Source organism: Zingiber officinale, chromosome 5A (assembly GCF_018446385.1).
Source record: "Zingiber officinale cultivar Zhangliang chromosome 5A, Zo_v1.1, whole genome shotgun sequence".
Lineage (NCBI taxonomy): Eukaryota > Viridiplantae > Streptophyta > Magnoliopsida > Zingiberales > Zingiberaceae > Zingiber > Zingiber officinale.
In genome coordinates, this window is record NC_055994.1 from 72,749,184 (window position 1) to 72,810,131 (window position 60,948).

The 60,948-nt window shown below is 38.4% G+C and overlaps 4 protein-coding genes and 1 long non-coding RNA gene across 10 annotated transcripts; 3 read left to right on the top strand and 2 right to left on the bottom strand.

Moving 5' to 3' along the window:
• Positions 1 to 15,456: 15,456 nt before the first annotated feature.
• Positions 15,457 to 19,036, top strand: LOC121982901 (cellulose synthase-like protein D4). Of its 2 annotated transcripts, XM_042535914.1 has the most exons (3): positions 15,483 to 15,729; positions 16,033 to 17,544; positions 17,640 to 19,036. In XM_042535914.1, the coding sequence occupies exons 1-3, from the start codon at positions 15,631 to 15,633 to the stop codon at positions 18,975 to 18,977; spliced, it is 2,949 nt and encodes a 982-aa protein (XP_042391848.1). In that variant the 5' UTR covers positions 15,483 to 15,630; the 3' UTR covers positions 18,978 to 19,036. The 2 variants fall into 2 exon arrangements, with proteins under 2 accessions (XP_042391847.1, XP_042391848.1); XM_042535913.1 differs by having other exon boundaries at positions 15,457 to 17,544.
• Positions 19,037 to 21,416: 2,380 nt separating this feature from the next.
• Positions 21,417 to 47,426, top strand: LOC121980586 (sodium/hydrogen exchanger 6-like). The gene is made up of 22 exons (XM_042532691.1): positions 21,417 to 21,715; positions 23,178 to 23,229; positions 23,311 to 23,370; positions 23,492 to 23,516; positions 23,603 to 23,688; positions 23,778 to 23,889; positions 24,719 to 24,781; positions 24,864 to 24,883; positions 24,969 to 25,066; positions 25,339 to 25,367; positions 26,573 to 26,604; positions 26,683 to 26,730; positions 26,807 to 26,867; positions 26,943 to 27,040; positions 27,118 to 27,193; positions 27,287 to 27,306; positions 44,886 to 44,983; positions 45,061 to 45,170; positions 45,798 to 45,893; positions 46,022 to 46,119; positions 46,197 to 46,276; positions 46,999 to 47,426. Exons 1-22 carry the CDS (start codon positions 21,535 to 21,537, stop codon positions 47,013 to 47,015), a joined length of 1,560 nt encoding a protein of 519 aa, XP_042388625.1. The 5' UTR covers positions 21,417 to 21,534; the 3' UTR covers positions 47,016 to 47,426.
• On the bottom strand, positions 35,814 to 38,834 carry LOC121980585. The gene is made up of 3 exons (XM_042532690.1): positions 36,828 to 38,834; positions 36,345 to 36,741; positions 35,814 to 36,261 (listed from the first exon to the last, which is right to left on the bottom strand). The coding sequence occupies exons 1-3, from the start codon at positions 38,342 to 38,344 to the stop codon at positions 35,908 to 35,910; spliced, it is 2,268 nt and encodes a 755-aa protein (XP_042388624.1). The 5' UTR covers positions 38,345 to 38,834; the 3' UTR covers positions 35,814 to 35,907.
• A 4,761-nt stretch (positions 47,427 to 52,187) lies between the features above and the next one.
• On the top strand, positions 52,188 to 56,664 carry LOC121980587 (brassinosteroid LRR receptor kinase BRL1-like). Its single transcript, XM_042532692.1, has 2 exons — positions 52,188 to 52,700; positions 52,813 to 56,664. The coding sequence occupies exon 2, from the start codon at positions 52,946 to 52,948 to the stop codon at positions 56,501 to 56,503; it is 3,558 nt and encodes a 1,185-aa protein (XP_042388626.1). The 5' UTR covers positions 52,188 to 52,700; positions 52,813 to 52,945; the 3' UTR covers positions 56,504 to 56,664.
• On the bottom strand, positions 56,232 to 60,672 carry LOC121980589. Of its 5 annotated transcripts, none has more exons than XR_006111605.1 (6): positions 60,345 to 60,672; positions 57,980 to 58,217; positions 57,836 to 57,881; positions 57,518 to 57,618; positions 56,499 to 56,590; positions 56,232 to 56,371 (listed from the first exon to the last, which is right to left on the bottom strand). It is a non-coding gene; the product is annotated as an uncharacterized LOC121980589 (long non-coding RNA). The 5 variants fall into 5 exon arrangements; XR_006111602.1 differs by having other exon boundaries at positions 57,518 to 57,607; positions 60,345 to 60,656; XR_006111601.1 differs by having other exon boundaries at positions 57,836 to 58,217; positions 60,345 to 60,661.
• Between the last annotated feature and the right edge of the window lie 276 nt (positions 60,673 to 60,948).

Sequence of the window (60,948 nt, forward strand, 5' to 3'; positions counted from 1 at the left end):
CATAGGTCCAACCAAGATTCCTTGGTTGGAATATATGAGTAAGATCTAGGAACCAATTACACATGAATTGTGTAAAGGTCTTCCCCATACTCAATCTATATCTCTTCAATCTAATTATTCAAGGGATGCATGATACATTTTGAATAATTTAGTTGATCCTAACATCTCACCCCATTTCTAGCAAGCAAAAACATTTTGTTCAACCTTATAGTTTGTGTGAGATGTTCCCAGGTTGCCCAAAATCATTCCCAATTTCTCTTGTCATTTTAATTGTCCTTATTGATCATGATGAAGTCCTAAGGACCTAATGAGCCAAACACATCCCCAACTCCCTCCTTAAATGACTAAATTCATTTTCCGGAAGGGGTTTGGTGAAAATGTCGGCAAGGTTTGACTTTGACTCCACATATGTGAGCACAATGTCACCCCTAGCTACGTGATCTCTAATGAAGTGATGACGCACTTCAATGTGCTTGGTCCTTGAATGATGGACTGGATTTTTAGTTAGGTTGATCGTGCTAATGTTGTCACATAGCACTTGTACACCCTTATAAGAAAGTCCATAATCCTCTAGGGTGTGTATCATCCACAACAATTGTGATACACTCTCTCCCATGGCAATGTATTCAGCCTCGGTCGTGGAGAGAGCAACACAATGTTGCTTCCGACTTGACCAACTAAATAATGATGAACCTAAGAATTGACAACCCCCACTAGTGCTTTTCCGATCCAATTTGCACCCAGCATAATCGGAATCGGTATAGCCTACCAAGTCAAAAGACTCTGTACGAGGGTACCATAGACCTACTCGAATTGTGCCCTTAAGGTATCTCAATATTCTCTTAACTGCAATTAAATGAGATTCCTTGGCACAGACTTGATATCTAGCGCGCATGCCCACAGCAAAAAGTATGTCAGGCCTACTAGCTGTGAGATATAGAAGACTACCAATCATGCTTCTATACTGCGTTAGATCAACTGGTTTTCCACTCTCATCATTGTCAAGGCGAGTGTTTGTTGCCATAGGAGTGGATACTTCCTTAGAGTCACTCATGTTGAATTTCTTGAGCATCTCTTGAGTGTATTTCGTCTGATGGACATAAATGCCATCTCGAGTTTGTTTGATTTCAAGCCCAAGGAAGAATGTCAATTCTCCTACTAGACTCATCTCAAACTCACTCTCCATGTGAGAAATAAAATCATTCAAATAGCCCTTGTTATTTGAGCCACAAATTATGTCATCGACATATACTTGGGCTACAAAAATATTTTCACCATCTCTACGCAGAAATAGTGTTGGGTCTATTTGGCCTCTCACAAAACCCTTTTCTAGTAAATATATTGACAACCTTTCGTACCAAGCTCGTGGTGCTTGTTTAAGCCCATAAAGTGCTTTCTTGAGCTTGTACACGTGGTTTGGAGCTTCGGTATTCACAAACCCCGGTGGTTGTTCAACATAGACTTCTTCTTTAATAAAACCATTTAAGAAGGCAGATTTAACATCCATTTGATAGAGTTTGAAACCTCTATGTGCAGCAAAAGCTAGCATCAAACGAATGGACTCTAATCGTGCCACGGGAGCATAAGTCTCATCATAATCGAGACCTTCGACTTGACTATAGCCCTTGGCTACAAGTCTTGCCTTGTTTCTTACAACTTCTCCCTTTTGATTTAACTTATTTTTGAAGACCCATTTAGTTCCAATAATGGTGGTCTTTTTCGGTCTAGGAACCAAGTCCCACACTTGGCTCCTTTCAAATTGACCTAATTCGTCTTGCATAGCTATGATCCAATCAGGATTGTGCAATGCTTCATCAACTAGTCTTGGTTCAATCTCTGAAATCAATGCGACTTCATTAGACTCATTTCTAAAGAATGACCTAGTCCTAACCCCTTGTTGGATATCTCCCACAATTTGGTCTTGGGGATAACTAGTGGTTATCCTAGATTATCTTGGTGTTGGTGGTGCCTCATGAATGGTCTCACTAGGCACAGGCAAGGACACAATATCAGGCAAGGGATCAACCGGAGCCCTTTGTTGCCTTTGCTCATCGTCATCAGAGTCAACCTCGACTCTTTCTTCATTTTGATCATTCAAACTTAGATTTCTAAGTTCAAATTGAATTTCTCCTACATCCCTTGATTGATCATTTGAGTTGGGGATTTCTTCAAACGCTACATCTGAGGACTCTTCAATCAATTTAGTCTTATTGTTGTAGACTCGATAGGCTTTGCTGGTGAGAGAGTACCCGACCAGTATCCCTTCATCAGCCTTAGCCGTGAACTTCCCAAGATGATCCTTTGTGTTCAAGATAAACACCTTACACCAAACACACTAAGATGTTTAATTGTAGGGGGTCTCCCAAACCAAAGTTCATGGGGGGTCTTTCCTAAAAATCTATGTATCAATATTCGGTTTTGCACATAGCACGCTGTATTTACAGCTTCAGCCCACAAGTAACTCGGTAGTGAGTACTCATTAAGCATGCTTCGTGCAGCCTCTTGCAAGACTCGGTTCTTTCTCTCCACAACCCCATTTTGCTGTGGGGTCCTTGGAGTTGAGAACTCATGTCTATACCCTTTTGCTTGACAAAATTCTAAGAACCTATGGTTTTGAAATTCACCACCATGATCACTTCTAATGGTTTTAATTGTTGTTGATTTTTCATTTTCAGTTCTTCTACAAAAAGAAATAAAAATATCTATGGTTTGATCCTTAGTTTTCAAAAAGAAAGTCCATGTGTATCTAGTAAAATCATCAATAATTACTAAACAATATCTACTACCATTCAATGAAATAACATTGTTACAATCAAACAAGTCCATATGTAATAAGTCTAAGGCAGTAGATGTACTCACAGTGCTTTTACCTTTATGAGGTGCTTTTGTTTGCTTACCCATTTGACATGCATCACATAGTTTGTTCTTTTGGTACTTGATGCTTGGTAAGCCTCGTACTAGTCCTTTGTTGGCCAACTTCCGAATGTTCTTCATGTTTACATGTGCCAACCTTCTATGCCAAAGCCAAGACTCTTCTTCTTTTGACATGAAACACTTAATCAAAGCATTAGTAGCACTTTTAAACGATACTTGATAAATATTATCAACCCTTGTGCCTACTAGTACCGTGTCAAGTGTGTCAATGTGTTTAACCAAACATTGACTTGAATGAAATTCAATTGTGTAACCCGTATCACACAATTGACTGACACTTAGGAGATTAAAAGTCATCCCCTTGACTAGAAGGACATTCTTGATATGGAGACATTCGGATATATGAATGTCTCCAACTCCTACAACCTTAAGGCTACCATTATTACCAAAAGACACATTACCTCTACTTTTGTTTTGAATGGTTGTAAACAGTGATTTGTTCCCGGTCATGTGTTTGGAGCATCCACTATCAACAAACCAAGTTGATAGATGCTCCCCCTCGACCAATGCCTACAAGACACGGAAGATAGAGGTTTTAGGTACCCAAATCTTGGGACCTAATGCTTTTACAACGAAAGACCTAGGAACACATGCCTTGGTCATACCTTTCCTAGTTCTATGAGCCCTAGAAACATGTAATCTACTATCTTGAGTTCTAGACATTAGAGAAATGAAACTCGACTCCTTGGGTTGATACCCTAGCCCGGCCTTGTTGTAGACTGTCCTTTGGACATTTAGAATCATGTCTAGAGTCTTAGAGCTAGTTGAGAACTTCTCAAGCATTTTCTTGAGTTTCTCAACCTCACCCTTTAAAGCCTTGTTCTCATCCTCAAGGACTTCTAGATGTAGGTCATCGACCTCATCTTCCCTAAGGGTCCTTAAGGTTTTTACTTCTTCTTTTAACAATTTATTTTCTGTTTTTGACTTTTTAAGCAATGTAGATAAATGAGTGATAGTCTTATAACACTTTTCTATATGAGAAGAGGTTACCTCTTCATCATCCGACGATGATGAAGCCGCGGTTGAGGCGTCACTCGAATCTCCCTCACTTTCGGAGTCCGAAACCTCCCTTGCCATGAGTGCTAATTGTCGTGTGCTCTTTTCCATCTTCTCTTCTTCCTCCGAAGAGCTTGATGAGGACTCATCCCAAGTGGCCTTGAGAGCCTTCTTCTTCTTGGCTCTTTCCTCCTTCTTTTTGGCTCGTTCCTCCTTCTTCTTAAGGTTTTGAGACACTCGATAGTCCCTTTTTGCTGCACTCATAACATGTAACATTAGTTTTGTCAATATTTTGTTCACTAGGTTTACCTTTTCCTTTGTATCTCCTGCTCCTTCTCATGATTCTTCTTACGAAATTCGCCATCTCACTTGATGATGATCCACTTTCATCATCGGATTCTGAGGAAGAGGTGGATGAGGAAATCTCCTTTTCTTTCTTCTTTTCCTTCTTCCTTCTTCCATCCTTGCTCTTTGGTCCTGCAAACAAAGCAATACCCTTCTCTTTTTGACCTTTGTTAGCAAGCTCATGAAGTTCCATCTCACAGAAAAATTCATCTAATTTAACAATGGAAAGATCCTTGGATACCTTGTAGGCATCTACCATAGATGACCACAAGGCATTCCTAGGAAAAGCTTTTAGAGCATACCTTACTAGATCGCGATTCTCCACTCGTTCGTCCACAGAGTGTAGACCGTTGATGATCTCCTTGAATCTCCCATGAAGTTCACTTACCGTTTCACTGTCCTTCATGGTTAGATTTTGAAGCTGATTCAAGAATAGGTCCCTCTTGGCAATCCGAGAATCTCGAGTTCCCTCTTGGAGCTCGATGAGTTTGTTCCATAGGTCTCTTGCACTCGAGAACGGACCTACCTTGACGAGTTGGTCCTTGGCGATTCCACATTGCAAGGTGACCATAGCCTTGGCATCAGCTTGTGCTTTGCGTAGTTGTTCGGTAGACCACCTAGACGAATCAAGTTCCTTACCTTCTTCATCTTTTGGTGGTGTAAAACCCTCCTTGACGGAAAACCACATGGAGATATCGGTCTTGAGGTAATACTCCATGCGGCTTTTCCAGTATTGGAAATCTGCTCCCTCGAAATAGGGTGGACGGTTGGTGCTGAATCCCTCCTTCATGGCCATTGTTTAGCTCTTTGGGTTGTTAAGCCGAAATGAAGAGCACCAGGCTCTAATACCACTTGTTGGGATCTTAGATGGCTAGAGGGGGTGAATAGCCTCTTAAAAACAAAAGCAGAGAGTTCTTCACAGAAAATAATTAGCGCAGCGGAATAAGCAAACTAAAACAAAATGAAAACCAGCACACAAACACTGATACACAGATTTACGAGGTTCGGGGATAACTTGCCCCTACTCCTCGGCGTGTCCGTAAGGTGGACGACTCCTTGATCTTCGGTAGATCGCACCCCGGAAGAATTCCGGCTAAAGATCCTCCTTCTAGGTGGAGTAACCTTCCCACAAAGCCTCAAGAAATATCTAAGTTAAAGCACGAGACTTACAGAAGCTCGGTGGCAAAGGAGAATAAAAATGCTTACAACCACGCGAGGATCAGTAGCAGAACAGAGATCGCAGTTCACTCGAGAGCTCAAGAACTTCGCACAACAGCACAGACTTTTCTTTCAAGCTTTCTTGTTGTTGTTCTGTTCTCTCCTCTCGCTGTTTTCTATTGCTTCTCAAACCTGATCTCTGCTGTCACCGATCTGGTCCAAAACTACGCAAATCAGCGCTGCAGCCAATCCCTCTTCCTCCTTACCTGGTTCTCTGAACTCACACCAATGATATCGCAGTCATCACTGGCGTCTTCTGAGCTCGAACCAATCCCCAGGAGTCAAGCAGATCGCAGCCAGATCCCAGCAGTATCCGTTGATGCCTGAAATGCACCATGCGCCGCTGAAGCCAGCAGAAAGACCATTTGTCGTATTCCTCTTATGAACTTAATTTGAAATTAGACTTGGAATGATACCTGTTAACCTGCAAACTCAAAAGCTAACAGCACAGAGGATTATATCACATAAATGAATGAGGTATATCAAAAGCAGTGAAGGAATCGCTGATCTGAACAAATCGAGTGTGTAGATCGGTCACGGACCGATCACGAGGTTCTCGACCGATTAGGCAACACCGATCGGTTCGAATCGATCGATCGCAGGACCGATCAGATTGAGTGTGGATCGGTCCACGCACCGATCCACCCTTTTCTTCTCGCAGACTCTTCTCCCGATCGGTCTCTGCCGATCAGTTACCTCGATGTGCTCGAGTGTTTCGATCGTCCGGCACCGATCAGATTTCACTCGATGTGCTCGGTGTCATCTCGATCGGTCATCGACCGATCCATGGAACTTCATTTCCGGATCGGTGCCGACCGATCCACTGATTCATGTGTCACTAGATCGGTCTACCGACCGATCCAATGTGCCATGGAATGTCCACTTAGGTCCCTCTCTGACCTAATCCGGAGAACGAGCTACCGTGCCCTCTCCGACTCCATCAGGTCCAGAGAACGAGCTACCGAGCCCTCTCTGACTTCGCATGCCAAGTTTCCTTCTTAGACTTTTCAACACCAGATGTCCGATCACCCTTGATCCATCTGGATTTTCCCTTGCCTGGCTTCACTCACCAGGACTTGCACCTAGCTTCACTCACTAGGGTTTTCACCTGGCTTCACTCACCAGGATTTCCAATCTGCCTGGCTTCACTCACCAAGACTTTCCAACTGCCTAACATCCCAGTTAGGACTTTTTCAATCAGGTCAACCAAATCAACCTAGATTAGTAATCAATCTGAGTTAAATATCTGATACAAACTTAAATCAGTGTTAACAGCAAAACAACATCCAGGTCAGACTGTATCAACATTTAAAAGAGGAGATTTCTACATAACGAAACAACTGTTCCATTTCTCACTAGTGCTCAAGTTCAAGTGCTCGAGCTCTCATCCTTGCTACATCTTCTGTTGGTCCAGGTAGGCTGGCAAGAGGGGGGTGAATTGTTTGTTAAAAAAATGAATCTTTCCTGACTTTCAATTCAGATTAGTAGCAACAGTATAATTATAACAAGTAAATTAAACAACTACAAAATGAAAGAAGAGGCAAAGAAATTTACTTGGTTACAACCTAGGTGGTTGTTAATTCAAGATAAATGAAAAGTACTAATAGTCTCCTTCGACAAAGATAGAGAAACCTCTTACACTCGTTGAATGCTCAGACAGTTGTTAGGAAATGAACACTAGAGTTGATGTCTATTCCCTAACTCCAGGAGTCTTTTTATAGCCCCTGGAAAATTCTATCTGGGGCTGGAAGGTTCCTCCAACAAGCTGGAAGGTACCTCTAGTGAGGCAGGCAAGGATAAGACTTTATCCTTGCCAACGACCACTTTTTGCCCAGTCTAAAGCGCCTTCAAACTATTGAAGGCGCATTCAATAGCTTAAAGGTGTCTTCCACCAGAAAGGCGCGAGGGCGTCTCCAATAGCATTGGAGGCACCTCCAGTAGCTCTATCAACTCCGTTTTGCTCTTCCGTTGCTCCGTTCGCTTGGGTGATTTCAGCCAACCAAAATAGGGCTCACCCGAACTCATATTCCAGCCTTCTCCTCGAGCAACCTTCCTCCCCGGCTTCTCGCCCCTCGGACCACCGAGCGCATCCTTCTCGTCTACCGGTGTACTCTTCTACAACACCTCGTCCCTCGGATGCACCGATCCCGTCGACTTTCTTCGCGTGTCATCCTTCTCGCTAGGTGCGTCTTTCGCTCGACTTCTTGTATTCCTAAGCTCCACACTTAAACACAATGATCAAATACACAAGACCTAATTTAACATGGTTGATCACATCAAAACTATCATAGGATACTAATAATCTCCCTCTTTTTGATATGTATCAACCCAAGTTAAAGTTAGTGTCTAACAGAATAATAACAAGTTGTAAAAAAAAATCTTACAATATAGAGAATTAACCAAGTTAACAAAAATTGCAAAAATTTGAACAAAATAGTAAAACTATTCTTCCCCCCCCCCCCCCCCCCCCCTTAACTTATACTTATCTCCCCCTTTGATTACATCAAAAAATATGAGACACTTTTATAAGGGTATCTTAAAAAAAATTATAACCATTAATTATCTTAACAGTTAGACAATTAAATATTAATTTCAATAATTAGCTTTCCGACTGTGGTGAAGCACTAGGTTTTCTTGGGCATTGAAACAACAATCACTTCTAGACAAAGTCTTTTAAAGAAAATAAATATTTAATTTTCTTTCTGAGACTTCTAAGTTTTTTTTTAAAAAAAATTGAATGATAACACTTAAATCTAAGTATGATCTTGGAACCCAGTACAGATTTCTACCTACTAGATTTACTAAAAATGTGGGAGGTACATAGCTTTTGGGGATTTTTCTAATTTATCTTTGGTGTTTTCTAATGTACCAGTTTAGCTTATCATACTTTCTAAATGTTTGTTTTTGAAAGTTATTCGGTTTCAAATATGCATGTTCATTTTTCAAACTTTTGATTTGTATTTTTAATTTATCGTTTTCTAATTTTAAATTATCAAACAATCTAAGGGGCATGCATTGGCTAATTATCTTTTCAAGTCTATAAATTTTTTTTTTCTAATTTTACTAAATCCTTGGAAAGAATTTTAATAAATTGAAATAACTTTTCAGGAGATAAAGCACGTACCTGACTTACCTCGTATTGTGATGCTCCCCCTTCATCGCAGCTTTCTCCTGATGATCTTCCTCCTTTATCAATGTTCATCTCTGAGCTACTTTCATGTTCCTTTTGATGGTCTGCTATTAGGGTTAGTCCAACATAGATTTCAACTTCGTATTCTGATAATGGTGTTTCATCCCACGTCGCCTTCAGGATTTTGAGCTTAGATTTCATTGATCTTTTGCCTTTGTCCTTCTCTTTTTTCCTTATCCTTCTCTTTTTTCTTTAGTTCTAGGCAGTCGTCTTTAATGTGTCCTTCTCCTTGGCAGTTGTAACACCGGACCTTCCTTTTACTTCGAGTTTGTTTCTTTGTCTGTGACTTATTAAATTTATTAGATTTAATAAATTTATTAAATTTTGTTACCATTAGGGTTGCTTCATCTTCATCGATTGATGCTTCAGAGTCTGGATCTTCCTTCTTGGCTTTCAAGGTAAGATTGTTGTTCAACTTTTCAATTTATTTAGGATCTGCACATTGAGTTTCGTGAAGTTCAAAAATAGAAAGTAAATTCTCTAGTGTACTTACCTCAAAGTCCTTAGAGATCTAGTATGCATCTACTAAGGATGACCATTCTAGAGTTCTAATATCCTTTAGTTTATTAATTTCACCTTTTAAAATTGTATTTTTCTCCTCAAGTTTTATATCTTGATTTAGATTTCTATTTTCAATTTGTTCCTTAAGGTGTTAATTTTCCTTAAAAAGTGTTTCAATTTATTATTCATATTTAATTATTTTTTTTATTAAGACATGCAATTATTTTACAAAAAATTAGTTGTTAAGATAGATGATACCTCGTTTGAACATTTGGAAACGAGTGCGAACACATGTGATTCGTATTCGGGCTCATCATCTTGTCCCGTCTCACTTTCTGATTTCAGTTTGGATGCTATCAGCGTGAGATAGTTGTGATACTTCTGATCTTCGACGTCCGATTCTTCAGAAGACAACTCGTCCCAAGTCGCTTTGAGTGTCTTCTTTCTTCTGGTTGTCTTGGGTTTGTCGTCTTTTATTTTTGGACACTCGTGCTTATAGTGTCCTTTCTTATTATAGCATGTGATCTTTGCCTCCGCATCATTTGATTTGATTACTTTTGTAAGTCCTTCTTTGTGAAGTTGTTCTTCCTTCTTGTGAACATTTTTCTGACCATGTTCACGAGTTGTTCTTCTTTGTCGGCTTCTGAGTCAAATTCATCTTCTGACTTAGGCTCGACTCAAGTTTTAGTCTTTGTTTCTTTTGATGGGTCTGCAAGAAAAGCCACACTTTCCTCGACCTGCTTTAAGTTAGTTTATTCGTGGAGTTCAAGTTCACAAAATAACTCATTTAATTTTAATTTATTTAAGTTCCTCGAAACATTATAGACATCTACTATAAATGCCCACAATACATTTAGAGAAAAAGAGTTCAAGGTATATCTGATTACATCCTTATTCTCTAGTTGGTGACTAATTAGGTGGAGCCCGTTCAGAATATCTGTGATTCTTCATGTAGCTGAGCAGCTATTTCTTCATCCTGCATTTTAATGTTAAATAAATTATTTAATAATAAATCAAGCTTTATTACCTTTACATCACTTGTGCCTTCGTGTAGTTCGATCAATTTATTCCAAAGCTCCTTAGCATTCTCGAATGGGTCAACGCAGTTCAGTTCTTCCTTAGTAAGTCCATACTAGATTGTGTTCATTGCCTTCAAGTCGATCTGGGTCTTTTTCTTGTCTTCCAGATTCTATCTTTCTAGGTCAACCAATACTTTTGTTGCTTTGCTTACCAATGCCCTGTATCCTCGTCAGATGGTGAACCATTGATCGATGTCGGTCTTTAGATACACTTCCATCCGCTTCTTCCAATATGGGAAATCATCCCCGTTGAAGAGGGGAGGACGAATGGTGATATATCCCTCGTTTTGTTTCATTAAATTTCTAAAAGAAAAACTTAGAAATATTGCCAAGATATGGTCTTGGGGTAAGTAGCATGGGAGAAAAAGGAAAGGCTTGATTGATCTGCACTAATTCAAGATATTGCAAAAATAAATGAGAAGACTTATTCAAAGAGGTAATTGTACCAATTTGGACTATATCAAAAAGCTCAAAACTAAAAAAAAAAGTATTAAAAGAAAGTTTAAAAACCACCCCCTTACCTGATTAGTGGTTACACTAATTCAGAGCCAACCTGGGTTTGATACCACTTGTAGGATTGTTAAGATGCTAGAGGGGGTGAATAGCGTTCGTCAAAAATCATGATTTCGGAGCATTTTCGAAGCAGCATGCAAGAATAAAACTTGTAGCAGATGATGTGTTGAAGTTGCTGGTCGAAGGCCTTTATATAGGTCGATTCTGAGTGCCTGGAACTCCTCCGGGAGCCTGTATTGCTATTGACATGGTGATCTCTCGTCAAAACTTGATCCATCAAGTTTATCCACCTCTGGGCACCCGGAACTCCTCTAGCCTCTTGGACGGTTGATGTGGGTTCGGCCAATCATCGTGCTCCAACTCAACTTTTGGATGACTTTTTTGATCTGGTCGCTTGGACCAGCTCCAAGCTCCAGGACCACCTAGGTGTCTACCCAAGCCGCTAGGGCGAAGCTAGTCCGGGCACCTAGACCAGCTATAGGCGCTCGGATCCCTTCCGAGCACCCAGACACTCTTTTTTCAGCATCTTCTTTTCCTGCAAAAAAAGAATTAGTCCAAGCAACAAAAATATATTTATCCTGCAAAATCAAGTTAGCACAACACAATAAGATAGGAGTAGTAATTAGACCATGTCTTTCTGAAACCAGGATCAATTCAAGATTTCAACTTAAGTCCATTTGGGAATGGGTCTAGCTTAGGTTTCCCAAATAGACCTAAGTTGGACCAACGCCTATTGTTCCTTCAAATGAAAATTTGTCCTAACTGGATCTCTCCTCCAGTTGCTTACCTCCACTTACCAACTATAGTCGTTTGACTTGTCTTTGACCTACCAAGTCTTCCCGCCAGTTGTCAGGTCCCGCAGACCCAACCAGACTTTCCTCCAGATATCGGATCCCGCGGACCTATCTGAACTTCGCACCAACTATCGAGTCTCTTGGACCTAGCTAGATTTTAGCCTAGTAGACTCATCAACTTCTACACACTTAGTAAAGCAATTAAATCACAAACACTCTAACTTTAATCCACTTGTCATTCATTAAAATCTAAGTTAGATCATTAGTACAAATTGCACTAACAATAAGTGAGTATTTCATTGGATATGTCGAAAAGTCCAAGGGATATAGATTTTATTGTCCATCTCATAGCATTAGAATTGTGGAATCAAGAAATTCAAAAATTCTTGAGAATGACTTAACTAGTGGGAGTGATCATTCTCAAGATATAGTTTTTGAGAAAGATCACATTAATGATCAACCACCTTGTTCAAGTTATGGATGGATTGTCATTTACACCTCTCAAGAATAAATGAGTGTTAGACAACCAATTGAGGATATTCCACAAAATATTAATGAAAATCTAGTCGATCAAATTGCTAATGAGGAACAATAAGGAATTACTCAACCGATTGAACAATAAGTTCCTCAAGAGGATAACTTAAGAAGATGTACTAGAATAAGGAAATCAGCGATACCTAGTGGTTGTATATCTATAAGAATCAAATTTTAATGTTAGAGCCAAAAATAACCCTGAAACATTTTCACAAGCTATGAGTTGTAGTGAATCAAAGTTTTGATATGATGCTATGAAAAAATAATTGAATTCTATGGCATCTAATGGAGTCTGGGATCTTGTCGAGTTACTTGATAATGCAAAAATCATAGGATGTAAATGAGTTTTCAAAATAAAGGACTCATTGAGAAACATTGAGAGATATAAAGCAAGACTTGTAACTAAAGGATTCATTCAAAGGAAGGGAAGGAATCAACTATAAAGAGACATTTTCTCCTATCTCTAAGAAAAATTCCTTTCATATTATTATGGCATTGGTTGCACATTTTGACTTAGAATTACAACAAATGGATGTGAAAACTACGTTTCTTAATGGAGATATAGAGGAAGAGGTTTATATGAAACAACCAAAAGGTTTTTTCTCTACTAATGTTGAGCATTTGGTGTACAAGCTCAAGAAATCCATATATGGATTAAAACAAGCTTCTCGTCATTGGTTTGAAATTTCATGATGTCATCTCTTCATTTGGTTTTTTAGAGAATGTCATAGATCAATTTATATACCAGAAGGTTAGTGGGAGCAATATTTGTTTCCTTATTCTCTATGTGGATGATATTTTACTTGCAACCAATGATAAGGGTTTACTATATGAGGTAAAACAATTTCTCTCTGAGAACTTTGATATGAAAAATATGAGTGATGCTTTTTATGTCATTGACATTAAGATATACAGAGGCAGATTTCAAGGAATCTTAGGTTTGTCTTAAGATATCAACAAAGTTTTAGAGAGATTTTGGATGAAAATTGTTCATCAAATATATCTCTCATTGTGAGAGGTGACAAATTCACTATGGATTAATGTCTTAAAAAATGACTTTGAAAGAGAACAAATGAAAAACATTCCTTATACTTCTACTGTTGAAAACTTAATATATGCTCAGGTCTGCACTAGACCTGACATTACATTTGTTGTTGGTATGTTGGGAAGATATCAAAGTAATTCGGGTATAAACTACTGGGAAGCTGCAAAGAAGGTGATGAGATACCTTCAAGAGACTAAAGACTACATGCTCGTATTTAGACGAGATGAGAATTTAGAAGTGATTGACTACTCTGATTCAGACTACGCTAACTACATTGATTCACGAAAATTAACTTCTCGATAGATTTTTATGCTAGCCAGTGGAGCTATGTCTTGGAGAAATGCGAAGCAAACGTTGATTGCCACTTCTACTATGGAGGATAAGTTTGTATCTTGTTTTGAGGTGACCTCGCATGATGTTAATGAAGAGTTTCATTTCGGGGCTTAAAATTATGGATTTTATTTCTAAGTCATTAAGGATATATTGTGACAATTTAGCTGTTGTCTTTATGGCTAAGAATAATAAAAGTGGGAGTCGAACTAAGTATATCGACATTAAGTATTTAGTCATAAAAGAACGTGTTAGAGATAAGACAGTGGTTATTGAGCACATTAACATTGAATTGATGATTGTTGATCCTTTGACTAAAGACATGCCATCGTTGAAATTTAGAGATAAGTAGAGAGGATGAGATTTGGTTCCCTTATTTAATTTTTATTGTTAGAACAATTTGATTATCAATGAAACTCAATTATGATATTTTTGTCATATTTGTATACACATTAATTAATTTAAGAAATATAACTAAAGTTGGACCTTGAATAAATATAAGATTTATTTATTAAGATATATTGAGAAACATGATATTTTCATGATACAATATAATAAATGGAAGATAATACTCGCATTTGGAGGATATATCGCCATGATTCATGTATCTTATATATTTAGTGGATGATTAAATATATATGTATTAAGTGGGAGAATATTAGAAATATTTTATTTTCATTATAAATCTTTGTGACACATATGATTAAGATTTTATTTATGCACAAAAGTTTATCTTAATAAAAAGGTAATATATTGTAAGATTTAAATATATATAATTAATTAAAATCTTACCTTAATATAAATATCATATCTTTTAATATGGTATAATTATTTTATCATATCTTTTAATATGATATGATTATTTCATCATAATTTATCATAATATTGAGGATTGACTCAACGATGATATTGAATCTCTATAAATAGTGGTATCTAGGGTCTCTAAATATCCATACTTTTTTTTAAGAATAACAATATGTTTGGAGTATTTAGAAGGCTTAAAACATTAAGCAATAAAAGTGGTGTCTCAATGTTCTTCAAATATCAATGATTAAAGGTAATAATCATTTTATTTTTCTAGATTCATTATTTTATTTATTTAGTTAGTAATTAGTTAGTTAGAAAGATCTATTATTTCTAACATTAATTTCGTGGTCGTTTGGTTGCAATTTTACGTACGGCCACTTTACCTCAAAATTATATTCTGTTGAGTTTAATTTCTATTCATTCGTAGATTATTCTATTAGTTTTTTCCCTATCACAATTTACACGGAAAACCCAATCCTAAAATTTCACATAATTATTTTAGACGAGCTCGATGCACAAGCAAAAAAATGAAACCGGCCCAATTACTAACTTTTGCCAATCATAAATAGCCCGTCACTTTTCTCATGCCGGTGTACATAAAAATGAAAATAAAATAAATAAATAAATAAATGCACTCCCTCTTTTCACGCAAAATCATGTGAGCGTCTGGTAAAATTTAATTACGTTTAAATTTCTATATTAAAATGTTTATAATCTCAAGTCCTATTATGAATATTTTAAAAAAATTTAATCGTGCTCGACTCTTAATGTTATTATATTTATAATTTAGGTTAAATTATCTATTTGTTTGTAATATATTATGAATATTATGTTAGAAATAATATTAAAAAAAATTAATTTGCTTAAATTTATTTATTTTATTTATTCTAATAGCCGTACGTTATATGTGCTTTTCCATCCTAATAATAAAATTCCCTGCTTGCTTTTGACTCGGACAATGTTCTAGTTCCTCCCTTGTCCACGCATTTCAGGTAGAGAGAGCCAAATAAAGCAAATCTAATTCAAAGTTAATGAAGATGATAACCGTCGAGCGGCAGCAGGTTGAAATTGCAAATAGTGATTGATCGATCGATTCCAGCAAGATCCGTATTTTCATTATCAATTGAGAGATTAGAGAATAGTTCTGAAGGAATATATAAGAAGAGGAGCATGGCGTCGTCGCACAATCCAACGAAGAAGGCGATCCGTAACTCCGGCGGCGTCGGCTCCGGCGGCTCCGGAAGTAATCAAGGCAACCGGGGCGGCGCGAGCGGGCAATCGGTGAAGTTTGCGAGGAGGACGTCGAGTGGCCGCTACGTGAGCCTGTCGAGGGAGGACATCGACATGTCCGGAGAAATTGCAGGGGACTACATGAACTACACCGTGCACATCCCGCCCACGCCCGACAACCAACCGATGGACGGACTGACGGAGACGGAGTCGGTGGCGCGCAAGGCCGAGGAACACTACGTCTCCAATTCGCTCTTCACCGGCGGATTCAACAGCGTGACCAGGGCGCACGTCATGGACAAGGTGATCGATTCCCAAGTGTCCCATCCCCAGATGGTCGGCGCCAAGGGCTCCTCCTGCGCCATGCCGGCGTGCGACGGCAAAGTCATGAGGGACGAGCGAGGCGACGACGTCGACCCCTGCGAGTGCAGGTTCAAGATATGCAGGGATTGCTACATGGACGCGCTCAAGGACAGGGGGCAATGCCCAGGCTGCAAGGAACCATACAAGACAGAGGAATACGACGACGACGCACCGAACTTCGGCTCCGGCGCCCTATCTCTTCCGGCTCCGGGCAATTCCAAGCTGGCCGAGAACAGAATGTCACTGATGCGTAGCCAGACCGGGGAATTCGATCACAACCGATGGCTGTTCGAGAGCCAAGGCACGTACGGCTACGGCAATGCCTACTGGCCGAAAGATGGGATGTACGAGGAAGATCTGGAAGGAAATGGCATCCCTGATATGGTCGATAAGGGCTGGAAACCCTTGACTAGAAAAATCCCGATGCCTGCCGGAATCATCAGCCCTTACAGGTTACTTATATTTGTGAGATTGGTCGCTCTGGGTTTCTTCTTGAACTGGAGATTGAACCATCCGAATGAAGAGGCGATGTGGCTGTGGGGCATGTCGATCGTCTGCGAGATCTGGTTTGCTTTCTCCTGGATCCTCGACGTCATCCCCAAGTTGCACCCGATCAACAGGGCGACCGATCTCTCAGTGCTCAAGGAAAAGTTCGAAACGGTAACTCCGGCCAACCCCACAGGCCGCTCTGACCTCCCCGGCGTCGACTTCTTTGTCTCCACCGCTGATCCGGAGAAGGAGCCCCCGCTGGTCACGGCCAACACGATTCTGTCGATTCTGGCCATCAACTACCCGGTGGAGAAGCTGGCGTGCTACATATCGGACGACGGCGGCGCGCTGCTCACTTTCGAGGCGATGGCGGAGGCGGCGAGCTTTGCCAACGTTTGGGTTCCCTTTTGCCGAAAGCATGATATCGAACCTCGAAACCCCGACAGCTACTTCAGCTTGAAGGGCGACCCGACGAAGAATAAAAGGCGACCGGACTTCGTGAAGGACAGGCGAAAAGCGAAGAGAGAGTACGACGAGTTCAAGGTGAGGATCAACGGGTTGCCCGACTCCATCAGGAGGCGCTCCGACGCGTTCAACGCGCGAGAGGAGGTGAAAGCGATGAAGCACATCAAGGAGAGCGGTGGGGATCGGACGGAGCCGATCAAAATCGCCAAAGCAACATGGATGGCGGACGGCACGCACTGGCCGGGGACCTGGGCCGCCTCCGCCCCTGAGCATGGTAAGGGCGACCACCCGAGCATCTTGCAGGTGATGCTAAAACCCCCTTCGTCGGATCCGCTGTACGGCATGCCGGACGAGGAGCAAATCATCGACTACTCGGACGTGGACATCCGGTTGCCGATGCTGGTGTACATGTCGCGCGAGAAGCGACGAGGGTACGACCACAACAAGAAAGCCGGAGCCATGAACGCGTTGGTGCGAGCGTCGGCGATCATGTCCAACGGCCCCTTCATCCTCAACCTGGACTGCGACCACTACATCTACAACGCCGATGCGCTGCGTGAGGGCATGTGCTTCATGATGGACAGAGGCGGCGATCGCATTTGTTACATCCAATTTCCCCAGAGATTCGAGGGCATTGACCCCTCCGATCGTTATGCTAACCACAACACGGTCTTCTTCGACGGAAACATGCGCGCTCTCGATGGTGTCCAGGTAAAAAACACACACACACACATCTACATGAATCTTTGGATGCGTGTGTATTTTCTAATGAGTGTTTTTTTTTCCTTTCCCTAATGTGTATGTAGGGCCCTGTTTACGTGGGGACTGGTTGCTTGTTTCGACGATTTGCACTCTACGGATTTGATCCTCCGCGAGCAACAGAGTACTCTCGATTGTTCACGAACAAGCACAAGAAGAACACGTACAAAGAGGCTGACTCGGAGTCGCAGGCGCTAAGAACGGAAGACTTCGACGCGGAGCTCGACCCGGCGTTGCTGCCCAAGAGATTCGGCAACTCTGCAGCATTGTCCGAGTCGATACCGGTGGCTGAATTCCAAGGCCGGCCTCTGGCCGACCATCCCGGGGTGAAGCACGGCCGCCCTCCCGGCGCTCTGACGGTTCCACGGCCGCCGCTTGATCCGTCGACGGTGGCGGAGGCGGTTTCCGTCACGTCCTGTTGGTACGAGGACAAGACGGAGTGGGGTGATCGGGTAGGGTGGATCTATGGATCGGTGACAGAGGACGTGGTGACAGGGTACCGAATGCACAACCGCGGGTGGCGCTCGGTGTATTGCATCACAAAGCGCGACGCCTTCCGCGGATCTGCGCCGATCAATCTGACGGACCGCCTCCACCAGGTGCTCCGGTGGGCGACGGGCTCCGTGGAGATCTTCTTCTCTCGGAACAACGCCCTGCTGGCGTCGCGCCGGCTCAAGCTCCTGCAACGCCTCGCCTACCTCAACGTCGGAATCTACCCCTTCACCTCCATTTTCCTGCTCGTCTACTGCTTCCTCCCGGCCTTCTCCCTCTTCTCCGGCTTCTTCATCGTCCAGACGCTGAACGTCACCTTCCTCGTCTACCTGCTCACCATCACCCTCACGCTCATTGCCCTGGCCATCCTCGAGGTGAAGTGGTCAGGCGTCGGCCTGGAGGAGTGGTGGCGCAACGAGCAGTTCTGGCTTATTTCCGGCACCAGCGCCCACCTCTACGCGGTGGTCCAAGGACTCCTCAAGGTCATCGCTGGGATCGAGATCTCTTTCACGCTCACCTCCAAATCGGCCGCAGAAGATGAGGATGACATCTACGCCGACCTCTACTTGGTGAAGTGGACGTCACTCATGATCCCTCCCATTACCATCATGATGGTGAACATAATTGCCATCGCCTTTGGCTTCGCCAAGACGATCTACAGTGAGGTCCCCAAGTGGAGCAAGCTGATGGGAGGAGCCTTCTTTAGCTTCTGGGTGCTGGCTCACCTCTACCCGTTCGCCAAGGGACTGATGGGAAGGAGGGGGAAGACTCCCACCATCGTGTTCGTATGGTCAGGACTCATCGCCATCACCATATCATTGCTCTGGATTGCCATCAGTCCTCCCAAGGGTAGCGATGCCTCTTCCCTTGGTTCCACCTTCCAGTTTCCATGAAATGAAATCTTCCAGTGGATATATATGATTAATATTAGTTGTCAGACTTAACGACACTGTTTTCTGATATCATATTGCACGATCAGTGTTCGATAGACTAGTAGACTGGGAGATTAAGTATTGTAAAATGATAACTTTGCATTCTGCTATATATGATAAAGAAAGAAAAGCTCGATATACTTGAGCAAACTTCCTTCATGACAAAAGGCCACACTTGCAAACACACTCCTCTCACTTCAACGGCTCCATGTTATATTTCTAGATCCTTAGGATTTATGGTTTAGAGATTTAGGATTTAGATTTATATTTTTTTGCAATACCGATTATTAATTTTTTTTTAAACAAAAAAAAAAAACCCTGAATCATAAACCCTATATATATAGACCTAAAAATAAAATCCGGAACCGTTGAAGTGAGGGATGGGGATAGGATAACCAACCCTCCTAGCTACTTACTTTCCATAGATTTGCAAATTAATATAAATGCCCTTAAAATATGGAATAAATTGTATATTGATGCAACGAGTATTGAAACTGTCACGAGGATAAAGAAGATTAAAATGACGAAGGTTAAAATGACAGATTAAGTTAGGTTGAAATAGAGAGGTATATAATTATCTCTGGGTAGACAAATCAATCTTCCGGGTCGGTTTGACCCATCAGCCGACCCGATTGGACTAGCTGACCCAACTTGATCGGTCGACCTGACACAATCAGTTGACCCAACCCGACCAGTCGATCCAATCCGTCAGTCTTCCTGCTGGCGGGGTTGAGCCAACTAATCTTTCTGGCAGAACAGATTAAGTTAGGTTAAAATCAAGAAAGGTACATAATTATCTCTGAGTAGACAAATCAGTCTTCAGGTTTGATCCATCGCCCGACCGGACTAGCCAACCCAACCCGATCGGCCGACCTGACCCAACCAGCTGACCTGACCTGACCAACTGATCCAATCCGTCAATATTCCTGCTGGCCGGGTTGAGCCAACTAATCTTCCTGGTAGAGCAAAGCATTTGACACCCCATTCTTTCTGGTCGACTTGAGCCAATCAATTTTCTTAACAGAGTATAGCAGAGCATTCAACCCGTCAGTCTTCCTGACCAAGTCGAGTTAACCAGTCTTCCTGGCAAAGCATAACATCCGACCCACCAATTTTCTTGGCCAGGTTGAGCCAACCAATATCCCTAATAAAGCAGAGTATCCAACTCGCCACTCTTCATGGTCAGGTTGAGCCAACCAGTATTCTTAACAAAATAGAGCATCCGACATGTCAATCTTCCTGATCGGATCAAGCCAACTAGTGTTCTTAGTAGAGCAGAGCTAAGTTGATTTGTAGTTCGCCTGGTGGAGTAGAGCAAAGTAGTCCATTGGGCCCATCAACCCTTTTGTCTTATTTACTAACATCTAGACAAAGGTCACATGACCCTCTGACATCTTTATCTGGACATGATCCTCTAACATCTTTATCTAGACATGACCTCTAACACCTAAATAAGGGTATCATGACCCTCTGAATTTTTTTGTTTTAACATGACCCTCCTATAAAAAGACTTACCCCCCTCGGGGAGAGAGGAGACTCCTTGCGATATACATTTATTTTTATTATGTTCTGCACTGTTCATCTTTTTTAGTTTTGGTATAATTAGAAATTGACTTGAGTATCAGAGTGGAAACCGGGGCAGGCCAATCTCTGTTCTAACCCCTCCTTCGCTCTTTCACTCTCCACGGACTCTTCTGGTGACGGGAACAACTCACCCCCTTTTTGATTTCCAGCTCAAAGTCCTTCTGTTGTCAACATTCCTGCCCTCTTATCGACTCGTCTGTCTACTCAGATACTCTGGCTTTGTGTCATCCTTTGGCTCCACGCCATCGCCTCCGGCTCCATCCTATTGTCTCGGGCTCTATGCTTCTTCTAGTTCGCTCTTACGAATTTAGTATGTTTTACATTTAGTTTTTATATTCTTCATTATAATACTATTTATTTTTTATTATTAAAAATTAACTTAAATGTTGGAGGAGTAGACAGAGATAGCCCTATTTTATTTTGTAAACACTATTAACCGAAGACTTTACATCTCGAAAATAGCTCATTATCTCTCCTCCCTCGTGTGATGACAATCAATATTCTAATCAAATCATCTGTTTTTCTATCTAAGGTTATATATTTATAAAAAAATCCGAACACAGTCTAATTCGACCCGATTGACCATTTCTTCCACGGGTCGGGTCCAATGAGCGATTGCCTACAGAATTGGTTTTCCAAAACTACTTGTCTATTTGTACCTGCTATTTTGTTGGATATGAACTCTGGGTCACTAGGTGGACCAACAAAAGGCAACAACGACAAAGGTAACTGAGTGAGTTACCACAAATACGTAGGCCAATTTTCCTGCGTTCGCATAGACCTCGTATGGGTGCTGGTCTGCACTCTTTACCAAGCCCGGACTGCTGTTTCCTGTTTGGGAACGTACTCGCAGGCGTCGCAGAAGAAAGTCTAGAACAAGAAAATCGATCGTCTCGAGAAGCGAGGTTTGATCGGCGGAGAATCGACGCCGGCGATGTTGGAGCTCAATATGACTGCTCATGCGGTCAGCTCGCCGCCAGGGAAGGAGCAGCAGGCTGCCGGGGTGGGCATCCTCCTCCAGATCTCTATGCTGGTGCTCTCCTTTGTCGTAGGCCATGTGCTCCGCCGCCACAAGTTCTATTACATTCCGGAGGCCAGTGCTTCCCTCATCATCGGTAACACTTACCTTTCCTCTTATACTGCTTTGTTTCACGTTCCTATTTCTACAATCCTTGTGCTTCTTTCATTTGCTGCTTCGCCCAAATGCCTAATTTTGTAGTTCGAGAGCAAGTACCATCTGGAGTCCACTGGGGTTGCCTTGAATAGTGGGAATTCCGTTATGCCGTTTACCTAAAATTCAAAAAAAAAAAAACCCTATCTTTTAGACTATGGATCACATAATGAACTATCAGGAAAATTTTCATGCTTAAACTGGGCTTATTAACCCAATTTTTTTTTAAGGTTAGCATTGTAGATATAATACTTCCATCACTCATGATTATATTATCAGTTATCATAGAACGAAATGCCAAAGCTAGTGGTTCTGTTGGATGGAAAAGCTGTCCTAAATACCTATTTATCTTTCAATCGTGTGGCTAGGTTGCTTAAAATAACTAATTGAAAGAAATTTATGAAATCATGGCACATTCATAATCTGGGAAGGAGCTTCATCTAATGGCAGGAAAAAGGGGTTTGTTCCTGGACAATAACATCTTCTATAGTGTTACTTCAGTGGTGAATGTATGAAACACTATTCCTTGGGTTATCTTCTGCACCTACCAAGAATTACATGCTAATAAATGTAGATCTAAAAGCATTGGCCATATTTTGTGGACATATTATACCAGTCAACCGTACTACACTTTCTAATTCCCATAGAACTCACTTAAGTTTCTAACTAATACATGTATATAAGTTTCATGAAATTAGTTCCATAGACGTGCTCAGCATAGTTGTTTGTTTCTGGTCCCTTGTCGCATACTTGTATACTTGCTGGCATTGCTTCCCAATACAACTCCTATTAAATTTTATGCAAATTTCATAGTTTCCAATATTTCTCTCAATTTTACATTTTTTTTTAAAAATAGTCGAATCACTGAAAACAAAAATAATGAATCTCTGGAATGGTGTTTTTTAATGTATCCTATTAAGCAAGCAAGTAGACTGGACAAACATGTTACTTCCAGGGAAGCAATAACCATTTAACATAATCTAAGGCATATTTGAATTTTCTATCAAGATGGTTGATCATTGCTAGAAGGGGAGCCTTGATGCAACGGTAAAGTTGTTGCCATGTCACCAAAAGGTCATGGGTTTGAATCCTGAAAATAGCCTTTTGCAAAAAGCAGGGTAAGGCTGCGTACAATGGATCCTTCCCCGGGACCCCGCATGGCGGGAGCTTCGTGCACCGGGTTGCCCTTTTTTTTTTTTTTATGGTTGATCATTGCTAAAAGTACATTAACATGTTCTTTTACTAACATGCTCTAATTAGTTACAGGACATAGTACAATATTCATAATTTAATCAAACGGAAATTTGATGTAAAGTTATTATGGTAATTATAACTTCATGAACAGATGTGCCTTTTGAAGTAAATGTAAGTAGCACAATGAAGTACTTTTTACTTTGTAATTGCAGGTCTACTTGTTGGTATACTTGCTAACATTTCAGATACCGAAGCCAGTAGCAGGTTTGTGTTCTTTTGCTTCTGTTTGTCCCTAACAAGCATATTTTATTTGTTATAATGATGATATTTTTGGTCTCTTTACAGGAGGTGGTTTAATTTCCATGAGGAATTTTTCTTCCTTTTCTTGTTGCCACCAATTATATTATATCCAACTTGTGCATATTATAGATTAATTGTTTTCTATAGTTTTTGAGATTACAAAGCAATTGCATCATCCTAATGTTCTAAATTGAATTGTTTTTTGTTTTTCTTAACTCTAACCTACTCAATCAGGGTTCAGTTTAGCACCGGTAAGCTTCTAAGGCTATATCAATATTGTAAGAATGTGCTTCCGCTAATGTTGAATCCAATGTATTCTTATGTTTGATCTTTACAGAAACCATTTTTTTCAAACTTTGGAGCCATTGTTACATTTGCTATCTTAGGGACATTTATTGCTGCAGTTGTCACAGGCTTTTTAGTGTAAGAACATTTGGAGCCCAGTGTCTGATTTACTAAAGTTAAAGAACTCTACTCTAATATAATTTTATAGGTGTTATTTTAATTTGCAGCTATCTTGGTGGGTTAACATTTCTGATGTACAAATTACCATTAGTTGAGTGTCTGATGTTTGGTGCTCTTATATCAGCGACTGATCCTGTAACAGTCCTATCTATTTTCCAGGTATCTTGAACATGCTTTTTTAGATTAACTATCTACTTCAAGTTAAATGTTGTCAACCAGAAGACATTGAAAATATGATACTTTCCAATGAGCATCTCTTATGGCACCTACTATTTCTTCCCATTCATAACTTCAAGAAGATAGGATGAAGATTAAACTTCTGTAGCTTACTAGTAGTCTATTTCTTAACTTACCAATGCTCTTTTGCATTCCATGTAAATCTGCTATTGTGATTCTCCCGGCTTCTTAGTTTGAAACCATGGGTGTGGGTTCTCGTGTCTGGAAGAGTTTTGTCTGGAAGCTGGAATGACACATATTGACCATGTACTAGTGGGTCAAGATTGTGGTACAATCTGCCTATTAAACCTGGTCAAAATTGAAAAACAGAAAATAAGGATGCATCAAATTGAAAACAGAAAACTGTTACTAACCAAAAACAAAAAGTACAAGCATACAACCTTGTTATGTCTCTTCTTTCTGGCTTTCACTACTTGTTCATGCTTGCTATACAAAGAAACAATCGTGGTGGCTCTTATCTCTTTCTCACCTAAATAATCTGGCTCTGAAACTTTTAAATAACATATATTAATAATTTGTTTTAAAGATTGTGGGTTCTCTATTTTACCACTGTCAAACTTAAAGTTTATTACTGAAGTAGATGATTGATTAATAAATAAATCCAATAATTATGTGCAACTACTAACTGTTCTCAGATGAGATTAGATAGATTGCATAGATGGAAATTTGTTAGTCTGCTATATTCATCGTTTGTTTAATCTTTGATTTACTCTATTTCTGATGGTTTCATGTCTTCTCCTTTTTTGTGTAGGAACTTGGTATTGACGTGAATCTATATGCCTTGGTGTTTGGAGAGTCAGTTTTAAATGATGCAGTATGTTCCATTTTTAGTATGTTAAAAACTGCTAGGAATTTTTGCACCCAGTGATTTTATTTTTATTTTGTTGGAAATGCAGATCGCTATCTCCTTGTACAGGTTTGCTCATGGGCTTGAGGATGCATTTCCCTTATTGTGTCGCACTTGTATCTTTTCACTGTTTGATGGAATCTATTTACTCTAGGACCATGTCATCAGTTCAAAGTCATGCTTCCTCAGGACAAAGCCTTCTTGTGCTTGTCCTGAGCTTTCTCGAGACATTTGTTGGCTCAATGTCTGCAGGTTAGAATCACATCTATTTTTAAAGATAATCTTTAATCTGGTTGAATCTCAATTGTTCTCTGAGTTACTGAATCAGTAACCCAAAACTTATTAAAAATTTGTTTCTCTAATGCACTCTTTTTTCATGTAATGTTCTATGTGAGCGGAATCTTGCTAATAATAAATTTGCAATGATCATTTTATACCATGCCTAACTTTGTTAATGGCTTTATATTAAGGTACCTCAGTTTCTTATTTTTAAGCATATCTAATTCGTGTTTGCTTTTGCACAGGTGTTGGCGTTGGATTCATTTCTTCTCTGATATCCTTTATCAAAATCTCATATGTTATTCCATCCTCATTACTTCCACTTCATTATTCTATTCATCCTCTTTATTGTTTTGCATAGAGCGGGTACATTTGCAAATTCTAAAAAACTTTCAACAGACTTCTCATTCCTAAGAATGTATATAATTTAGATAGTCATACTCCTGTCAGATTTGGTAATATAAGTATTAAGAAGTTGCGTCAATAATTTGGAACATATTCTAATTTAGAGGAAGACAGCCATTACATTATCCTATAGACTGCATGTACTACCCAGACCATTGTGTATCCTGTGGAAAAGGTTGGTTTCTCCTTAACTTTCTTCTGCATGAAACACTGCTTCCTAAATCTGTTACTTTATCCTGAAAGAATGGACTAACATTTCTTTTTAATTTTCCAATTGTGTTTATAGTTTATGCCCCGTTAGAGTATTTTTTTCAGCCCTTCAATCCAGATCAAACCTAGGGTAACTGCTTTAACTTGTGCCAGTTATTCCAATCCCTCCATGCATGAAAGTTGTGTATCTGGTCATCTGGTGAAGATGGTTGGACATTCAAGCTTCTTTTATTTTCAGTGTTTATTTTGAGTTGCCACTTTCATGATGCAATTTATGCTAAAGAAAGATCAGAAAATGTCCCTATGGGACTATTACATAACATGATAAATCTTTGCATGGATGTATGATCATAATTGAATAAGGTATCAATTTGATAACTATGAAAATATGACCTGTGCTGTTTTAATAGTTTCAAACACCTATTCATATATGCTTCAAAATGAATGGAAGCATCATAGCAAACTACAATTTTGTTTGCTGAATGTGTTCTGATATTTTATATGTCATTTTTAAACAACTGTGTATAAAGGATAATCAATTCATCCAGCAATCATAAAGCCCCAAAATAGCAATTATTATATTTTTCGTGCCTCAGCACTTCTTTGGAGCATTGCCACATCATAAGGTGGAGAGTGAAACATAGAAGTATATCATTTTCACCTGTTGTCCTAAACATCTCTTCTTTTGAGCATTTAAGCAATCATTCAATGCTGAATGTATGCAGATCTGCTACGTTGAAAACATGCCTTGCCTAAATTGGGTTGTAGCACTTTTTTTATTATTTAAATCTCAGTTCATGATGTATGTCTTTGTTGGGGGGTTGAAAAATTATGCACATTGGAAAAGTCTTAACTGCTGAATACCTCTTCAAATATGCTGGATTGGATATTGAAAAGTAATGATTTTTACAATTCATCTGCCTTTTGCTTGGTATCTTTTTCCCATTTAAATAATTGACATACTTTTCTTTCAGCCTTCAGAATTTGGAGTGGTGTCTCTTTGTCATTTTCCCTTATTTCTCGTAAGTGATCTCATTTTCTGGATTAATTTTCTTTTACAAAGAAAGAAGAAATAAGTGAGTCATGACTTATTTGCAGTTACATGCTAGTAGAAGAATTAGGTCTATCTGGTATTGTGTCAATTCTATTTATTGGAATTATACGTATTTTCTCTTTTTTCAATAACTATACTATGACTATTTGTTCTAAGTATTTGCATATGTATTTCTTACAGGTAATGAAGCATTATACATTCTCTAATTTGTCAGAGAACTCTCAACGTTTTGCTGCTTCATTTTTCCACTTGATCTCATCGCTAGCGGAAACATTTGTGTAGGAAGATATCATTCATGCCCTTTATCTATTTTCTGCTCCTTTACTAATCCTACCTTCTCTACCGTGTTATACAGGTTTATTTACATGGGTTTTGACATTACAATGGAGGAACATAGCTGGTCACACTTGGGGTTTATTTTCTTTTCAATTGTATCCTTGTCACTTGATTAAGCAGAATATCTCTTATTACATTTGAAAGTGTAACTATCGCTTCCTTAACTATGATCTTCATTGGTGGACTAGATCTTCATAGGTGTTGCAAGGTATTGCCCTACCTCCTTTAGTTTCAAATCTCCACTTTTTAGAATAAATTTCCCTGAAATTAAGGTGGATAGCAGCACTGTAGTTTCGGTCCAAATCCGAACGATACGGTTTCGGTATAGTATCATGTCGTGCCGATATAGTTTCGGTATTTTTTCATTTATATATAGTAATTATTAGATAAATGTGTTTATTGTGTATAATTTAAAAATAAGTTGTATGTTGATTTTATAGAAGTTCTTAATTATTTAACAACTTAATATTGTTAGAAAAAATAATTAAATATAATTTTTTTTAAAAAAATTGATCTATTAATAACTTGAATTAAAATTGATACATCATAATATGTTATCTTACTAATACCAAAAGGAGTATCGTGAATTAAATGGAAGTACTCCAACGCCCAGATTAAATAATCATCCCATAACATGCAATATTGATATTGATTTCTCCACATGTCCATCAGCGTGTCTCGATTCACCACTGAAAGTTGGATTTGAACCGACACCATTGAAATTGGAATGGGTACAGGCATAGGATAAAGATAGACATACGTCCTGAACTCTGGTATGATAGATCACCATATGATGCATCTGAGTTATAATAAGAAGACTAATAGTATGATGAAGTTCGATTAGAATCAATCTCAGCTAAACTCTTACACATATTTTGATAATTATAAGCTTTCTTTTATTTATCACCCTTATATCAACGTTAATATTGAATAGTTCTAGCTCCATGATCATAATCTTGAGTTGCACGTGTGTAATTTTTCTCACATGTCCATGACTCATAATTTTTACAACCACCAGATGCATCACTACTGTCATCACTTCCATAAATACTTGCACTACTATCAACATCACTATCCTCGTTTTGAACTTCTTGTCGAACTACAATGTTAGAAGGTGATGATGTTTCATTACATTCTTGTTTATCAATTGCATCGATATATTTTCACTAATTCTTAATTGACCCCTTCTCATAAAAGTAGGAGGTTTGTCTTTTTCTTTTTTTTTTTTGTAGTAAAAGTTGCATAAACTTTGCCCTTGCTTTTGCCAATATCTATGGACTTTGGTTGGGTTAAGGGTTGGGATGTTTGAGAACATTTAGACTGAGATCCAGTGTCACACCCCCAGAGGAGTCCCTGCCCGACAAACAGACAACATCTCCCATGTAACTGTGACAATATGAATCATGAATACAACCACAAGCTACTCACAAGCTATATTCATCAGCCTACACGGCTAGAACATACACAACCACATAGTTATATACATAGCCCACTTGGCTGGAACAAAATGATCACAACCACACAGTTATATAATAAACAGGCCACACGACTGTACTAAAAACACAGCGGAAAAACAAAAGGAAAGCCCAAACAAACCAAAATGATACGATGCATGCTGGCACGGCTTAAACACAACAAAATACTAAAAACTGTAAAGAAACATGGCTAAACACCAATACAATGCCAATACCATAAAGAAAATATTTAAGAAAAACAAGAGTGAAATATAGGTCGTATTCTGATGTGATGTGGGATTGGCAGACAGGATATTCCAAGCGACTTCATAATCACTACCTGCTACCTGAAGAAAAAGACAACATAGAAATGCGGTGGTGAGTATGGGTAACTCAACGGGTAATAGACAAGATAGTGCATGGTTTATATAAAACATAGAGATCAAAGTATACAGTCTCAATAGAGAAATAAGAACATGGTCATACTGACATAATCAATGCATCTAAACATAACTGACATAATGAATACATATACCCAATCTGGATCTAACACATAAGATCATGATCACTCATAGCATAATAAACATGCATACACAATCTGGATCTAACACATAAGGTCATGATCGAAAATGACATAATAAATGCGCATACTCAATCTGGAATTGACACATACGGTAAAAAGATCAGTAAACTCACCATGCATCAGCAACAGATCTGCTCACAACACCTGAGCAATATAACCGACAACATATACATGTATAATAAATGACATGTATGCAACATGGCAAGCATATACAACAATCATTGCTCAAACAAGTGCAACATATCACAATCACATGTAGCTAGTATCTACTAGACATGTATGTAGATATATCTCCACAGATGCACCGCGCATTATATGCAAAAATGCACGTGCATGCTCCATGGTCACCCCCGCCACCTCTCAAGACACCACGATCCCTATATGATCGAGAGGCTTAGGTCCGTGACAACTGTACTACCCTCCAGTCACTATAGAGCAACCGAGGCGAACAGTTCGCTAAGTAGTTATCTAACTACATAGCATCAGGGTCCCTGACTGCTCACAACACCGGATATCACTCCAACCGCTGAGTGGCTGGTGGCACGACAGGACTAGCTCCACTCCAAACTACCACTCTCCCACAGTGGTCGAATGACAGCTAATATGACTGACAACTAGCTCATATCGAAAGGGAGCAATGGTCGCAGGACCAACCCATACCATATGGGAGCAATGGTCGTCAACATGTATATGTATATGTATATATGACTGTCAACTAGCTCATACCACAAGAGAGCAATGGTCGTCAGTGTGCATATGATGCAATGATACACATGATATAAATAATCATGATACCGACACGATATCGACACAATCATCATCAATGTAACACCTCAATTCATCATAAATACCACCAGTATATGATCCATCAAACACCTATATCTACAAGTAAAGGTAGATCCAACAAGTGTCTACTAAATATCAAACACAGTAAGTAGCATCACTAGACACGTACACACCATATACGTAGGCTATCTACAACGTAGGTATAATCAACATACAATCACTAACATAGATATTATTAACATGATCCTCCAATAGTACACATCAGATACATGTATATACAACATAGATACAATCAACATGAAACCTCCAATAGTCATACCAGATACATATGCACACAACCACATATGTATAATCATGATACCTCCAATATCACACCAAACACATACAATCACTAACATATGTATTATCGACATGATCCTCCAAGAGTACACATCAGACACATATACACACAACATAGATACAATCATCATGGTTCCACCAATAGCAAACACTGGACATGTGTACACATACAATATATAAATGCGCGGTCAATCTGATAACTCTTATGGCACATACCAAACATGTGTATACATAACATCATTTGCATAATCAGCATGTTAACTCAATCAACAAGACGTATCCTATCATATATACTCTACATGTGAATACACAACATAGTATAGATATTCAAAGCTTAAGACTGTATAGGTCAAGAATAAGTATCAAGCAGGATAATAATACGGATAGATTTAAGGTAAAGCAACCTAATCCATCAAATAAAAGCAACCATGCACTAAGTTCAAAGAACTAAAGAGGCCAAGGAAGAAATACCTGCCTTAAATGCAAGTTGTGCTGAACATTCTTCAAGTCCACGAGTCCGCTTCACATCGAATCAAAACTCTGCAACATAGAATATAAATCATACCAATCTACCATAATACGATTAACCAAACCTAATCCTAATTAAGGTTAGGAAACCCTAATTGAATTAACCAAAACATTCCACTTACTCACCAAATCTGTGGTGGCTAATGATGACTCACAACCGGGCGGGTTTCACCGCCGGAAGATGGACATCTTCCACTACTGCCCACCCTTCCTTGGTTGATCCCTTAAACTTATTGATTCAAGATTGCCCAGATTGGTGTTTGATCGGTTCTGTGGTGGGTGGCTGGAGGTGGTTCGCCGACGAACAGTGTCAATTGGAGCTACAAAACCGGCAACAAACAATCCCAACATTCCAACTCAGAGAATGGAAATTAAGTCTTAATCATTCAAATTCGTGGCATGTCTTACCTCAGTTCAGTGTCAGTAGACTCCCCTCTATGACCAGATCTTCCGGCCACCAATTGATTGGGCGGCGATAGAGAGGAAAAGGACAAGGCGGTGCTGACCCAAGCTAGGGCAAGGCTCCGAGAAGGATAGACAACGCTCCGGTGGAAGGAGACGACGTTGGACCTCCCTGGTCTAAGATCCGATGATGAGGAGGGGTGATGGATTGACGATGATTGTTGTGGTGCCAGGCCCAGGCAGAGGAGGGTGATGCGTCGATCGTGTGAAGCGGTTCCAGCACTAGCGAGATCAAGAGAAATTCCGACGATCGGTGTCACATGAAAGAAGGGAGGCGATGTCGTGGCTTCGAGTTGATCGGTGATGGTCGGCCAACGTCGAGCTTGGAAACGAAGTGGCCGCGATGTTAGCAGCTTCGATTGGAGGCGTTGGTGTTGGATGCGATGACACAGCGGCGGTGACCACGCGATAGCATCGGGCGACAATGAAGAGGGCGACCGACATGATCGCAGACACGAGAGCGAGAGAGGGAGAGAAGCGGCTAGGGCACGATGAAGAGGAGAATCGGGAGTATGCGACGGTGAGAGAAGGAATAATTATAAAAAAATAGCTTTTCTAATTCTAACTTAGGTTTAATTAATTAAACCCTAAGTTAACTCCTCAATTAACCAAGTTAACTAAATAGATATTCTAAACATGCTTTCTCCTATCCCAATCGGCTCATTCTCTTTAAATGAGTCATATAGACTTCATTTAAATCCTGAATTTTTTTAAAAAATTCCTGAAACATCCAATAAGGTTATTTCTCCCATAACACTTATTATTTAATTAGTATTTGGGTGTCGTATTTTACATCCAGAAAATCGAAGTTCTTGTCAAAAGCTTCATCATCTTCTTCCTCACCGATATCTCCTCTAGCTTGTATTTTTTCAATTTGTTGAGTAAGAGATTAAGATAGTCATGGTGGGTCTCCTACTTCATCAAATAATGGATTCTTAGCCTCAACAATGCTCCATCAATCCCTCATTGGATCAATCTCAATTTGGACAAATTCAATATCAAATGAGTTTACATCACCAGACTCTTGTTTTTTCCTTTTCTTCTGTTATTGCTCTTAGTGGAAGACACATATTATAATGAACGTAGATCATCTTCTCCAAGCGACAATAAGAAGACGATTTCATACTTTTGTATGAATGAGGGAGAAAGTTGATTAATTTCTTTCACAACCATTTGAAGACGTTGTGTGTGAGAATTTATACAGTAATCTTTTTCAAATTTGGAGCTAATGCTCTATATTGTAACTACCACTGAACTGTAAGATAAATAAGAACAAAATTAAAATAGTATTTATATTTGTTGATAATAATTAATAATAATTTTTACTATATTTGCATTTTATATCTACATGACATTGTAATAGGATCACTTAAAGAACCATGTCTCTCGAAATAATCGGCTTTCATTAATAGTTTCAACAATTGATTCTCTATTTATTTATAGTTTTGATATTACATTTCTGAAGACCACTAATAAATCATCATTTGTACTAAGATTATAACGGTATTGATATGTTGGATTGAGATAATAACCTAAAATAATTAAACATATATAATTATTAATAACAATATAAAAAAGTCTTTACCATTAAAAAATATGTACTTGCTAAATGAATATATTTTCCCATTTGGTTGTCTCATCTTATAGTGATTATATCAATGTAATGTTGATACTTAGTTGATGATTGTAGACATTTCTTAATTTCCTATTTTACTTCATGAATTATGCGGTAAACGTTGTCCATTTATGGCTTCTTGTACATATTGACTTTATGTAGAACAATGTAAAGGGTTCTACTATTATAAGAATATCTGCGATATAGTCTCAAAATCTAATAGATATAATTATTTTTTTCACCTCCTTATTTTCGGTCGTGTTAGAATATCGAGAGACTTCCCAAACCTAATAAGAGAATGTGACCTTCAATCCACATTTTTTCTGATTCAATGATTTTAGCATGAGAAAGTGAGTGGCAAAACTAGTCGCTTCTGGTCGGAGAATTTCTCGATCAGTAAATTTCCTCATTAATTCATGAACCCAATGATGATTATAGAGGATTTTTTATTTAAAATTGACCTTTTTCACTATGTCAAGTTTATCGATATGTGTTGTCATCAAATCAATAGTGTGCTACCCATGGTGTTAAAAATAATGTTTGATAATTTTACTCCAATAACTCTCCAACCCTCTTAAAGTTGGCACCATTATCAGTAATTATCTGCACTATATGTTCTGCACATATCTCTTGAACCACATTATCCATCAAACGATATATGTAGGTGCATCATGATAGTCTGTAGTTGTATCACTAAATTTATGAAATATCACCTTTCTATTGCAGCATAGTAAAAAGTTGATAATGTTCATCCATTTAGGCCTGTCCTGTCATCACACATCAACATAATCCCATATAAGCTCCATTGCTTTTTGCATGATAGGATCCAAGTCTTGATTTCCTCCACTTGTTCATCTAAATATGAACCGTCAATTGCATATATAGTTGGAGGTTGAATACGAGGACCAGATTTTTGAATGTTGGATATCATGCTATAGTAGTATGTGTTGTTTGCTGCATTAGGGGGAATGCAATTAAAATGAAAAAATTTAGCAATACTTTGACATTGATTTCTTTTTTTTCTTTTATATATGTATCATCAATCCTAGTGTGTTTGCTAACTTGGTCTAGAATGCAGTGGATCAATCTTAGCATTATCAATTGCATGTTTTCGTCCCATAGAAGGAAAAAACGACCAATACCATATTGTGTTAAAGTAATACAAACACTTGCATTCCTTTCTAATGTTGTTGTTGCAGTAGTTGAACCACTTCCATTAGCACCAGAGTTACTTCTATGTCACATATTTTGTTCATATTCATATTGAGTTCGAGAGATGCTGAGAGTTGCTAAAAAATCTTCATCATTTAGAACTTCGCCACGACCTTCAAATTCATCATAGATTAGTTTTTTAGACCTTCGGCTATAAATAAGTTCACGTTGTCGTTGTTGTTTATACTTTAATGCTTTTTTGCCAACAAGTTTCTCTTTTATTGCACGATGAACTTTTTAAGAAACTTTTGGACAATTAGAAACATTCGGATATCCACCGGTAAGATATTTTAGGTGTGTGACCTCACCACTGCATCCAATCATATTGCAATGCAAACATTGTCAATGGAATTAATTCTCTAATCAACATTCATGTCTCCAAGTTGGATCATAAGTTTATTATTTTGGTGTTATTATCTATGTATTATAAAAAAATAAAGAATAATACACATTTCTAAGGTAATGGTCATCATTTTGTAACGTCTAGGATATCTTTATCATTGTAAACTTACAAATTAAATATAAAGAACAACTTCCTAGAGCAATCTTATATAATACATTTTTATAAAGTAAACTTGAAACAATCTCCTAAGAATATAAATTCAACTTTCTCAGTTTAGAATGATTAGAAGTGCACAAGATTATAAGTGTTTTATTAGGAATTATAAACTTGACAGCATACCTTTATCAAAACTTTTGAAATAAAGGAAGTAATATTTCCTAAAGAGATCAGGTAGAGACATTCTAAAACAGAAATATATATTTAATATGCTTAGGAAGCAAGCATCCTAAAAGTGAAAAGCTAAATATGATAATATTCATACATCCAACTCTCAAATTGATTCTATGACAAAGAAAATATTATCTATCATTAGTATATAAATTAACATAAAGAGATGCTATTTTATATATAATAATTATATAAATTAACTATTTATTCATTTAATTAATTATTAATTTAAATAATATATATTTAAAATAGAAAAAATATCAGATTATCAATTAAATAGTAAAATAAAAAATAAAAAAATAAAAAATATCAGAATATAAATATGATTTATTAGATTTAAAAAAAAAAAAAAAATTTAAAATAGTAAAAAAAATTCAAAATATCTATTAATAAAATTTATTTAAAAAATTTTAATTTAAATATTTTTTATATATTTTATTAGGATAATTTAATTAAGATTTATACAAGTCTCTCCGAAATATTACATTTAAGTCGGGAATTGGTTGAATTAATTAAATTGATAGACCTTATTTTTTATCATCCCCGTTAAACCAAGAACCGCTGCATTGCGCACGTCAACAGTAGGTGTAACGGGACGTTTTTGGCAGTGTCGGAGGCGTCCCACGATGCCTTTGGGACATTGTGCTTTTGCGAAGAGTGGTTGGAGGCGTCTGAGACACCTTTGGGACACCTTGTGCTTTTGCGAAGAGTGGTTAGAAACGCTTCTAGGATTCCTTGGTCCCGCGTCATTTCTAGCTACGCCGAAGGCGCCTTGCAATGCCTTCGGTATGCCTCTGGGATCAAGGTTGTCAAAATCGAGATTCTACGTTGAAACGGAAGGGAGTTGTAGAATCGTAAACTCGTAGTATCGTAACACGAATCGTAAGTTTCTACCAAAATGTAAAATTATATATAAACATATATATACTCATAGAAAATAACATAGATAAGATTAATAACCTCAAAAACACATTAAACATTTGATTAAACTAAACATTTATAAGGTCTTATACAATCCACACATAAAATAAGTCATAAGTCACAAATTTTAGATAACATATAAGTCTACAACATGAAAAATAATAGTCAAGTTCTAAGCTTCATAAATTCATGAATTCATAATCATCCTCCATGTGTTCTTCATCTCCAGCATCCTCCATGGCATCTCCACCTTCTTCAACTTCATCATCATCATAACTAGGCAGCTCCAAATCATCATGAGGTGCTCCACTACTAGGTCCTTCTTCAACTGGAACCAAATCTTCATTTGAAGCATCCAAATCTAAATTTTCACTATCATCCACAATCCAATCATCATCAGAAGCTAGGTCATCAATGCTATAGTCATTGACTTTCCTCAATTCCTTCTTCTTGGCTAATTTTGAATTAGCCATCACAAAGACTACGTCATTCATCGTTTTTGCCTTCAAACGATTTCTTCTCTTAGTGTGGACCTAAATAATAACAAAATCAATTAACACATACTCATATAATCACATACAACTAGGTAATTTCATTCAAGAATGAAATGCAATACCATCTCAAATGCACTCCAATTCCTCTCACAGCCAGATGAGCTGCATGTCAAGCTCAAAACACGAATAGCAAACTTTTGCAACTCAGGATGTTCATAACCATATGATTCCCACCATTGTGCTGGAGTTTTGGTTTCAATTCCACAAGTGGCTACTGCACTACCAAAGAATTTCTTTCGATATTTGAAGTCTTCCAGTTGAGCATCAATCTTCTTTACTTCTTCCATACTTTCAACCATCCTTTGTAGACAATCATATATTCCTCTTTTCACTTCAAAGTCAGCTTTAAAATTAGGACTGTAATGAAATTGAGGGTTAAGGTAATAGCCCGCAGCATGCAAAGGCCGATGTAGTTGATTATCCCATCTTGCATCTATAATTTCCCATAGAGGCAAGTAACTAAAGAGTGAGAAAAAATTTGAATTAGTTTCCAAGAAATTATAAATTTATACGAGTATTTAATAATTAGTAATAAATTAAGTTACCTTTTCTTAATACCATTAAAGGCAGCTTGTATCTTTTCTTTGGCCCTGTCCATTTCCTCATAAATGAACCCCATGGCAGGCTTCTCATCTGAGTCTACCAAACGAAGGACTTTGATCAAAGGATAAGCACTCCTCAAGCATGTAATAATGCTTTTCCAGAAGTCCTTATCCATTACCACATTTTCAATAACCTTTCCATCTTTAGTCTTTGCAAATTGACTAGATTTCCATTCTTTGGATGTAAACATTCTAATCAATGCTCCCTTATTGTCATTCAAGCAACCCAAAGTCAAGTAAGATGTGGCAAAACGGGTAGTGGCTGGTCTAATCAAATCCTTTTCTTTGGTAAAATGATGCAATAGAGAAATAAGCGCAGTCCTTGAATAGATGTAAGTTGTGATCTTTTTACCTCGTGCAATTGTCTCTTTATGTATTGGTATCTTTTTTTCAAAATCCTCCAACATTAAATCGATGCAATGAGCTGCACAAGGCGTCCAATATAGCCTCTTTCTCTTCCCCATCAACATCTCCCCGGCTGCTTTGTAGTTTGCTGCATTGTCTGTGACAATTTGCACTACATTCTCTTCACCAACTTCTTCAACAATTTCATCCATCAACTTGAAAATCTTGTCAGCTGTTTTAGATATATCAGATGCATCAATTGACTTCAAAAAAATGGTTCCCATAGGACTATTAACCAAGAAGTTTAATATAGTCCTCCTCCTCTTATCTGTCCACCCATCAGTCATAATTGTGCATCCCATTTTCTTCCAAAATGCTTTGTGCTGCTCTATAACTTCTTTGGTGCAATCAACTTGTTGTTTCAAATACTTGACTCTAATCTCATGGTAGGATGGAGGCTTAAAGCCAATACCATGTCTTGCAACCAAGTCTAGCATCTTCTTGAATTCATCACTTTTTGCCACATGAAAAGGTATAGCATTATTGTAGAAAAAAGAGGCAATCCCTTGGCAAGCTTCCTCCCTCAAATTCTTCTTGAAAATGCCATTGATGGTAGTTTGACTACTCACACCCCTTTTCTTGAATAGATCAGCAGGATTCTTTGCAATTTCTCGCCTTTGTCTTTTTGCACCCTCCACCTCCTCATCTTCATATTGGCCAAGAGGACTTGAATCACTTGATCTTCCTTCAATCTCCTTTGCCCTCTTTATTAAATTTTCTTGCAATGAGGATACAATTTTCCACATTTCCTTCCTTACATCATCACTAACAGCCTTGCATGCTCCAACATCCTTTTGTGTTCCTGCCAAATGATGCTTGAGTCTATAAATCCCTCCATTTATCACCTTTTGATAGTATTTGCATTGCACTTTCTTTGGATTTTCATCAACTGCAATTCCATGTTTCCAACCTGGATCAGATCTATTTCCAAGAGCATTCACTGCCAATCTTTTGGAATATGAAGTTCCACTAGTTGTGGAAGCTACGCTTGGAGTGGCTGCACCACTATTGGAGCTTGCTTCACCAGACCCACCAACACTAGCTTCTCTACTCATTTTCGTGAAATTAAAGAAGAACAAGAACACCACCACGCAGCTTCAGCTTCACCAACGACACTGCAACTCTGCAACAGCAGCTCGCGAACCACAGACGTGGCCAACAGCCTTCAGAGATGCAGACGGGACAGAGACGGCCAAAGAAGTAAAGAACAGAGACCCACAGCTGAGATAGATGGAGAAGGGACAGAGGCGGATGGTGGCGTACCTTTAATCGAAGTCAGTCACAGTGCCGGTCGACACACACCGGACGCAGGGAGGAGGAGACAGACGCGTACGTGAAGGAGACGATGGTTGCTGAAGAAGAACGAAGCACAGCAGTTGCGGCGACGATGGCTCGCGACGCGACTTAGGAAAGTTAGGGTTTCTTGGACCCGTGTTTGATCGATCGCTGCGATCGACCTTCCGGTCTTGGAAAACCAGCGGACATTTCGCGTAGAATCGCTGGACTCTTACGAGTCTACGATTTCCGCTACGCTTCCACGTGATTCTGCACGATTCCACCCGATTCTGCTTCCACCTGGGCACGCAACGCGGAAGGCTACCAAAAACGCGTAGAATCGTGCTATTCTACGTTCCGACTCGCGATTTTGACAACATTGTCTGGGATGCCTCTGCTTGCTTTTAACAACTATGTTCAAATTGAAAATCATATCTGTTTGAAGAGTGGTCGCTGCCCTTGTTGCGACCTCGTTGCTGCCTCGCCCCCGCTATGATCTCTCGCTGGTCACCTTCGCTACTGCCTCCCCTACTTTATATAGTGTTTTTTTATTAATTAGTTGAAGAAGGAATTGATTCAATTCCTTCTGTCGTGATTCCTTCTATCATGCATCTATCACAATTTCTTCCTGTCGCTATTCCTTCTGTTGTGCATGTGTGACGCATGCGATGACGCATGCGAAATTGTTGTGCGTGTTGTGCCGGTGTCGCTTTCGTGTCAGAATGGTGAAAATCATCCGTTTCAGGCGACACGGAATTGGAATATCGTTCCATACCTGGGATTGGAATACTACTCTATTCCAGGGATTGGAATATTATTCTGTGCCTCCTCAAACGGATGGTTTTTACCATTTTGACATGGGAGCGGCATTGGCACAGCATCCACGATAATTTCGTGTGCGTTATCGCATGCGTCACGCATACGTGACAGAAGGAATTGAGTGTGCGACGTGCATTAAATTGAGCATGTGACAGAAAGAATCGCGACACAAGGAATCAAATCAATTCTTTCTGTCGATTAATTAAAAAAAATGCTATATAAATTAGGGGAGGTAGCGATGAAGGCAACTGATGAGAGATCAATAGCGGTGATGGCGAGGTGGCAGCACCACCGAAAGCGTTGCGGGACCAAGGCATCCTGGAGCTCCTTCAACCACTCTTCGCAAAAGCCCAAGGTGTCCCAGAGGCATCTCGGATGCCTCTGACCACTCTTCGCAAAAGCAGTGTCCCGGAGACGTCACGGGGCACCTCCGACGCTGCCAAAAGAGTCCTGCGACTCTTTCGGCATCGTCAGAGGCATGCAATGCCCGTGGTTCCTGGTTTAATGAGGACGATAAAAAATTAGGCATGTCGATTTATTTAATTCAATCAATTCCCAACTTAAATGTGATATTTAAATGAGACTTTTATAAATCTTAATTAACTTATTCTAATAAAATATATTTATAATTAATTTATACTTAATTTTATTAATTGATATTCTGAAAAAAATCACCATTTTAAATTTTATTTAAAAATTCTAATAAATCATATTTATATTTTGATTATTTTGTATTTTTTACTATTTAACTGTTTAATTAATATTCTGATTTTATTTACTATTTTTAATATATATTATTTAAATTAATTAAATGAATAAATTGTTAATTTATTTAATTATTATATATAAAGTAGCATTTTTGTGTTAATTTATATAGTGATTATAGGTAATATTTTTTTTTGTCTTAGAATAAATTTAATATTTTGGATCAATGAATATTAACATATTTAGCTTTTTACTTTTAGGATTCTTGCTTTCTAAGTATATGAAACATATATTTTTGTCTTAGAATGTCTCTACTTAATATGCATAGGTAATATTATCTGTCCTTTATTTTAGAAATTTTGATAAAGGTATGCTTTCAAGTTTATGATTCCTAATAAAACACTTATAATCTTGTGCACGTTTGATCATTCTAAATTGAGAAAGTTGAATTTATATTCTTAGAAGATTATTTCAAGTTTACTTTATAAAAATGTGTTATAAAAGATTGCTTTCAAGAAGTTGCCCTTTATATACTTAATTTGTAAGTTTAATAAAGATATTCTTGGCGTTATAATATAATGACCATTACCTCGAAATGTGTATTATTCTTAATTTTTTATAATACATAAGTAATGACACCAAAATAATAATCTTATGATCTATCTTTAGGGATGGCAATGGGTGGGTTCAAATCCGGCCCCGTAATAAACCCGCCCCGGAGGGGCGGGTTTAGACCTGCCTAAACGGGCCTAAGGCGGGTCCGGGGCGGGTCTTGGGTTTAACCGGACTTGCCCCGGATCCATATATATATATATATATAAATAAATATATAGTTTATTAATATAATTATAAATTTTCTTATATTTAATAATTAATATTTTAATTAAAATTTTATTTTATAATATTTTAATATTGAAATAAATATATTTTAAATATGGCGGGTCTAGCAGGTCTAAATCGGACCCGCCCCGCTGGGTTCACGAGGTGGGACGGGGCGAGTCCAAAGGGAGGGGGGTCGGTTCCGGGTTTGGCCAAACCACCCCAACTTGGACCCGTTGCCATCCCTATCCATCTTAGAGACACACGTAGATTAGAGAATCGATTTCATTGACAAAGTTTGCATTGCGATATGATTGGATGTGGCGGTGGGGTCATATGCCTAAAACAACATCTTGCTGGTGGATATCCGAATGTTTCTAATAGTTCAAAAGTTTATCAAGAATTTCGTCATGTAATGAAAGAGGAACTTGATAACAAAAAATATTAGAGTATAAACGACAACGTGAACTTGTTGATAGCCGAAACTCTAAAGAACTAATCTTTGATGAATTTGAAGGTTGTGGCGAAGTTCCAAATGACAGATTTTTTAGCAGCTCTTAGTGTCTTTCTAACTCAATATGAATATGAGCAAAATATGCGATATAGAAGTGGCTCAACTATTGGAAAGGAGTGCAAGTGTTCATATTACTTCAACACAAGGTGGTATTGGTCTTTTTTTCCATCTATGGGACGAAGACATGCAGTTGATATTGTTGATATTGATCTATTGACATTCCCAGACCTAGCTAGCAAACATACTAGGATTGATGATGCATATACAAAAGAGGAAAAGAAATCAATGTCAAAGTATTGCTAAATTTTTTTATTTTAATTATATTCTCCTTAATACAGCAAACAATGCATACTACTGTAGCATGATGTCCAACATCCAAAAATCTAGTTCTGGTATTCAACCTCCGACTGCATATGAAATTACCGATTCATATTTAGATGAATAAGTGGAGGAGATCAAAACTTGGATCTTATCATGCAAGAATTAATGGAGCTTATATGGGGTTATGTTGATGTGTGATGGTCAGACAGGAGCTACACGGATGAACATTATCAACTTTCTACTATATTGCAATAGAAGATGATATTTCATAAATCTATTAATGCAACTACATACAATCATGATGCACCGTACATATATCGTTTGATGGATAATATAGTTCAAGTATAGATAATGGTGTCAACTTTAAGAGGCCTGGAGAGTTATTGGAGCAAAAGTTTTAAACATTATTTTGGACACCATACGCAACACACTGTATCGATTTGATGATCACATATATTGGTAAACTCAATATAGTGAATAAGGTAGTTAAAAAATGGCCAATTTTTAACAAAATTCCTGTATAATCATCATTGAGTTTATGGATTAATGAAGAAATTTATTGATAAGGAGATTCTGCGATCCTAAGCGACTAGGTTTGTCACTCACTTCTCTAGTTAAAATAAAAAAAGATGGATTGAATGTCATGTTCTCTGCTGAGGATTGGAAAGCCTCTCGATATTCTAACACAATTGAAGGTAAGGTGTAAAAAATTATTATCTTTGTTAGAATTTGAGACTATATTGTAAATATTCTTATAGCAATAGAACCCTTGTACGTTGTTCTACATAGAGCCAATATGGACAAGAAGCCATAAATTGACAATGTTTTCCGCCCAATTTATGAAGCAAAAAAGAAGAAGAGGAAATTAAGAGACGTTTATAATAACTAACTAAGTATTAACATTACATTGATATAATCACAAGATGAGACAACCAAATGAGAAAATATATTCATTTGGTAGGTAGGTATTTTTTAATAATAAATATTTTTTGATATTGTTATTAATAATTATATATGTTTAATTATTTTAGGTTGTTCAAGGGGAGCCTTGGTATAATGGTAAAGTTGTTGCTTTGTGACCAAAATGTCACGGGTTCGAATTTTGGAAACAACCTCTTACAAAAAACATGGTAAGGAAGCGCCTGGAAAGGATACAATTCTAGAAACAGCCACTTGCAAGCGCCTCTATCGAATCCAGGCGCCTCTAGCATACTGAGTTTATCCACACTAACAATTTGTTTTCGCTAACCTGGAGGCGCTTGGAAAGGATACAAGCGCCTGTATCCCTTCAAGGTGCCTGTATCCCTTTGAGGTGCCTTGAGTTCAGTCGTCGTTGTTATCCACTCGGAAATGGCTGAATTTTTGGAGTCCAAGTGCCTCAATCCAATAGAGGCACTTGGAGTCCAGGCGCCTATAAATGATCCAGGCGCCTGAATGGTCAACAATAGAACTTGATCATTCTTTCCTCCGCTAGCTTAGGTGATGCTCAGGTCGTCCTGAGTTGAGCTCACTCGAACCCAACTCCGACCTTCTCCTCAAACATGCTTCCTCCCCGGCTTCTTGTCCCTTGAATACGCCGCACACATCCTCATCTACCGTGTACTCTTCCGTAGCTCCTCGTCCCTTGGATGCATCGAGCTCGTCGACTCTCTTCCCGTGCCATCCTTCTCGCTCTCTACATTTTCTTTTCGACATCTTGTGTTCACACAATGATCAAATACACGGGGTACTTACACAAACCTCTTGCTTTTATGGCAAAGGGTCAATTGAGAATTAGTGAAAATCCACTTGATGCACTTGATGAGCAAGAACGTAATGAAACATCATCACCTTTTGACACTGTAGTCCGATGAGAAGTTTGAAATGAGGATAGTGATGTTGATAGTAGTGTAGGTACTCATGGAAGTGATGATAGTGGTGATACATCTTGTGATTGTAAAAATTATGTTCCCCCTACTACAACACCGAAGCCATGGACATGTGAGAAAGATTATACACATGCAACTCAAGATTATGATCATGGAGTTAGAACTATTCAACATCAATGCCCATATAAGGCTGACAAGCAAAAAAAAGCTCATAATTATCAAGATATGTGGGAGAATTTAGCTGAGATTGATTCTGATCGAACTTCATCATACTCTCAGCCTTTTTATTATAACTCTGATGCATCATATGGTAATCCATCATACTAGAGCTCGAGGACGTATGTTTATCCTATCCCCATACCCATTCCAATTTCAGTGGTGCATGTGGAGAAATCAGTATTAATATTGCATGTCAAAGGGATGATTATTTAATCTGGGCGTTGGAGAATTATGGAGTTGATCTAAGCAGAATGTTGCAAGAACCAATGCTCCCATCTAATTTACGTTACTCCTTTGGGTACTAGTAAGGTAACATATTATGATGTATCAATTTTAATTCGAATTATTGATTGATCAATTTTCTTTAAAGAAAACTATATTTAAATATTTTTTCTAAGAATATTAAGTTGTTCAATAATTGAGAACTTGTATAAACTTAATATGCAACTTATTTTTAAATTATACACAATGAATATGTTTATTTAATAATTATAATATATAAATAAAAAAAATCGAACCGTATCGACACAGTACGATACCAAAATTGTATCGTTCGGATCTGGAATCGAAACCTTGGCACTTATTCCTAGTCTTTCTGGTTTTGAATGAATCAAGTCTTTCAGGATTGTGTACAATTCATTTTTTTTATTTAACCAAATTGAAAGATTAAGTTGTGCTTGTGATTTGGAGTTATTAACCAACACAAAGGTTCCTCCTCTGGGATCTACTGTCATTACTTAGAAATATATAGTGCTTTGACCAAAGATTACGGTTACGATGTTATATTTTCTACATGAATGTGCCTTTGGGCCTAATGATATGGTTTCTGTTATTTCTAATGTTTTGTGGTATCCCATGACACAGGGAACTTTGATTAACAACTAGACATTAATTGTGTGCTTTAGTTGAATAACAACTTTGATTATTTTTCTGTATATTCTTGTAAGCTATATTTACCAATCCAAACTTTTAGGAATTCCAAGTTAAAAAAATTTTCAAAGGTTTTTAGGTGTTAGTCATGTGACAACTTATTATCCATGTTGATTTATTTTGTAGGGCTGCAAATGTTTTTACTTGTGCTAATTTAGTTAACATGGTTCGACCGACAAATCGCAAAATACCTCCTAAGCATCAGAAGGCACTTTGGTATAGTGGTGAGTAAATTGGCTATTTAATTTCTCTAATTCTACTCTCCGGTATTCATTTTACCTTTTCTTTTACACACAAACAGGTCTTCGAGGAGCTATGGCTTTTGCCCTTGCTTTGCAGTCAGTACATGATCTCCCCGAGGCTCATGGAAAAACAATTCTTACTGCTACAACTGCAATAATTGTACTGACTGTAGGTTCTCATGCTAATCATGTTTGCAGTGATACCTAGTAAACAGGGAACGCTATATTTGTCAATCTTCATTTCCTTTGCATTATGATATCCATCATTTTGGAGCTTTTTCTTCACATGTAGAATGTATATAAATTTATCAAGAAAACAACAAACAAACTGTGAGTTCCAACTATTTCTTGTCAGCATAAGATTATCAAGAAAACAGCATTGTAAATAATTTAAACCTTTAATGGATAATCAGCATGTATTGGTAATGGAACCTAAGCTCCAAAATTAAAAAATGGGCCATGGAAACTAGTCTACATTGGCATATTGCTATAATTTCATTAATCTATCTTAGTTGATTGTATATATGTGTTTGTTTTGGTGTTGATTTTTATTTAATTACTTAATTGTTACTATCTTATTCTCTTCCGATACAAACTATTCAGTAGTAGCTATCAAGCTTAAAAAGAATGATTAATAATTTGAGATGCTGTGTTTAAAATCTCAATTATTTGTTGCATCTACATGTTCAAAATATCAAGCACAAAAGAATGATTAATAACTTAAAAAAAAAAAAGGATTAATAACTTGAGATACTGTGTACATAATCTTTTGCACTACAAAATTACTTTCATGCAGGTAATATTGATTGGTGGCTCAACTGGTACCATGCTTGAAGCTCTAGAAGTAGTAGGGGATGGTCAAAATGATACACTGGAAGTCAATTTCTCAGAGGTACTATTAACTGGCACACATTTCTTGTTACCTTTTTTGGTGATATATTTCTCGTTACTTTTTATAGTCTTTTAAAAACAATTTTTGAGATCCATCGAGTTTTATATATATATGTTATGTTGTTTCAGAACTTTGACAGTAATAATGGCTACATTGCTCCAACTTACCAAGAAGGAACATCATCTGGGAGTAAAATAAAGATGAAACTCAAGGAGTTCCATAAGAGGTTCTTCCAGATTTGAAGTCCCAATCTCCTTGTGCTTTAATATGACACTTTATAAGCTTTCTGTTTTACCACTGCAGCACTACATCCTTCACCGCATTGGATAAAAATTACTTAACTCCATTCTTTACCACTCAAAATGATAATGAAGATAATTCTGGTATGATGCCAAACCTTTTCTTTTCCTGATATTGAATAAAGTGTTTGAATATCAAGTAATGAACTAGTTTTTTTATGTTTGTTTATTTGAGAAATATTGTTATAGTCTTGGATGGCTCTAGCACTAGTGCATTTATTGGAATTTATAAATATATCATCTCTTGGATGTTTGCACAATGTCATCTGGAATGGCTTCAAGACAGGATGATGCCAATACTGAGTTTGTCTAATAGTTAAAAGCTCTAGATTAACACCCATACTCTCCAAATTTAACACAACGAAAATGCTAGTTTAATTTTGTTTCTTCTACATACTAGCTGCCACATAAGCAATCTCTATTGGGTAAATTCATATTTATTCTACTCACCTTGCACAGACTAAAGGCGCCATCCATTCATCTTTCTTCACGAGAAGTCTGTGTTGCCGAACCGGAGTGTTTCCCCCTCCTGTTTGGCTTTAGCAATCATTTTTTGTCCACACATTTAAACTTGTAAGATAAGATAAACAGAGAGATTAAAGATGAAGAGTTTGAATTTGAAACAAGGTATATGGAATATCCTAAAACTTATTATGGGACTTTCGAACACCAGTAGTACCACAGCTTACCTCTACTACTAAACTGTTCTAAGTTGATCGAGAACTTGTAAATTAGATGTCTGTGCTTTACCACTATTTTTGCAGCTGGATCCTTTTACTCAGTTTTGCAGTTTTATGGTTGTATAGCAGATGAGTTGAGCTAGAGCATTTAAAAGAGGAGGATTCCGTTGTCATGTATAAAGTTGGTGGGCTTAACATGCCTGTTGGGTTTCTATTCTTTCACAAAGCTTTCATATTGAGCCGCAGGAGGCAAGCAGGAAGAAATCAAACTTGCGCTGTTGATGGACCAGCCTCTATGGCTTGCCATGCGTTATGACTATTCTTACACGTCTAGCATATTGAAATAAACCTCATGATAGATTACGGTAGAGAGACATATCAGCTAAGTATGTAAATATCAGACCTTATATACGATACAAGCATTCAATGACATTTCATGTAGCTGATTTGTTGTGGAATTCACTGTGTTTTCATCTTTTTATGGTTAGCAACTGTGTCATTCTGTAAAACAGATTTAAATGTGGTCATTTTAATTTTGGGGCCGGTGATGGATCTGTACAAGGCTTTATATACATGAAATGTGGCAACTCAGTTTTTTGCTAGGGTGGAGCTAGCAATGTTGTGTCAAATTGATGTCTGTCTCATAAGTTGAACAACGAAGAAGAAAGTTATCTGGTAGGAGGAAATGGAATGGAATGATATGTGGTTATTTGTTTTATTTATTTTCTTGTTTAGCACTATTGATGAAATAGTATTAATAGGAACTCGTTAAGTTTGGTTTGTGCCCTCTCAATATATTCAGCCCAATTAATTATATCTATCCCCTTAGACCCTTTTTGATCATGTGATATTTCTTTTCTTTTCTTTTACACTGTTTGGTGCCTTTGATCCATCCTATGTGCTCGATAGATAACTGGTTCATCTGCTTGCTTAGTCCACTAGGCTCATTTTGTTTATATGGAATGGTTGACTTGTCCAATTTACTTGGGTGACTTGTAGTTCTCTCGTCTGATTTGTCCCTTTTGAGGTTACTCTACTAGCTCCATCATGACTTACTTTATTGGATAAGGGTTGATTGATTTATTTTTCTGAGGGTTAATCGTCCTTGTCCTCCCATGTAGGAGATCATTCAATATGTTATTTATCTTCCTTCATTTCACTAGGAGTCCAACGATGAAGTACATTCAGATGAGCAGATCATCTTTTTACTTCATTCAAACATGTCACACAAGTCATGGATTGATCAATTGGATCAGTTTGTCTAGTAACCTCAGTTTCCACTTAGTTCCTGTAACTCATATGTTTGGTTCATTTTTGCAATTTCTCATTTTTGGTCCACCTATCAATTTGACTCGATCAATCTGGTGTTCTATCGTCTCCCCAAAAAGTCCATTGTATTAAGGTAAAATATTTTTTCATGATTTATTTGTCTGTATCTTACCGTGAGATCTGACACTGAGATGGGCAATCATCTTTTTGCTCCAATAAATTTAATTTATCCATGTCATGCTGGAACTCTATGGTGCAAATTAAAATTGTACTTTTCGGTAGGATGATAAATTTAAAATGTTGACCGTTTGGATAAGTTTCTATGAGCACTTTATGATTTATCAGGATGGTCAATGAAAGGTTTTTATGGGATGAGATCGATCATTTTTATTATTATATTTTATTGTATTTTTATTCAGTGAAACACTAATTATTGTATGAAGAATCCTGCATCAAGTGATGTTAAAATGATGAGAGTTTTTCAAAAAAAGAATTAAAAGAAAAAACGAAAAGAGTTTCTCAAATTAAAGAGATGCGCCAAAAATTTCTGAAAAAAAAACGATGAGAAGCCTTTAAATTTCAATTAATTAATAAAGCACTATGTGTTGGCTCATTTTTCTACTACCCATGCACTAATTTAGGGAAACAAGAAATCTCTAAAATTTAGTAGTTAATATCGTACACTTGAAAGTATAATTGATATTAAAATGTCTTTAATATTTTCATTTATTACCAAAATATCTTTTCTCTTAAGGTTCAAAATTTATTTTACCTTTTAAAATTACTATTTAATGCCCATACATTTTGTTTGATATTAATGAAACATTTAACAGATTTTTTTAAAAAAATATTATTTAAATAATTACTCTAAATTTAATTATCGTTTGAGATATCCATGTAAACTAAACTACATGTGGCAAACATATAGAGAAAAATTAAAATGACACCCTGCCAAAATGATTCTCTATTTTAAAAATATTAAAATACCATTAGTTTTGTTGTAACAACTTAAACTAAAATTACTTCAAACAAGTAGTTATGAATTAATATTAAAATAATTTTAACTAACAATAATTTTAAATATTTCTAGCAACTTTAACTAAATCTATTACAAATGTTAAAATAAAGATATTTTTAAAATGGAAAAACAATATCACTATTTTTTTTAAAAAAAAATGGCACCCTATTACCCTTTTACGATAACCAAAAATAAGTTGCATCTTTCATTCCTTCCCAAACATATACCTATACATTTTAAATTTAATTAATTAAGATAATTGAGGAAAAAATAAATAAAAAAATTTCTCCATTCCCTATAATATACTTTTAAGAAAAAAAAACCTTAAGACATGCTTAATTGAAGATTATAATTGATAATTTTAATTATCTAATTATGTTATTTGATCATGTTTAATTTAAATAATGAGTGATTCTCTAGTATGTTCATCATATTAGTAAATGAGGGATATAAAAGTGTAAAGTTTTACGTGATTCCTATGTAAAAAAGATTCTTAATTTTTTTTTTCAAAATTAGTATTTCAAATATTAAATCAAACAACATTATGATATATTTTATTTTCTATAATCTTAATTATGTAATTAACTAATAATTACATAACCAAGAGATTATATATATATAATAATAATAATAATAATAATAATAATAATAATAATAATAATAATAATTAGAATCAAATTCATTCTAAATGTTAACTCAAAATTAAATGAAAAAAATATATTATCATAAAAATATGAATTTTTGATGAGGATTACGAGACACGCATTACAAGATGATAATTTGGATCTACTATCGTTTTTATCTTTGTTAATGCGGATTGTCCCCATTGAAGCAAGCAAAAGCTCAAACATTCATGCCCTCATTTACTTTGATGTAAAATGTCACGAGGAGAAACACATGCAACTTCACGTCCAAAATTTAATATCAACTTAAAAACAATTAATGCCCCCCCCTCTAAATCTCTATCGAGTCTAATTAAGACTCCAACTCCCAAATCAATGATGTGCATGTGCCAAAGGCCCATTCATTAATTAAACCAAATAATCCCTCGCTTACCACAAACTTTAATTAAACTAGTTTCATCTTCGCCTCCCCATACTCTTGTTCCAATTCCCCCCAACATTTCCCTTGCTTCATGTGAATTTATTGAATCATAAAAACTCTTGTCTATTCATATATGTTTTTCCAAAGTAAAGTAGGAAATATTTTTCTTTCTCTTTCTTTAATCTAAACTAATATTAATTGAATGTGCGTGGTAAGCCATCTTCTAAGTTTGGATTTTCTTAATCAATTCAATCGAGTGGTTAACCTAACTCATCTACAACCCATTCTAAAGACTAAATCTAATAATTTCATTTTGGTTTGAGTACTACATACATAAAGTAACTGAGTATATTAATTATTATTTTTTAGTCATGTTTCTCAATTAATTATAATATCTCTTAATTTTGAAATTAAACCCTAATGTGGTTTTAATTTTTTTTTAAAATTTATTTCAAATCAAAATATTTCAATTTAATTTTGATTTCCACAACCGATCATGGATTCGTGGGTCGATTTGAATTTTAAAAATAAATAGTTTGATTTGAATAATGTTTTTTTAATCATTGATTAATTTTATATGAATAAAAAAAAATCCCATTTGGAGCTCGCACGTGCGGGTTCGTGTCCGTACCACGCCCGCCCTTTTTCCGTACCCAAAATACCCATGGAGGTAAGGTCACGCGGTGCGGTGTGCGGATCCGGGGTCCCGGCGGTTAGTTTGTCTCTTGTCTGCCACGAGTCGTTATCCGGTACGATACGAAAATTAAGTGCCGCTCGTGTACCCGCCGATTGCGTTGCGCCGGGCCCCACCGGTGGGAATAGATAAGCACTATGCGACGACGAATCAGTTGATTTATTAATTATTATATAAATACAAAAATTAATATGAAACAGCTGTTTAAACGGGGGCGGTGAACGGTCGAGCCCAGTTAATTTAATAAGTTATTCATATTTCTTTATTTAATAAATCTTATGTGTGTTAAAAAAAAAATGCTCCTGTAAAGTCCAATATCAAATTTATTTATGACTATTCGATTCTACCGTCGTATTTGTTTTATAATTCAAGTATTTGATTTTTTAATCTGATTAATTTTAGAATTGATCAATCTGATCGATGAAGATTTTTGATCGATCAGCCGAATAATTTAAAAAATACTCATAGAAATCTTGACGCCACAACCACCAGACTCAAACGTTAAATCTTTAATTATCTTCTGAGAATTCAGCTCCGCTTTCTATTTATTAACTGTTAATTTTTAAAAAATGTATTTCGTTTTTTTTCCCCCGAAGTAGCGGCCGTGGAAATCGTTCAGTCTAGCCGCCACCTAACCCCTAATAACTACAAAATTGCAACTGTACATCTCTAATAAGCAACGTTTCCTAATCCAACACTCATTTTCACAATTTTTTCAAACCTTGTACCTACTTTCTTTATTTCTACTAATCACTCATCTTATTTTATATGATCATTGGTTTTTTCCATTTTATCTCTCAGAAATTGACGAATTGCATTAAAAATAAAATAATAATAATAATAATAATAATAATAATAATAATTTTTGAATTCTCCTCGGCGTACCTGGTTTCCATCTGATTGCTCGATCCGGCGCCACTTGGAAAGATGTTCCGCCTAACGGACCTGCCGCCGCTAGCTACTTCGGGAAAGGTCAAACGATTAGGTGGCGTAGGTGACCGGCGTGTTAGATCGAACCGGATCCAACGATTCGCCGGTTCGCGCAGGCTGAATTTAACCGGGCGGCCGCATTAATTAGACAAGATCCAAGTACAGGCTCGAGAAAGATTTGTTATTTCCCTATCTGATCCAACCTAATCTAATCTAAGACTTAAATAAATAGATACGCATGTGGCCGTCCGTGTCCAGTCCAAGCCGCATCAAAATATGGTGCGTCGAGAATGATGATGGGTCGACTCATCACTTCGCTTCGAGCCGAACAAAACTTTGGGGGCGACAGCTGTTTGAGAGAGAGAGAGAGAGAGAGAGAGAGAGAGAGAGAGAGAGCGCGCGCGGGGTAGAGAGCTCTAGATGCTGCTACTTAGATAAATTATGAACGTTCTGATTGGAGAAGGAGATGTTGCGGATTCGAAGTTAGATTTTTATAAGTTGGTGGGATGGATTTGTTTATGTTTTGGGAAAGAGGGATGCCAAAAAGGCGGACTCGGGAGCATCAAATCCCAGTTTGACCAGCAGGGAGAGCGAGGGAGGGAGGGACAGGGAGAGAAAAAGAAGGGCCCTGCTTGCTTAGCTTAATTAACAGAGACGAAGATGGAGGAAGGAAGGAAGGAAGCAAATCTATTAACTTGGTTTAATTAATCGCCTTCTTTGATAGTTTAATTCGCTTTCTTTCTCTTCTCTTCTCCGTCGCAAAACCTCTCCTAATTTTGCTGCCCGTTTCCGGCTTAAACCTTCGCATTTTGATTGCTTCCGTCTCGTCTCTTCTTCATATCTGCAAGAGATCGATTCCGGCAGCTCAAAAAGGTGAGTTTTTTCTCTCTCTGTTTTGTTTTTAGAGGGGTTTGTTTTGGTTTGAAGATTCCATGAAGAATTTCATCCGTTTGTTTTATCATGATTTGTGTTGGTTTGCCTGCAGATCAAGTCTTTGACTGCAAATTTGGATCTTTATTCTTCTCCGCCGCCGATGTGAGGGCTCGAAAGGCGGAGGAGGAAGGGGAGTAGCGTACCAGAAAGGAGTCGCCTCTGTTCCCTGTGAATTATCTGGAGGTATGGAGAGAGGTATCCTGAAACTGTTCTTCGTCTTTTTCGTTACGTGCATGCTTGCCTTGCTTTCTTCCTCCGTGGAGATGCTGGAGGAGGCCTCTGCTTTGATCCAATTCAAGAACAGCTCCGTCGATTCCGATCCCGACGGCTTCCTGCGGAGCTGGAATTTGTCCGGCTCCAGCTCGAGTGGCGGCCCCTGTTCCTGGACCGGCGTCTTCTGCTCGAACTCCGACGGCCGGGTTCGCAGCCTCAACCTCAGCAACATGGGCCTCAGCGGCCGACTCAGCCTCGAGCATCTCATGGAGCTCACGGCGCTGCGCGATATCAATCTCCGGGGGAACTCCTTCTACGGTAACCTCTCCCAAGGCAGCGCCGGCTTCGCCGCCCAAACCTGCAGTTTTGAGACGGTGGACATTTCGTTGAACGCCTTGAACGCGACTGTCCCCGCCGGGTTCTTGGCCTCCTGCCGGAGCTTGATTTCGCTCAACCTCTCGCGGAACACAATCGCCGGAGGCATCTTTCCCTTCAGCGCCGCGATCCGTGTGCTGGACTTGTCTCGCAACCGCATATCCGACGCCGGGCTGCTCAACTACTCCATATCGAACTGCGCCAATCTCACTTATCTCAATATCTCCGACAACAAGCTCACCGCCAGGCTGGGCGCCGCCCTGCCGTCGTGCTCCAACCTTGCCACTCTCGACCTCTCCCACAACAATCTCTCCGGTAGTTTCTCAAGCTTCGATTTTGGGACCTGCGGAAGCATCGAGGTGCTCGATTTGTCCTACACTGGCTTGAGCGGTGCCGGGCTCCCCCTGAGCTTGGCCAATTGCAACCAGCTTGCCGAGCTCGACCTCTCCGGAAATAAATTCACCAGACAGATCCCGTCCTTTTTGGGGAATTTTTCAAATTTGCGGAGGTTGTCCATGGCAAACAACCAATTTTGGGGCGAGATCCCGCGTGAGCTGGGCCACACATGTGGGACTCTGGTGGAGCTCAACCTCTCTGGAAACAGCCTCACCGGTGGCTTGCCTTCAACCTTCAACTCATGCTCATCGCTGGTGCGGTTGGAACTCGGAGACAACCAGCTATCTGGCAATTTCGTCGAGGAAGTCATTAGCACTATGCTTGCTCTGCGATATCTCCACCTCCCGTTCAACAACATCACCGGCCCTGTTCCATTGGAGGCATTGACGAGCTGTCTGTCGCTTGAGGTTATGGATCTCGGCTCCAATGGATTCACCGGTGAAATGCCCACCGGCCTCTGCTCCTCTCTCCCTAAGCTTCAGAAGATCTTGCTGCCAAACAATTTTCTCTCAGGAGCAGTGCCCGTGGACCTTGGCAACTGCAGTAATCTTCAAACACTTGATCTTAGCTTTAATGAATTGAGTGGGCCGGTTCCACCTGGAATCTGGTCGCTGCCGAAGCTTGTGGACTTAGTGATCTGGGCTAACAATCTCTCCGGTGAGATTCCTGATAGCCTCTGCTCAAACAGTACCACAATGGAGACTTTAATTCTGAGCTACAACAGGATCAGTGGCAGCATCCCACCCTCGTTCTCCAACTGCGTGAATCTTATTTGGGTTTCTCTCTCAGGAAACCTGCTCACAGGAAGCATTCCTATCGGTATAGGAAACCTCCACAGCCTGGCCATCCTCCAACTAGGCAACAACTTGCTTTCGGGTGAGATACCAGAGGGACTTGGTAGCTGTCGGAATCTCATATGGCTTGATCTCGCCAGCAATGGCCTTATCGGTCACATTCCTCCATCCCTTGCAGCACAAGAAGGGCATATAGTCCCGGGAATTGTCTCGGGTAAGCAATTTGCATTCTTGAGAAATGAAGCGGGGAACATATGCCCGGGTGCCGGCGTGCTATTTGAGTTCGAGGACATCAGGACAGAGAGGCTGGCTAACTTCCCCCTGGTGCATTCTTGTCCTGCCACTAGAATCTACACTGGAACAACTGTCTATACCTTTGCAAGAAATGGAAGTATGATCTATCTTGACCTCTCATACAACTCGCTCTCAGGAACAATACCGGAGAACATTGGGTTGATGGAATTCCTCCAAGTTCTCAACATGGGGCACAATCAGCTAATTGGTTCAATACCTGAATCTTTTGGTGGTTTAAAATCCATCGGTGTTCTTGATGTCTCCAACAATCATCTCACAGGCTACCTCCCTGCGGGACTAGGAAGTCTCACATTCCTAAGCGACTTGGATGTCTCAAACAACAACCTCACCGGTCCGATTCCAACCACAGGCCAGCTTACGACATTCCCATCATCTCGCTATGCGAACAATTCTGGTCTTTGCGGGCTACCTTTGCCCCCATGCGGGGCTAAAGCTGGAGGTCACGACTTGTCCTATGATTCTGGTCAGAGGAGGAGATACTTTGGTGGCAGCGTTTTCATTGGCATTGTGATATCTGTGCTGATCATATTTTCACTTGTATTGGCTCTATATCGGATGAAGAAGCAACAGAAAACTGAGAACATGAGAGTTGGCTACGTTGAGAGTCTCCCCACCTCCGGGACAAATAGCTGGAAGCTCTCTGGTGTTCTTGAGCCTCTCAGCATCAATGTTGCCACATTTGAGAAACCTCTGAGGAAGCTAACATTTGCGCACCTCCTTGAGGCCACCAATGGCTTCAGTGCTGACAGCTTGATTGGTTCTGGCGGCTTTGGAGAGGTCTACAAGGCTCGACTCAAAGATGGAACAGTGGTTGCAATCAAGAAGCTAATACAAGTCACTGGCCAAGGGGATCGGGAGTTCACTGCAGAAATGGAGACAATTGGCAAAATAAAGCATCGAAACCTTGTACCTCTGCTCGGGTACTGCAAGATTGGCGAAGAGAGGCTTTTGGTCTACGATTACATGAAGTTCGGAAGCTTAGATGATCTTCTTCATGAAAAGGCAAAGGGCGGAGCCATCAGGCTGGATTGGGCAGCGAGAAAGAAGATTGCTATCGGATCAGCTAGGGGGCTTGCTTTCCTTCATCATAGTTGTATTCCTCACATCATACACAGAGACATGAAATCCAGCAACGTTCTCCTGGACGAGAACTTGGAGGCCTGCGTATCTGATTTCGGAATGGCGAGGCTTATGAATGCTCTTGACACTCATCTTAGTGTGAGCACACTAGCTGGAACACCCGGCTATGTGCCACCAGAGTATTACCAGAGCTTTAGGTGCACAACAAAAGGGGATGTGTATAGCTACGGGGTAGTGCTCTTGGAGCTCCTATCAGGGAAGAAACCCATCGACCCAACTGAATTCGGGGACAACAACCTTGTTGGCTGGGCTAAGCAATTGGTGAAAGAGAACAGGTACAGTGAAGTCTTTGATCCTGACTTGATGAAGACAAAATCTGAGGTACCTGAGCTCTTCAGATATCTGAATATCGCCTGTCAGTGCTTGGATGATCGACCGCTGAAAAGACCCACAATGATTCAAGTTATGGCAATGTTTAAAGAGCTCCAAATAGACACAGACAGTGATTTCATCGATGTGATAACCATCGAACCAACTATAATCGACGAATCAGGAGAAAAAGCACCTTAATCTTGTGTGTTCAGAAAGTAGCAAATTTTGTTTCATTGAAGGTGGCATTGTAACAGTTGTATCTTAATTGCCATTGCAGCACCACACCTGCATTTTTTATTTCTGTAAATATCACAAGAATGTTTAATTAGGCAGGAAAAAAACAGGAGATTTAGATGACATAACATTGTTTAAAGTGCCATGTATCCTAAGAGTAGAAACAAATACATGGAAGAAGAACAGCTGCTCTTGGTGGAAAATATTTTTGCCCTCAAGTAATGTCATCAATCAGGTCTAAGAAACGTATAGGATTCCTGTTACTGAACTGATGAACAACTTCTTTGCCTCTTAATTGGTGCCATGATTTCAAAATTTCCTTGTCCTTCATCAGGTTAGATTAATCATAATGATGCGAACAAGGATTCCCATTCATGGTCACCTTTTTCTGCCAAAAATTCTTCATCAGGGACCCGACTTGAGTGGCTTTATGCAGCAAGGGATCGATTCAGCAACGTTGGAGAAAAATGCAAAACTATCACCATCCATGACAACTCAGGATGGGGATAGAACATATAATTTTATCAGAGAAGTCAAAGTGGATTGGCTATGAGCAGCTATTTATCAAAATCTACCTAGATTGTCATGCCAATCACACGCCACAATAAATTGGAGCTTAAATATGAGTCAACGTCCTCACGGATGTCTAATTTATTAGAGGATGATAAATTTTCGATGGATATATATTTTCAGAAAAAAAAAATCCCTCCTGTTCTAGTCAATTTGACCGATCAACTATAAGTTAACTATTTATCTTTTTACTACAATTAAATAATTAAATGGGAGTCAACCAGTCGATCTATCACATTCTCAGGCATCTGATCTGCAAAGGCATCCACCATGTGAGTGAATGAAACATAATTGAGAAAGATTGACAAGGACGAAAAGTAAAGTACCATTGGAGTAAAAGAAAAGAGAGCAGTAGACTTATGAACACTCAACAGCGAAAGTTTTCTTAATCATCTTATTTGTTTGCACCTGCTACTCAGTAGACTCTCCTCAGTTCAAGAGCAGGCTTATCTCAATGGCCAACTTTATGAGCCTAGCCGTAAGTATGCCTTCCTATCCCTGAAAGTCCACTTCATTATGAAAACCTTTTAGTAATCAATTTTTTGGGGTGAATAATAGAGGGTCATCAGTGGTCAAAAGTTAAGTATCAACAGCAGTTTCTTTAAAGATGAGAATTCTAAAAGGATCAGCTGTGAACTTTTGCTTTTGATAGAGGAACTTTTGCTAAGTGGAACTTGGAATTGAATTATGAATGCCATGATAAAGTAAAATATTCATAGGTTGCACCTGATTCCATCTAGATGTACAATGTCTATTCAAGCGGAAGCCCCACCTGGCCATTAGTTTGAGTAAAAAATATACTCCAAAAAACAGGATATGAAGGTAGAAACGACTCTCATAAGAATGATCCATGTTCACTACAGTACATACTATGAATCTTTCCGAAGGATCAGCCTGCCTGAGTTGATTCACTTGACCTCTGCCCAAGGTTATGTACGGACTCATCCATGTCCAGAGAAGACTCTTCTACTATCGGAACTGTTCTAGTGATTTCCTTCTCCAGACATGCTTGTAGTTCTCTTACTGGTAGCTATGCATTGGCTTCACCACTCGAACTCCCTAAACTGTTTGAGATTTGGTTACGAGTCGCGAAACCAGAACTTGCTTCCTGAGATAAACAAGTCACCAAAAGTTAATAACTGAAAATTAAATGCAAAAGATCATGTCTACCGTATCTAGAACACTGGATGGTGTTGCTCAGATGATTTTTGAAATTTCAAGTTAATCAAGGTTAGTTTATTCCATTTTTGTCTTTTTCTTACTCCTAAATAAGATAAAACTTCGCTAGAATCACTATCCAGCTCAAGTCTAGAGAAACAATAACCCTACAGCAGTACAAATGCTCCAAATTTATTTAATGAGGTGAAAGCGGACAGATGCTAACACATGCTCATTCTTTTAGCGGATCACTTTCAAATGCCCTCTGTACTTTCTGCTTCTAAGACTTCTTTTGGAGGTGGAGACACCTTTACAAACTTTCAAGGAAGCTACAATTGAAGCTTATAATTGAGGGGAGAAGTGATTGCTTTGACCTCAGAGAATTACAAGGATGTAACAACAAGCATTAGTTAAAATAGGCCTCCATTGATCTCAGCTGGACTTTACTAGATATTATACCAACCAACTGTTGTGCAAATTGTTCTTATCAATGGTTCTCTCCAATTTTCTGGTGCAATTTTAGTCAACTAGATGCTTAGATCAATTGATTGATGCATGATAAATCAATTTCCATTCGACACAACCGTGATCAGCATTGTTCTGATCGTGAGTTGATCAGATTGATTCAATTCCTTAATCAACTTAGCCACCATTAATCATCTAGACTATCCCAGTTGACTAACTCTTAACTTATCCTTGAACAAAAACATTCTATTTGCTAACTGATGTATTTAGTTGACTAATTGATCTACTCAACCACCACCCCAACTTAGGACACCCTTCAATTAACTAGATTATTGACTACGACCATCCTAATGGTCGAGCCTGCCTAAGTTGAAATTTATTCTCTTCCAAGTATATATCTTTCAACTCACCAATAGTCTACTTTAGAGACTCCACAATAAGAGAGGATATTTCTCTCAAATATCTGTGGTCCCCATATCTACATCATCACTCAAATATCTTACTCCTCAAATATCCTAAATCCTACAATCAAATATTTGACCAACCAAATATTTATAGGTTTTATCCATCAAATATTTCACTCCCAAATATCCCAAATTCCATGATCAAATATTTCACAACCAAATATTTATGGGTTCCACGATTATTTTATTAATACCGTTGCCATGGGCCCCACCCACACACGCCACACTGCTGTAGCTTTTCGTTCTTTTTTTTTTTTGTTTTTTTAAACAAAAATTAAAAAACACCGTGCAAAACCTTTTGCCTGATGATTTCTAAATATCCCTATCCTCTTCCCTTCCAATGACGGATATTTGAAGAAATATTCTTTCTAAATATTTCCCATTGTGGATGCCCTTATAAGTCCTTCGCCACAAGGTTGCCTTGTGTCAGGTTTCTCATCCCACAGGTGCACTCAAACTCTTGACTCACCCCAAGTGTTATCCTTCACATTTTGCCTACATAATCTATCTTTGCCCACGCATATCTTGTTATCCCTCAGAAGTCCCATTTCATCCTTGTTTGACCTCTTCGAATCTTAAGCTATCAGGTCACTGACCTTGGTCACTCTAAGTCATCTCCAATTGTGCATCTACTAAGTTTTGCATGACTCAAATACACATATAAAATATATATACTTAAAACTTTTTTGCCCTAGCATCAAAACCTATTATCAATACCAATCACTTAGGGTTCGATTACACTAGCACTAATGAGTTTGTTACTATCTTTCATATTTTGCTTTGCTGAAGTATTTATTTCTTAATTGGATATTGTATTTTATTTTATCTTGTTAGATGCGTTTCATACATCATTTCTAATACACGGATAAGTGGCAAGACCAATGGTCACGGATAAAGAGTTTTCTATAAATTATATTTAACAATAAAAAATTAGAGCATATTACATTATTGTCATGCTTTATTTCCTTGCTTGACGAACGGTGTTATACCTTACCATTTGTGAGACGCAATCATCAAGCACAAGAGTATCTAAAGCAAACAAGATAACAAAATTCTTTTCTTCCATCTGCCCACATTATTGTTCTTTGCAAGCTGAAAAATCATAAATTTGTTCCTTTTAAACTGGAATCAAATCAGAAGACAGGTACCTCTAGGGAACTAGGCTGCGCCGTGGGGATCGATGAGAACTTTCCATGCTAGCGATGCGACTCTGCCCTCCATCCTGTAGCCAGCAGAAGAACGCAGGTCCATCGGATCACTGTCCTCCTCCTCATTCATCCAGAAGACCTCGGGGAACCCGAACGAGCCAATCCCGTTCGTATACCTCCTAACCAGATTAGTCGGGAACTCACCGTGCCCAAACCGGAGACACCCCCTCGATTCTCGAAAGGCGGAGATCAATCTGAATGCCTACTTGCTGTCTTCAGGGCTGGGTCGGCCCGGCCCGGCTGCTAGTAAATCGGCTGAGTAAAGCATGAGGAGAATACACTTAATGGGCTTCTTTAGTATAACTACCAGCAAATTGTACTTGGATCATTGCACGCTACATCTAACAGAATCAAAATGCAGAATGCGGCTCCCAGGATAATATTGAGTTGCTTAGTGTGGAACAGAGTTGTTATCACAAGGTAAAAGTTCAAATTTCAACAAAGTATAATTTTCTGATTTACCTCTTCACAGATAATCGTGGGACCGACTATGTGAGACCGTTGGAGTGACAGATTCCACTTTTTTGATATCAAAATGTTGAAC

Coding starts and splice junctions, on each gene's coding strand:
- LOC121980585 (XM_042532690.1), bottom strand. CDS start 38,344: ATGAGTAGAGAAGCTAGTGTTGGTGGGTCTGGTGAAGCAAGCTCCAAT. Junction 36,742..36,827: donor TTTAATGGTATTAAGAAAAG/GTAACTTAATTT, acceptor CTCACTCTTTAG/TTACTTGCCTCTATGGGAAA. Junction 36,262..36,344: donor ATTGGAGTGCATTTGAGATG/GTATTGCATTTC, acceptor GTTATTATTTAG/GTCCACACTAAGAGAAGAAA.
- LOC121982901 (XM_042535913.1), top strand. CDS start 15,457: ATGGCGTCGTCGCACAATCCAACGAAGAAGGCGATCCGTAACTCCGGC. Junction 17,545..17,639: donor GCGCTCTCGATGGTGTCCAG/GTAAAAAACACA, acceptor ATGTGTATGTAG/GGCCCTGTTTACGTGGGGAC.
- LOC121980587 (XM_042532692.1), top strand. CDS start 52,946: ATGGAGAGAGGTATCCTGAAACTGTTCTTCGTCTTTTTCGTTACGTGC.
- LOC121980586 (XM_042532691.1), top strand. CDS start 21,535: ATGTTGGAGCTCAATATGACTGCTCATGCGGTCAGCTCGCCGCCAGGG. Junction 23,689..23,777: donor GTTGTCACAGGCTTTTTAGT/GTAAGAACATTT, acceptor TTTAATTTGCAG/CTATCTTGGTGGGTTAACAT. Junction 26,731..26,806: donor GTCATTTTCCCTTATTTCTC/GTAAGTGATCTC, acceptor ACTTATTTGCAG/TTACATGCTAGTAGAAGAAT.